At 46.6% G+C, this 70837-nt stretch overlaps 4 protein-coding genes and 2 pseudogenes across 6 annotated transcripts; 4 read left to right on the top strand and 2 right to left on the bottom strand.

The window, feature by feature from the left end:
* Positions 1-1873: 1873 nt before the first annotated feature.
* On the bottom strand, positions 1874-7535 carry LOC103653751 (chloride channel protein CLC-f). Of its 2 annotated transcripts, XM_020552625.3 has the most exons (8): positions 7059-7535; positions 4748-5202; positions 4572-4676; positions 4313-4492; positions 3156-3224; positions 2646-2873; positions 2484-2566; positions 1874-2279 (listed from the first exon to the last, which is right to left on the bottom strand). In XM_020552625.3, the coding sequence occupies exons 4-8, from the start codon at positions 4349-4351 to the stop codon at positions 2063-2065; spliced, it is 636 nt and encodes a 211-aa protein (XP_020408214.1). In that variant the 5' UTR covers positions 4352-4492; positions 4572-4676; positions 4748-5202; positions 7059-7535; the 3' UTR covers positions 1874-2062. The 2 variants fall into 2 exon arrangements, with proteins under 2 accessions (XP_020408214.1, XP_020408213.1); XM_020552624.3 differs by lacking the exons at positions 1874-2279; positions 2484-2566; positions 2646-2873; positions 3156-3224; positions 4313-4492 and adding an exon at positions 3668-3987 and having other exon boundaries at positions 7059-7226.
* LOC103655550 (serine/threonine-protein kinase tricorner) lies at positions 5451-6197 on the top strand. The gene is made up of 3 exons (XM_020552183.1): positions 5451-5698; positions 5872-5951; positions 6059-6197. Exons 1-3 carry the CDS (start codon positions 5498-5500, stop codon positions 6195-6197), a joined length of 420 nt encoding a protein of 139 aa, XP_020407772.1. The 5' UTR covers positions 5451-5497.
* A 37847-nt stretch (positions 7536-45382) lies between the features above and the next one.
* Positions 45383-48028, top strand: LOC100275285 (uncharacterized; annotated as a pseudogene). The gene is made up of 3 exons (NR_156713.1): positions 45383-45736; positions 46653-46708; positions 47683-48028. The product of NR_156713.1 is annotated as an uncharacterized protein (transcript).
* Positions 48029-48280: 252 nt separating this feature from the next.
* Positions 48281-52658, top strand: LOC103653750 (uncharacterized; annotated as a pseudogene).
* Positions 52659-54418: 1760 nt separating this feature from the next.
* On the top strand, positions 54419-58632 carry LOC103653749 (helicase protein MOM1). The gene is given in 12 exon segments (XM_035967349.1): positions 54419-54496; positions 54579-54707; positions 54787-55496; positions 55587-55748; positions 55983-56082; positions 56701-56810; positions 56973-57169; positions 57513-57562; positions 57683-57833; positions 57922-58007; positions 58146-58250; positions 58337-58632. Coding segments are annotated over 6 exon segments (660 nt in total). The 5' UTR covers positions 54419-54496; positions 54579-54707; positions 54787-55496; positions 55587-55748; positions 55983-56082; positions 56701-56810; positions 56973-57009; the 3' UTR covers positions 58445-58632.
* Positions 58633-66756: 8124 nt separating this feature from the next.
* Positions 66757-68440, bottom strand: LOC109945560 (zinc finger protein CONSTANS-LIKE 3). Its single transcript, XM_020551882.3, has 2 exons — positions 67427-68440; positions 66757-67323 (listed from the first exon to the last, which is right to left on the bottom strand). The coding sequence occupies exons 1-2, from the start codon at positions 68084-68086 to the stop codon at positions 67048-67050; spliced, it is 936 nt and encodes a 311-aa protein (XP_020407471.1). The 5' UTR covers positions 68087-68440; the 3' UTR covers positions 66757-67047.
* Positions 68441-70837: the final 2397 nt, after the last annotated feature.

The raw sequence follows: 70837 nt of genomic DNA, 5'->3' as shown, positions 1-70837 counted from the left end.
GTGAACACATCCCAAGGCTTCTTCATCGATTCCACCAAAGAGCAGGGCTCCTGGCTGATAGCCACAGGAAATACCATATTCCTGTAGCTCCTTCTTTTCGGCCTCAGATAGTTCTTGTCCGACCAGGTTCCGAAGATCGAAACCTTTTTTCCGAAGCAGTTTCGACAATTTCTTTCCCTTTGTCAGGCACTGGGGCCATGACCTGTTCTGCAGCCGCAGATGTTTCTTCTGTAGGCATACCTAGTATCAATTTATCAATTCCAGATAGGGTGGCCTCCAAGTTGGCAGCTTCGGTGGTAGCTGCAACTTCGGCCGATGTGTTTGCTTTGGCAGTGGCCTCGACGCTTGAAGTAGGTGCTATCTTAGATGCCGAGGCCGATGGTGGCGTCTTTTCAATGGCTTGCATTATGCTACCAATTCTTCGCTTCTTTAGCCCATCTGCCTTCTTTGTGGTCGAAGGTTCTTCTTTCTTCTAAAAAAACTTCATCAGTTCTGGTCCCAAAGGGCTTAGCAGCTTGATAGGTAGAGATTCAGTCATTACCTTTAAAATTTCTGCCACTTCGGCAGCTGGAGGTGTTGAGGGAGTCTCTTCTTCTTTAGTCACCTTTGGCTCTGGGGATTTAGCTTTTCTTTTCTTTAAAGCTGCCACCTTCAGCTCAGCAGTGGATTTTCTCTTCTTTAAAACCTTCTCATCCTCCTTCACCATCCTGGCAGTTTGTCTGCTCAGAACGCTAACAATCCTTTTTCTTTTTGCCCCTTCGGCACCCTTGTCGAGCCGCTCATAATCAGGGTATTCAAATTTTAGAGCGTCCATTACCCGGTTTAACCTTCGTTTTGGCCGGGTGCCGAAGGCTGCTGTCATTAATTGGTCTTCTTTTTTAGTGTAGTCCCCCAAAATTTCATTGCACATAGTTTCAATCATTTCCAACCACTATGGGTAGGGCTCCTTGAACTGTTTCTCAAACTTAAAACGATAAGGTAATCGAACAAGTTCATATTTCTTCTTTGTCCCCTTTAGCTTCGGCATGCCCCAATCACTTGACGTCGGAGATGTCCAGTTGGCCAGGTATTCTTGCACCAGGTCTCTGGTGCTAATTTGTTCAGCTACCACCCTGAATTCTACTGCAGCCAGTTGGCATGGTGACCCTAGCTGCATGTTGCACAGGGGCCGAGTCATTCCGAAGTTTAGAGTTAGTGGGCACATAACCATCATCATCAGTTTCCCCCTTTTCTTCTCATCAGCCTTGATATAGAACCATTCACCTTTCCAGCCTGTTGGCCACTTGGTGCGATAGCTGAGAACTGAAGCCTTCGTATCCTTGCGATACGCAAAATTGTAGCAACCAAAATTTTCATGTAAACCGTCTGCCCTGGCCTTCGTCTGGTAGTGCAACTCGTGCACTCAGCAGAATGCTTCGGAATCTGGGTCCATCCCTTGGCTTTGGAGGGACCAGATGAAGATGCTGAGCCTACACTACACGACGGTTCACTTACAGCGACCTACGGTTGGTTGCTAAAACGGCCTTCAGCGACCTACAGTTGGTCGCTAAAAACTTTTAGCGACCCATAAGGATGGTCGCTGTAAGTGCCGTCGCTAAAGGCTTTAGCGACCGACATCTTTTTAGCGACCGACCATCCGTTGCTAATATTGTACATTTAGCGACCAACCGTGGGTTGCTGTACTATAGATTTAGCAACCAACCGTAAGTCGTCATACTATACATTTAGCAACCAACAGAAAGTCGCCCTTTTACAGTTGTTATTAATAATAATATACATTTAATTAAGCACCACAAATCATAGATTTTTATACACAAATCATAAAGACATACACAGTTAATCAGTATACCACAGTCATAGATCCATCACATAAACACAAAAGCACCACAATTATATATTCACAAAAGCATCACAATTATAATATCATTCACAACTAGATCATTTACAGATAGCTAGCTAGATCATTCACAAAAGCTCCAGAGATGATCAGTCACAAAAGCACCACAACGACATCACTCCAGCTTGAAGCAGTTCAAAAGCCCACAACTACATCACTAATGTTTCATATCACTCCAGTTATTGTTCCAAAGCCCACAACTACATAGTTAACATATAAGCATTCCAGAAATTCAGTTACGGGATCCTTGTAGCTATGGTGCTCCTGTTGAATGACCTTAATCAACTCTTTAAGCATATTCCTTCTCCTTTTGTGGACAACAACTGCAGTAGCTAGATACCTAATAAGATGGTGTGCATTTGTCTGTATAGCATTCAAGTACCTGCAAGGGAAACAAGTGAATGTAAATTTACTAGTATATTCTGAGCATACATAATCTTAAAGACAAAAAATAGTAGCGACTCAAACTGGATTACACAGTTGCAAAAGAACGAGTTTGGATCAAGCTCAAATTTCTCCAAAAAAAAGAATTATGTGAAACCTACTAGTGGAAAACAGTGTAGTTCTAAACATGCACGTATATCACCTGATATGGTTAAAGAAGATGAACAGAGCCCAATGCATCAGCCATATCCTGTTCTGGAGCTGATTCAGAGGTGATGAGAAGTTCTGCCCAAAGATCAGGAAGGAACGTGGTTGGTGATATAGTGTACACAAAGAACACAGAACAAAACATTGAAGTTAGAACCTTTGAATCAATTATTTCCTTCAAGCGGTTGAGTTCCTCCAAAGCTAGGTCCCAGTTCTGCATTAGGATTTCTGCTGCCAGCTTTCCCCAGAGGGCACTCACATTTCGCTCACTGTTTGTGCACAAAGCACCATACTGGTAAAGGTAATCAGCAGCCCCTGAGTAGTTACCACACTCAAACTGAAATTTGGCATACTGATACAGAGCTTCAATCTGGTCAGGACCGATCTGCATTGGTAAACAAGGATTGATCAATTCATTAGCATTTATCACAAAACAAGCTATAGCAATAAAAATGCACAGCTTCAACGTTTCATCTGAATTTTGATCTTATTTAATATGCATTGTCCTTTCCCTACAGTGTGTTTCTTGTGAAGGAGGACGTGTGTTTCTTGTGAAGTCTTCTTTAAACCCACTATTTTCTCAGAATGTTTTCATATCTCATGGTAGTGAAAGTGAAGTTACCATAGGGAAATAGTTAGTAGTCACAAATCACATGCGTAACTTAACTGAAGGTGATATATCAGCAACCAGCAGTGCCACAACACCATCATAACCCAGCTTGCTCATGCTTAGAACCTAACATTTTCAAAATCAGGGACCCATCAGTGATCAAACAAGTAACCCAATTGGTGGTTAATAACCCAAATATGTCAGCACAATGAGCTGAACCTTGACCTAAAGGCTAAAGCCTTAGAAACTTCACATAATCCAGGATCTCATCTAGCATAGCTACCCTATTTGTCTGCATAGTCTAAAAATAAAACATAATATTAGGAGTTTCTTTGTGTCATATTTTAAGCTTACATGATGAATAACACGATGGCAAATACCTCAAAGTCTAGAGAAACAATGGAGAAGACTATGTAATCTCCAAGTACTCGAGCTGGAGGAATTTGCCTAACATCATTGGTGTATTGGTAATATGAAAACAGAGATGCCCAAAGGTTAGTCATGTGCAAAAATATAATGTCAAAATAGATATACATATTAGAGGATGTCGAGTCAAGTGTTACATCACAAAACCTAATGCCAAATGACACATACCTAGACTTTCATGGTTTTTAGTGGATACGCTAAAGTACATCAGTCACTAGTCACTAAAGCCAAAGATATTCGAAGTTGAATATTTTTCTGGATGTCCATATCAAAGCAATAATACCAAGTAATCATATGGTTTGCACAAGTTGCACAATTTGACAAAGAATCAATTAAAGCATGGCTAGAAACATATGAGAAAAAATCAGTACACATCGACAAGTTCATCAGCTCCACACACACGTGGGATGAAGAGTGGTTGAGGTCGATTGGATGCTAGGCCGGACAGTTGCATTCGAGCGACCTACATGTGTAATGAAGCATGGGCACAAAAGAAGTTCAAGAATAATGAAATTAGACCAGATGTTAGTGCAAACAATAGTCATAAATCCAATCATTATTATACAGAAGTTGTTAAGAATTTTACTTAGAAATGAAAAAAGGGATAATAATGCACACTATAAGAAATTTATTTCACCTTTTAGTGACATCACAACTAAATGTTTTTCAATCAATGAGTTTAAATTATAAACTCTAACAGAGGTCATTGGTTATAACCTAAACACTATAAAAGGCAGTAGTGAAATAGCTGGTTAAATTAAAATGATACAGTATATTGGTTAAACTGCCTGAATGATCTCTACATCAGTGTAGCTGGCTAGCTGCATTTCGCATAGATGTCCTGTAGTCTTGCTTACTGTTGTGGTGTCATAAGGGCACTGTAGTTTTTCAGTGCACAATTTCTACAAGAGGAAAGCATGCTTTTCACTGATACATGACCTTCAGTTCATAATATTCTCCCTTGTTCACTACACGACGGAAATAACTTATGTTTATGTGTTGTGAAACAAAAAATATAGTAAGACTGCATTGACATTTAACACTTACCATGAGAGGAAGCAAAATCCTGTAATCCTTTGTCAGCTCAAAGAGAAGCAGTACTGAAGTCAATGGGACTGAACAGACTGAAGCTAGTGTAGCAGCCATTCCAACCTACAGAAAGTCAGAGCTAGTGCACATTATTACTTATCACATTAGGGAAAGTGAGTTGCAAAGCAACTTACCAGAGCATAAGCTTGTGGCTGTGCAACAGCAGCATTACCAGGTAAAGATGAATTTATTAAATAAGCAGCTGAATCCCCAAAAACAGCTCCAACAGCAGCCCCAATCATCAGGCTTGGAGCATATAGTCCTCCCACAAGCCCAGAGCCCTTGCAGAGAGCAGTTGCAACTACCTTTGCAGCTGTCAGTTGAGTTAACAACCAGATACCAGGAGCAGAAGCACTTTTCCCAGTATGCAATATTTCTTCAACATTTGTGAAACCCCAGTATAAGATCCCTGGATATTTCAGAGCTATGATACCAGCTCCCAGCCCACCCAAAGCAGGGTACACTATTATAGGGAAATCAAACTTTTCCTTTATGTGCCCAAAGAATCTTGAAAACCATCCAACCAATCTATCAAACACCACACTGACCGCTCCACATAGCATTCCTAAGATAAGGTACAGGGGTAGCTCTGCAAACAAGTTGAAGAGATTAGGACAACCTTAAAAACACACATTTCACATACGCTTGAGTTTACAAAATAGGAGAACAATATTATGTGGGATTCAAAAATCCAAGTCAACATCATTGAAATGAGTTTTCCAAAGGGAACTTAAAATTTATACCAAAAAGGTCAATCCTAACTAACATGCCGAAAGGTTTGTTTTTCATTGCAGAGATATTAAGCCTGATAATTTGTATATTTGGCTTGTTATCATTGCAGAGATATTAAGCCTGATAATTTGCTTCTAGATAAAAATGGTCACATGAAGCTGTCAGATTTTGGGCTGTGCAAGCCAATTGACTGTTCAAAGCTCTCAACGTTGAGTGAAGATGAACCCATGGGTGATGACAACATGAGGGAATCAATGGATATTGATAGTTCTTTGTCCAATACAGCAAATGGTAGAAGATGGAGAAGTCAACACGAACAGCTTCAGCACTGGCAGATGAACAGAAGAAAACTGGTATACATATGCACAGTTTACCTGTTGGGGACTGAATCAATCTTTATTATGTTTATTTTGGATAATATCTCGTAGCGATCCTTACCAGGAAGAGAATTCATACTCTTTGTGTACAATGTACAACCTCAATGTTTCTTATTAGCTTTTCTTACTTCGAATTTATGTTTATGCAGGCATTCTCAACTGTTGGGACACCAGATTATATTGCTCCAGAGGTTCTGCTGAAGAAGGGATGTGGAATGGAATGTGATTGGTATACTTTGTTAGAATAATGTTTACATAATCAAGTTAATGTCGAGGCACTTATATGTGTCTTCAATTTTGACAATTGGTATTCATTGTTCTCTGTTTTATTCCCAGGTGGTCTCTAGGCGCGATCATGTATGAGATGCTAGTTGGGTATCCACCATTTTATGCCGATGATCCAATAACTACATGCCGAAAGGTTTGTTTTTCATCGGCATTTATTTGGCTCAGTTCTATTGTTTTATCTTATTAATATAGTTTGTTGAATGTTATTTAGCTTAGCACACTTATAGGCTTATCCTCGAAATAAGACTAAGTTAGCATATATCTTAGTTTTTTAGCTGATGCTGTGAGGTGATAACCTAATGACAGCCACTGCATACCTGCATCTTATATGATATTGTCTAATAGGCTAGTTCAAGCTGTGTCGATGGGGAAATCAAGTCTCAATAATATTAACATCCATGACAAATTATTGAAGTTGCAAATCTACCATAAAAGATGGTTTCTGCCACAATCAGATTCAGAAACTGGTGTAAAAAAACACTGAAGCTCTAAACTTCATCATTTGTTGCATTCTAGCTTTGCTAATGTGCTGCGTACATGTTTCCCTGAGTTTACTTCCCATCATATTATGATTGCCCCACACCCCTCAATTCATGTTGATTCAAGCTGCCATGAGAAAATTAGGCGGATTATGTTTATACTTAATTATCTGTATTCTTATGTATTATAGAAGTACAAAGCAGAGTATAGTAGTATTAGTGTATTACTGCTGGTATAGGATTAATTTTTTTTTGCATAACAACAGTTATAGAAGCTGCTACTTATCCTATGTCCCCTCTAATCCAAAAGGGGAATTGTTTAACCAAACTTAACCCCACCCAACCCCAACCAAAATAGAGAAGAAGGAAATTGCCTCGTAGGTGAAGCAAAACCCTAGCAGATTAGTACAAAACCTAATATGCCTGATTGAAACAAGCAAGAACTAAAAATGGTAGCAGAGAGAACACCATCAGAGCATGTCCTCCAGTAGGCGAGCAAAGCATCCCGTCTACCTAAGGTAAGCATGAGGGGTAGAGCTCTAGGAGTTGTAAGGGCAGGGGGCCGGTACCTTGCCGCTCCCAGAGGGGCGGATGGCGATCTGTGCGTAGCCCATGGTGGTGCAATGGGAACGCACGCTTCGTCAATCCTTGCTTGCTGCCATAGCTCAAATCTGCACGGACACCACAACTGGAAACGAATCAAAGGGAGGGCAATCTAGGACACCGTTGTTGCCTCACGAGCTAGGGCCACTGGATCCACACCGATGTAGTCAGGCCATGGAGGAAGTGACACATAGAGGCGTTCTTGAAGAACCCGCACGTGAAGCACGTACAGGGCCTCCAAACTTCGGTGCCGATGACCTAGGCGTCACTGAGCACGTGGTCGGCGGTGAAGGGAGGCTAGTGGTCGGAGACCGTCCCCCAGGGCGAGGCGCCCTGGTGGAGCGGGCGGAGGACGGGCGACTGCGGGGACGGGGGCGACGACGGCGAGAGGAGACAGGGATGGCGTGGGAGGGAGAGTTTCAGTGACGACGGCTGCGCTTCTGGTTTGGTGCGTGGAATAGAGTTTCATTTGTTTAGTAGGCCTTTAGATGGGCTTTGGTGAGTAAATAAGAAACACAAAAATCACGTACCCCTATAGCGACCCACCATCAGTCACACACTTACCTCTATAGCGACCGACTATAAGTTGTTAAATTTCTAGACTTTTAGCGACCCACAGACCGTCGCTATAAACGCATTTAGCGACCAACAGTCGGTCCATAACTTTTAGCGACCAACCGTTGGTCCCTAATAAGGGTCGCTAAAGATCAACCGTCGTGTAGTGCTAACAATAACGTTAGGGGTCAGCTGATGAAGATAAATTTCAAAATTCTTCAAAACTTCTCCTATCATCTCATTCAGAGGAAACCGTAATCCTGCTCTGAAAAAACTTTTGAAAACCACTACTTCATCATCCTTCGGCGCTAGGGTGGTTTCTTCTCTGACAAAACGAACAAGTTTCCTTTCAGCTTCTCCAAAGTAGCCCAGTTTCATCATCATGGGCACATTGGCTTCAGACACATTAGATTTCTCAAAATCTAGGTGGCTAGGTTTTGATGGGATCAAAATGATATAATCCTCCTCTTCTTCATCAGCATTTTCTTCTTCAATATCAGTCTGTTCAGCTTCGGCAGTAGGTGTACCTTCGTCAATGGTTCCCTCTGTCACAACTAAACCCGACTGTCTCATAACTTCGGAAATTGGAGCTGTCTCGGTGGCCTCGGTCTCCTCTCCTTCATGAGTCACCCTTGCAGTCGAGCGTACTCTGGCCATCTGATGGATTTTTTGCGGTTCTTACGAAGTTGATGCTTTTTGCAGTTTTGACGAAGCTCTCTTTTTTGACGAAGTTAACTCAAAATGATTGTGTTCGCTTGAGAGCGCAGTGAAAAAGCTTCGGATATGGTTAAATTTTTTAACAACACAACAATGCAATGGCAATGAATGTTGTGGTAACTCCACACCTACCCGTCTGTTTATATAATGCTACAGGTGGGAAGGTGAATCGCTAAATCGCCCGCACCCGCTCAACGGTGGACCACTCGACGCCTGGAAGGTGAATTGCCAGATCGCTCGTATTCGCTGAGCGGTGGGCCACCCGGCGCTTAGAATATTTTAATCGTTTCTCAGCAACGAGCTCAGGGAAGGTGTTTTTCGGATCTTCGGCATACCAAAGCCTTTGAGATTTTTTCGCGGATCGAGCTTGTTACGAAAAACGATATAACACCGCGAAGGGGCTGCTGTTGGGGGCCTGCTTCTTCGCCGAAGGTCCTCCAAGCAGAAACACCTTCGGTAGTGTGATATGCGAACTGACATAGCATGAAGGTACAAGCCGAAGCTACAATCCAGAGAGCTTCGGTATAACAATATGCCTTGAGACGAAGGTCTGCACCGACTTAAGGAGGAAAAGACCGATTAGTCCTTGATAATTTGTGTCACGCTTATAGTTAGTTATCAAGGACATGAGTGTAATTTCGATCGGGCTGCGTCCTGTGCCTATAAATAGATGAGCAGTAACCCTATACTGTTCACGCTGACTTGTATTCACTCGCACGTCACACTTGGATTTTCACCTTCTGTCAAGCCGAAGGTATAAATGTAATTTGATATTGTTCATGTTTATTCATGATAATATAATAAAAATATTTTGATAATAGCATATGATTATTCATGTTATTTTCCATGTTTCATATGCTTCTACTTTCATTATTATACACTGAGATGATGAAGGTACTTCCTTCATAACCTTCATCTGAAGATCATTATATCCTAAGGGAGATAATGCTTCAAAGGACGAAGGTCTCTAACCATTAACATTTTGTGTTGCCTTGTTCTTAACTCATAGCATTTGAGAACAAGTCCCCAACAACAGGCATCTTATGTAAGGAAATGCTTCGATGTGTACGAAAAGAAGAGAATGTGTTTTTGCCTTCGGCTCAAAAGTCACATGGATTTCGTCCACAACAAAGCAATTTGCACATGGATGGAAAGGTAAAATTATATTACAAGGTATGGACAAATATATACAGTATTGAGTTCAACTCTCGATTACATTTTTTGCAAAAATAATGCAAATATATTCTAAGCTCTATACAGGAAGGCATAAAATGATGCTTCAGCCCAACAATCTTCGAAATGTGCTTCAGATTATCAACCTTCGGCACCGCCATCCTGTAGACAAATAATGGTATAAGGTAAAAGTGATGATAAAAATCAAGGCAAACAATAGGTACAAGTTTTGTACCGATTTAAGGAGATTCCGAGCTTCGTCTCCAGCCAACTCCCATCCGCCTTTAGCCCAAATTTGAGTAATGAATCTATTTTCGATACTTCAGGCCTCACCAGGAATATTAATCAAGTCTGACGGCGACAGGCTGAAGTTTGGCTTGTTCACTGTTTTTGCATGCGTGCATCCGGCCTTCAAGAATGCAGCAGCTGCGTCGCGAGAAGCTAACAGAGCACAGAAGTCATCGTGCCCAGTTATTACTTCATCGAGGGCATCAACTTCATTTTCAATGTGCTTGAAGGTATCTGATATATCTTCAACCGAAGGGGCGATCTCTTCAGAACTGGCCCCAACCGAGCTAAGGACTCCTTTTAACCGTTGCACGCAGCGGCTAGCAAATTCCAAGCATTTGTTTCGAAGATCCCTCAGAGATTCCTGCAGCTTCGTGTTTTTATCAGCTTCGGCTGTATATTTCGCTTGCAGTTCCTTCTTCTCTTGTTCAAAGCACTCTGATTTTTCCTTTAAAATCGTTTGAGCCTGGAGAAGCTCCTCCTTTAGCCTAGCATTTTCAGCTTGAAGCTCCACAAGGGAACCCTCCGTTGCTTGAACAAAGAAGTCCTTCTTCTCAAGAGAAGCTTCGCAATCTTTAATCTTGCTTTACAAGCCCTCAATTATGATCTCATTTTTCTTATCTTTGAGGTCTTGTTGCATTCTCAATGCTTTGCTTAGCAGCATACTCTGTGAAAATAAACTGACTTTAGAAAATTTTAATTCATCACAAAGATAACAAAAATTTAGGCAAAAGAATTTTACCTTGGAATTGGAGTAAAAGAGGTTGCCGACAATATGTTGCCGCCGGTAACCACTAATATCAGACTCTAGCTTCGGGAAGCCGATGCTCTTTGATAGAGTGCCAACTATTTTCGCCCCAGCTTGGTCGCGGATACACCCCAAAATTTCATCATCAACACCACCGAAGAGCATGGATCTAGGCTGGTACCCACAAGATTTTGCATATTCTTCCAGCTCCTCTTTCTCTGCCTCAGACAATTATTGACCCCTAGGTGCCGAAGGTCATATTCTTTTCCTTTTGATGAAGTATCAACAACTTCTTTATCTTTGCCGGGCACCATGGTCACAATTTTCTCTAATATCTGATATCAGTTTATCAATTACTAACATTGTGCTCATAAGGTTAGTAGCTTCGGCAGCAGTTGCGGCTTCGGCAGCAGTGTCAGCTTCGGTAGTGGTCTCAGCATCGGTACTTGCAACGGGCATCATTCTAGAAGCCAAGGCTGGAGGTGGTGTGCGCTCAATGGCATGCATAACATTGACAATTCTTCGCCTCTTTTGACCTCCAGTCTTCTCCTTTATAGCCGAAGGTTGGTCCTTCTTCTGTAAAGTTTCGTCAGTTCTGGTCTCAGAGGACTTAGCAGCTGGATGGCAAGGATTCAGTCATTACCTTTAGAATTTCTGCTACTTCAGCAGCAGAGGGCGTTGGAGTTTCTTCTCTTGCCTCAGCAACCTTCAGCTCCGGCACTTCAGGCTTTCTCTCATGATTCCTCTTTTTTGAGACTGTCGCCTTTGGCTCAGGAGCGGATTTTGTCTTCTTTGCAATCCTCTCATCCTCCTTAACCAGTCTGGCAGCTTGTCTGTTTAAAATACTAACAATTCTCTTCCTCTTCAAACCTTCGACACCCTTGTCAAGTCTCTCATAATCTGGATATTTAAAATCTAGTGCTTCCATCACGCGATTCAACCATCGTTTCGGCCGGGTGCCGAAGGCAGCAGTCATTAGTTGGTCCTCCTTCTTGGTATAATTACCAAGGATGTCGTTGCACATAGTTTCAATCATTTCCAGTCATTCTTGGCATGGTTTCTTGAACTCTTTCTCAAACTTGAACCAGTAGGGTAGCCGAACAAGTTTGTGCTTCTTACTCGCATCCTTCTTCTTGGGCATCCCCCAGCCACTAGAGGTCGGGAATACCCTATTTGCCAAGAATTCCTGCACCAAGTCCCTAGTACTGACCTCGGCCGCTACCACTCTAAACTCCACTTCGGCAACCTAGCATGGCGAGCCAAGCTGCATGTGGCACAAGGGCCTCATCATTCCAAAGCTTAAAGTCAGTGGACTCATAACCATACTCATCAGCTTCTCTCTCTTTTTATCGTCTGCTTTCATGTAAAACCATTCACTCTTCCAGCCAGTTGGCCACTTGGTGCGGTAGCTAAGAACTGGTGCCTTAGTATCCTTTCGATACGCAAAATTGTAGCAGCCAAAATTTTCATGAAGGCCATCTCCCCTGGCCTTCATCTGGTAATGCAGCTCGTGCACTCTGCAGAAAGCTTCGACATTAGGGCTCATCCCCTAGCTTCAGAGGGCCCAGATGTAGACACTAAGTCTAACAATTGCGTTTGGTGTCAATTGATGAAGGTATATTTCAAAATTCTTCAAAACCTCTTCTATCAAATCATGGAGAGGGAACCGAAGCCCCGCCCTAAAGAAGCTTTTAAACACAATAACTTCATCATCCTTCGGCTCTGGGACCACTTCTTCGCCAGCAAAACGAACAAGCCTACTCTCGGCTTCTCCAAAGTAACCCAATTTTTTCATTATAACCATATCATCTGCTATCGCAGTAGATCTACCAAAGTCAAGGTGACTAGGTTTTTCTGGGATCAAGATGGTGTAATCTTCTTCGTCTTCATTACCACTTCCCTCTTCAACTATGATTCCCTCAGCTTCGGCAGTCAGAATACCTTCGGCAACAGGTTCTTCTGATACAACAAGACCCGACTGCCTCATCACCTCTGATATTGGTGACGTCTCAGTTACTTCGACCTCGTCTCCCTCGCGAGACACTCTAGCAGTCGATCGCACTCTGGCCATTTCAATGTTTTCACTTTTTGACGAAGCTAAACTTAAATGATGACACGTTTGCTCGAGAGCTCAATGCAGAAAGCTTCGGCTATGGTTAAATTTTTTAACAGCGCAACAATGCAATGGCAATGAATGTTGTGGTAACTCCTCACCAACCTGTCTGTTTATATAGTGCCGCAGGGAGGAAGGTGAACCGCCAGGCCGCTCGCACTCGCTGACCGGTGGACCATTCGGCGCCTGAAATATTATAATTGTTTCTCGGCAACGAGCTCAGGGAAGGTGTTTTTCGGACCTTCGGCATTCCGAAGCCTTCATGTTTTTCGCGGATCGAGCTCGTTACAAAAAACGATCTAGCACCGCGAAGGGGCTACTGTTTGGGGCCTTCTTCTCCGCCGAAGGTCCTCTAAGCAAAAACACCTTCGGCAGGACAATACAATTAGGTGTAACATGAAGATATAAGACGAAGCTACGATTGAAGGAGCTGCAGTATGGTGACGTGCTAAAGACGAAGGACGATACCGACTTATAGGGGAAAAGACTGTGTAGTCCCTGATGATCTGTACTGTAAATATAATTAGTTAACAGGGGCATGGATGTAATTTTATCCGGGCTATGTCTTGTGCCTATAAATAGATGAACAGTACCCTCGTACTGTTCACGCTGAATTGTAATCATTTTGGCGTCACTCCCGCTTTTCTACCTTCTGTCAAGCAGAAGGTACAAATGTAATATGAATATTATTGATGTTTGTTCATGTCTATAAATAAAGAATATAAATAATCTAATGATTTGAGTTGATTGTTTATATTCTTTTTATGTTCCATATGTCTTTGTTTTCATCTTTGCTCACTGAAATGATGAAGGTATGTCCTTCATGACCTTCGTCCGAAGATCATTATATCCTAGGGGAGATAATGCTTCAAAGGACGAAGGTCTCTAATTGTTAACAATTGTGTTGCTTTATTCTTGGTATATAACATCTGAGAGCAAGGACCAACACTCATCTATATATGTTATTACTTTGTTTCGTTCTTTTCAATAGATCAAATGATTACAAATATACCTTGGGCCTTACAATGAATTGCATGAATATGGGAGAAATACACCGCTTTGTAATCAGAGCAATTTGACTTGCTCTAATAAAAAAGTATCCTTATGTATGACACTATTCTTCTATTTATAGTCATGGGGTATAACTTCGTATGAAATTATAAACATACCCACAAACCTTATACATGTTAGCTACAAATATTATGTGGGTAATATTGTAGTTTTTCATCCATATATCTTATTGATCCAGCCTTACGCATTCTTCACCTTCTCCGCTTCGTAAGTCGTCACGCATCACCCAAAGTTTCCTCCTTCGACTTTGTTTGCCTTAACGCTTTGTGGAGACTTGAATTTTCTTGACTTGGTCTCTTTTATCAGCTTCGGTTTGATGACGAAGATGAACGTATTTGCCTTGACACTACTACAGTAAACCTCTGTACAGGCGGTCCGGTTAGCCTCTACACAGGCGGTTCCAGGAACCGCTTATGGTGCACCGCCTGTGATGTAAAACAACATCACAAGCGGTCAATCAAAAACCGCTTGTGATAGACACACATCACATGCGGTCAAGTTTAAAGGAACCGCCTGTGATAGACACACATCACAGGCAGTTTCTAATCCTAGCCGCTTGTGTTAGCCACACATCACAGGCGGTTTTAAATATAAGTCCGACTGTATTTCAATATACAGATTCCAGATTCATATTCAGATTCTAGATTTATATACAGAATTAATAACAGATTCAAACACAGATTCAAACACAGATATGTTGCATAACAAGTTCCATACACAGATTCATCCACATATCAAGTTCCATCATACACAGATTTATACACATATCAAGTTGCATAACAACTCAACATCTCAAAGTTCCATAGACAACTAAACATCTAAAGTTCCTAACTAAAGATCTAAACATTGTGTGATATCGTGTACAAACATAGTTCTGGGAATTGTTGCAAATTTCCATTTGTATTGTAGAATAGCCCTTGTTGATGAAGAACTTCACGGCGCATAAAGTAAAGAAAGTCTTTTACAACCTTAACCACGCCGACGGAAACCATATCTCTTTCTAACCATTCAGCATTGATCTTGGATTTAGGAACCTGCAATGAAAGCAAAAAGCAAGCAGTACTAAGAGTAATGCGATGAGCAACAATATAACATAAAAATTGCAACATAGACAATGATAGCGAACTTACATCCTCACGATTGACCATGTAATGGAAGGTGACACGACACCATTCGCATACATAATAACCGAACAGGAAAGTACCCGGAGGTTGTTTGTCACCATATGGAAATAATGATATTGACAAATTAGGCTTGTCCTCTGGATGTTCGCCGCCAAGATCTTTCCAATAAAAACGGTATGCACTGCATATAAGAATAGCATTGTGAGATTAAGAATACATTTGTTAAGTTGTAATAAGTACAAGTGTGCAATAATAATCATACTTCTCTAAAATCTTCAAGAAGTCATTATACGTAGCCTTTTCCATTCTCAGTGAGTCGAAGACCACGACTTTACCATGCTTTGGAAAGATCATGATACAAATGTAGTGGTCACTATATAGACATAGACGAAAACACATGTTAAGATCACGATTGCCATAATTTATAGTTCAAAACCATGTTGAGAACTTACTTAAAGTGGTGCAGAGCTATTATTAAGTCCTTGCCATGTTGTACATGATTATACATGGCTCGTCCAATGTATACCGTCATTACCTTCATTTTCTTTCTCTGATTCTGTTTAACGGCTTTCTCAAATTCAGCATCATCCAAGTCTTTGTATTCTTCTCCATGTCTCCGAGCAACTTCTTTGTAGCGAGCTTGGGATATCATCAACGGGTCAAGAAACCGTGTCTTAAGTTGTTTCTTCTTATCATCCATGTATTGCATCCTATGTGTAAAAGTGTTAATCATTAGACTCTCGTTTATGTGTGCGTGTACAAAACTAACAAATATGAAAGTTTAGAGGTAATTACAAGCAAAAGAGGGTTAAGTAGTTGGTTTCCATCCTTTGTCGGTGGTACAACGACCAGAGATCGTCAAAGAATAAATGCCGCACAAGATCTATATTATCTTTGCTCCAAAATGCATCTTCTAGCACAACAAATGTGAAGTCCTCGAGTTTGTATTTGTTGCTAGCCACCATGTACCACTCATGCATTCTAATCTTTGGAGTCGACAACTTAGAAAGTTGCAACGTCGTCAAGAACGGCCTCCCATTCACAAATTTAGGAGGAACATCCTCCTTCTTGTATATCGAGATATTGGTTATAAGACGTAATGATTCTCGAGTATGAATCATTCCATCTTCTTCCCATACTTCGAAATTGTCTATTTGGGACCGTGTGCGTACTCCATGAGATGCTAATTCCGCTTTTGATTGATTTGTCATAACTCTCCGCAATTTATGCAGGTAGCGTGCCACTGATTCTGACGGATTCTTGACATCGTCAGTGGCGATTCGCTGATGAATTTTCTTTGAAATAGTTGGCCCTTCAACATTGGTGTCAACCTTTGCTTCCTTTTTGATGTTTGCGTCGACATTCTGAGGAACAATTTTGTCTACGTCCCCCTCGTCGAGTTCCTTCGCAAGAGGTGATATGATTGTTTCAACGATTTTTGTGGAGGTCAGTGCCATATTTTCCTGCACCATGGGGTATGGAATGATCGAACTATCTTTCTGTTGCATTGGTGTTGAATTCGGCGTTGGTGACTTATGACGCAATACACGGCTTAAGATCGGCTCATCACCCAACTTGATGTCGCGTCGATGCCAAAGGACCAACTCGTTCATTGCCTCCTGCAAAGTTATGATCCCCTCAACTGGAAAGTCTATCTCCCAATCTTCACAACCACTGTCTGTGATCTCTAGAACTTGGACCACAACATAGTATGGCGGGACAGGATTATCCTTGTAGTTAACAAGTCCTGGTTTTACCAAACCAGTAGCAGCTTGTTTTGTTTTTGTCCCAGATCGATTGATTGGAATATGAAGAAAGCAAGGCTTGTCCTCAACAATATCGTCTACAGGGTACTTGGTGAAGTCTTGCACAGATCCTACGCTGCTAGGGACTATAGGTGGACTCATGTGGCCTGGCTTGAGTTCAAATGATATGCATTCTGTTTTCTTCATTTTGTTCATCACGTCATTAATAGCCTTTTGTACCCTTTCATCAATAGTCTCTTCAAGGGTCCTTTTCAACTTCTCGTGTTTCCTATATGACGCCGCATACTCTGGAAATACCTCTCTCCAGGAAATCTTAGAAGAGATTCCCCAAGCCCGTCCAGTGTGTTTAGGATTGCCTAGTGCTGCAGTTAGTATGTCATTCTCCCTCCGAGGCTTAAATTCGCCCTACTTTCTCTTATCTGCATATTCTTGAATTTTTGTCGAAACTTCGCCTACCAATCCTGGATGCAAAAGTTTGTCGTCCTCACTCAAACCTGCCCAACCTAAGATCCAACGAATACCTCGCTCATCGATATCTTTTAATATTGGGTCCAAAGTGTCGTTAGTTATAGCTTCCTCGATTATCCTGTTCCACTGCACAACTTTATGGTGATATCCGGTTGACCCCATGCGATGGGGGTGTTTGTTCATCTTCGCTCTCTGAGAATTAGTTTCGCCCAGTTCTTTGGCCTTCAGTTCGGTCTTCTGACAAACAAATTCCTCCCACTGAGCTTGAGTGATTTTCCCCATTTTCTTGGGCGGAGGAACCTTATTCTTCTTAACAAATTCCCTATTCATCTCGGCCTTCCACCCACGAAACATCTTGGCCATAGCAGAGAGCATCGACTTCCTTACTGCATCCTCTGTGCCTTTTGGGACCTTGAATGATTCAGACAACTTAGCCCATAGCTTATTACGGGTGTCTTCATCTAAATCCTTCCATTTTTGAAGTGTGATTGGCACTATATCTCTAACAGTAGACCCACAGGAATTTCGAAACTTTGTAACCACGTCAAGTGGTTCTTCAGGAAACCCCTCTGCATTTAGTGTTGTTACGTACATAACTGCACCTTCTTTCATCTGATTGGGACCTCGTCGCCCTCGTTTCCGCTTATGTGAAACAGATGATTCAGGCATCGGAGCATCCTCTATGTTTCGTGTAGAACATGCATCCTCTTTCTTCTCTTCATTTTAAATCTATATATTGAAACAATTAATGGCCTTTCATATATGAACATTATTTTAGAATATAGTCGGCATATTTCTATTTAACTCTTCATCGTTGGGAATATAGTCGGCATCAAGCTCATATGATGTTTTTTTCTTCGTTGGAGGTATAGGAGGACAAGGATTGTCGTCACTAGAACTATCCTCCCCGCTCCCTTCACCGGAGCTGCTCGTTGTCTGCCATTCAAGTTTGGTCGCGTCTTCATCAACTTTGTTAGACGCACCGGTGCAGACCACATCCATCCTAGTAGGTACCTAGTGCACAGCTGGTTCCATCAATAAAGGGATATACTGTTAGTCTGATATACTAGTTCCATCAATAAGGGAACTTGGAGAAAAGGTGATTCAAAAGAAATCGAGCCCAAACCCGCCTCCGTGTCCCTTCTTTCCTCCCCAAACAGAAAGCCCAAACCCGCCTCCGAAGCAGGATCGGGCTAGGAAGCACGGAGCAGATAGAAGTGCACTTTCCAATGCAGTTAGACAGAGAAGGCATGGCTGTGATGTTATAATGCTGAAGGACCCCAAGAAGAGATTATGGCCTGTCGTTCACCACCACTGCCCGTTATTTGTGGGCTTCACCGAGGGCTAGAAACATTTGGTGACAGCAAACGACCTTTGGACTAGGGACGTCTGCGAGATTGTTAAGGGGCCAGACGATGGTGAGCCGGTGTACTCTGTCCGGATGTGTGGTCACAAAATTTAAAGTCGCCCCGGATGTGTGGCCAGACGATAAGTGATCTTAGCAGCCGACATAAGAGAAGAGAAGCGCACAGATGAAGCCAGGGCGACTTTAAATTTTGTGACCACAGATCTGGACAGAGTACACCGGCTCACCATCGTCTGGCCCCTTACCAATCTCGCAGACGTCCCCAGCCCAAAGGTCGTTTGCTGTCACCAAATGTTTCCAGCCCTCGGTGAAGCCCACAAATAACGGGCAGTGGTGGTGAATGACAGGCCATAATCTCTTCTTGGGGTCCTTCAGCATTATAACATCATAGCCATGCCTTCTCTGTCTAACTGCATTGGAAAGTGCACTTCTATCTGCTCCGTGCTTCCCGACCCGATTCAGGCATTCAGCCGATGCCATTCTCCATATAAGTCCCAAACAGAGAATAGGGATGAGGTAGTCAAGATTGTAGGCGCTAGTGCTCAACTACTAGCATCTATAGATATGGACACAAGTCCAAATTTGGTGCTACTCGACACCATCGATATCACTAGGGAAAACAAATACATCAAAGAGATCCACTTCCCAATAGTACTCGAAGATAGTTCATTGACTTGACACTCTCTAAGAGGTTCATACAAAATACATTATCTCTAAGAGTGAAACCTACGATACTCATATTGTGTTGTTTAGGACTAAACATCAACAACCCCTTGACTGGTCGCTATCATACTCAATTCCAAAATATTTTTCCAATATGTCGGCTTGAGTAAGGAGATCTGGGCTTGGGAGTTCCTCCAAATCATCTGTAGCTTCATCATCTTCAGCATATTGCAGGGCTTCATCTTGAATAATTTTAGCCCTCTTGGAGTCAACATACTTTTTGATGGACAGAGCACACTTCTCAAGCATGTCGCATACATCTCCAATTTGAAACAAAGTGGTCTTAAGTGTGTACACTGATTCCGGTTCACTAGTATCCACAACCCCATCAGTCACTAGACTACGAATGATGTCAACATGTGTCTCGATGACTCGAACTGATCTCTCAACCATTTCAAGTGGCTCTTTTTCCATCTCTGAAACTGAAAATGACCAAGTCTCACAATCAAAATTGAGATCGCAACAAAGGCAGGGATCAGAGGGAAAACAAGGATGTGGCTTATAGGGCAAAAGAGGGGTCCAAATAACACTATCATGGCTATGAACAAGTCAAAGAAGGGAGATAAGAACAAGTCTTATACATAGGGTTGGGAAGCACAGGGAATTCATGTGTGCCAACAATGCACATACTCAGTGCTCGATAAGGGGTTCCATGATGTACTTCCATGATGTATGTGGCCATAAGCACATTTGCCCTAATGATTATCAAACAAAGATAGGTAGTCAAAAAACACTAAAAATAGACTTGTTGCCCCAATGGAGATTTTCTACTAAGAAGGGGTCCTAGTAGTTGCATCAACTATACATGACAAGATCAAACAACTGACATCGATGGAGGGACACAAAATTCTACATTCGAAGGATACTAACACCTTAATGGTATACAAACATTTAATCAGAAGGGATAAAAGAAATAAAAAAACTGATACATGAGAAGTAATTGACAACCAAGCAATAAGCATACACAGCTAGCAAGTATCTTATAACTGACTGGCAACAAGCTACTAAAGTAAAAATGGTGATCTTAACAAAATATGTAAGTGAAAACACCAACAATATAAGCATAATGACCAACAGTTCTGATAAGCATTTGATTAACCATTTCTTTTCTGGATAGCCATTTTATCCACGAGTCATAGTGGCCAAACCAGGGATGTTGTTCAGACGAATAATTAATCTAAGCACTGATAATCAGGGGAACAATACAGTAACAATACAAAGTCTGTAACAAGTTGTCGGGGACCATAATTAGGGGTACCCCCAAGACTCCTAATCTCAGCTGGTAACCCCCATCAGCACAAAGCTGCAAAGGCCTGATGGGCGCGATTCAGGTCAAGGCTCCGTCCACTCAAGGGACACGATCCCGCCTCGCTCGAGCCCAGCCTCGGGCAAAGGCAGCTGACCCAGGAGGATTCACGTCTCGCCCGAGGGTCCCCTCAAGCAACGGACGCACCTTCAGCTCGCCCGAGGCCCAGGCTTCGCGGAGAAGCAACCTTGGCCAGATCGCCATGCCAACCGACCGTATCGCAGGAGCTTTTAATGCAAGGATCGACTGACACCTTATCCTGACGCGCGCTCCTCATTCATTAGGGCCGAAGTGACCGCAGTCACTTCGCCGCTCCACTGACCGACCTGACAGGAAAACAGCGCCGCCTGCCCTGCTCCGACTGTTGTGCCACTCGACAGAGCGAGGCTGACAACAGCTAAGTCCAGCCTCGGGCGCCATAGGAAGCTCCACCTCGCCCGACCCCAGGGCTCGGACTCAACCTCGACCTCGGACGACGGACTCCGCCTCGCCCGACCCCAGGGCTCGGACTCAACCTCGACCTCGGAAGGCGGTCTCCGCCTCGCCCGACCCTAGGGCTCAGAATAAAAACCTCGACCTCGGAAGGCGGTCTCCGCCTCGCCCGACCCCAGGGCTCGGACTCAACCTCGACCTCGGACGACGGACACCGCCTTGCCTGACCCTAGGGCTTGGACTCAACCTCGACCTCGGAAGGTGGTCTCCGCCTCGCCCGACCCTAGGGCTCGGACTCAACCTCGACCTCGGAAGGTGGTCTCTGCCTCACCCGACCCTAGGGCTCGGACTCAACCTCGACCTCGGAAGGTGGTCTCCGCCTCGCCCGACCCTAGGGCTCGGACTCAACCTCGACCTCGGAAGGCGGTCTCCGCCTCGCCCGACCCCAGGGCTCGGACTCGACCTCAGACGACGATCTCCGCCTCGCCCGACCCCTAGGCCCGGACTCAGCCTCGACCTCGGAGGAGCCTCCACCTCGCCCGACCTCGGGCTCGGACCGACCAAGTCACAGGGGGGGCCATCATTACCCTACCCCTAGCTAGCTCAGGCTACGGGGAACAAGACCAGTGTCCCATCCGGCTCGCCCCGGTAAACAAGTAATGATGGCACCCCGCGTGCTCCATGACGATGGCGGCTCTCAGCCCCTTACGGAAGCAAGGAGACGTCAGCAAGGATACGACAGCCCCGACAGCTATACTTCCACGAGACCCAAGCGCTCCTCCGACAGCCACGGCATCACATGAACAGGGCGCCAAAACCTCTCCGACAGCCACGACGGCACGTACATAGGGCTCTGGCTCCCCTTTGCTAGACACGTTAGCACATTGCTACACCCCCCATTGTACACCTGGGCCCTCTCCTTACGCCTATAAAAGGAAGGTCTAGGGCTCTCGTACGAGGAGGTTGGCCGCGCAGGAGAACGGGCCGACGCACAAGGCTCTCTCTCTCTCTCTCCCACGCGAACGCTTGTAACCCCCTACTGCAAGCGCATCCGCCCTTGGCGCAGGACAACACGAAGGCCACAGTTTCCCCTTACTGTTTCTCCCCCCTTTGTGTTCCGTCTCGCGCCGACCCATCTGGGCTGGGACACGCAGCGACAATTTACTCGTCGGTCTAGGGACCCCCCGGGGTCGAAACGCCGATAGTTGGCGCGCCAGGTAGGGGCCTGCTGCGTGTTGACGAACAGCTTCCCATCAAGCTCCAGATGGACAGTCTCCAGCAACCACTTCAACCCGGGATAGTGCTTCATTTCGGGAGTCTTGAGTTCATGTCCCTCGACGGCAGCTACGACATGATACTCCTTCCTCCGCCGCGCGACAATGACAATGGCGGCCATCAGCCCGCCCGCAGGCAGCGGAATCAACAATGTCTTCCCCACGTGGCGGAAGAGCAACATCCGGGTCTGTCCCGCCACTTTCCCCGCCGATGGGGGAGGAGGCGGGGCAGGCATGGCCAAGCAGGAGGCGGCACCTCGTCGGCTGTCGAGCGAGTCGACGGCGCCGGCGCCCCAGCGGGGGACACGTCGGGCGTCGACCTCACGTCTGAGACGAAGACGAGCGTCGTTTCCCCGCGACATGCCAACCCCAAGTAGATGGACGACGCCAGCACGCTCGCAAAGGACTTGCTAGGCGTTAGCCTCGCACCTGAGACAACGGTGCAGTCCGTCCCTGACGCGACTTTGTCGCCATCCGTCGATCAAGAGGTACCGTCCGTTTCCCATCCCATGCCTTTTATATTCAGCTGCGACCCACCAAGCGACCCCGCTTCGGTGGACACTTTCATAAAGGCATGTCCAAACCCTCCGGGGTATCATATGCGGTCAACCTGGGACCGACTGACGGCTGTCTCAACCTACGGGCCCCTGGGTTCCGAGGAAGATTCCGAGCCCGACTCTGGTTGGGATTTCTCCGGGCTCGATAACCCAGTGCCATGCGGGACTTCATGACCGCATGCGACTACTGCCTCTCCGATTGCTCCAATAGTAGCCACAGCCTCGGCGACGAGGACTGTGGCCCAAGTCGCGAATGCTTCCACGTCGATCTAGGGGGTCTCGATGAAGGCAACCATCTTGGTATGCTGGAGGACGGTGATCCCCCTAGGCCTGCGCCTCGCGTTGACATCCTTCGAGAGCTAGCTGTGGTCCCAGTCCCTGCGGGGGGTCAGGACGCATAGCTCGAGAAAATCCGCGAGATGCAGGCCAGGCTCAATGAGGAAGCAGGACAACTTGTGCAGCTTCGGCAAAATATCGGGCAGGAGTGGGCAGGCCGAGCACCGGCCGGAGAAGCGCGTCATCTGGCGCAGGACGACCTACACCGCATCGCCGACGATGCCAGGGCAAGGCTGCCCCCGGCTTCCAGTGGGGTCGGCCAGAACCTGGCTGCAGCAACGATACTACTCCGAGCGATGCCGGAACCATCCACCACCGAGGGGCAGTGTATCCAGGGAGAGCTCAAGAATCTCCTGAAAGATGCCGCGGTCCGACGGGCCGAGAGCTCTGCCTCCCGAAGGCAGGGGCACCCCCCGGAGCATCGCGCTGCGACTTCCCGATTCAGGTGGGAAGGCTCAGTCCACATCGGGCGAACGCGGAACACCGCGCCTGTGGCCCCGGGTCGCCTCGACAACGAGCACCACCGCCGCGACCGTCGAGCCCACCTCGACGAGAAGGTGCGCCGAGGCTACCACCCCAGGCGTGGGGGACGCTACGACAGCGGGGAGGATCGGAGCCCCTCGCCCGAACCACTCGGTCCGCGAGCTTTCAGTCGGGCCATACGACGGGCGCCGTTCCCGACCCGGTTCCGAACCCCGACTACCATCACCAAGTACTCGGGGGAGTCAAAGCTGGAACTGTGGCTCGTGGACTACCGGCTGGCCTGCCAGCTGGGAGGAACGGACAATGACAACCTCATCATCTGCAACCTTCCCCTGTTCCTCTCCGATGCCGCCCGAGCCTGGCTGCAGCATCTGCCTCCTACGCAGATCTCCGACTGGGACGACCTGGTCAAAGCCTTCGCCAGCAACTTCCAGGGCACGTACGTGCGTCCTGGGGACTCCTGGGATCTCCGAAGCTGCCGCCAGCAGCCAGGAGAATCCCTCTGGGACTACATCCGGCGATTTTCGAAGCAGCGCACCGAGCTGCCCAACATCACCGACTCGGATGTCATCGGCGTGTTCCTCGCTGGCACTACTTGCCGTGACCTGGTGAGCAAGCTGGGTCGCAAGACTCCCACCAGGGCGAGCGAGCTGATGGACATCGCCACCAAGTTCGCCTCTGGTCAGGAGGCGGTCGAGGCCATCTTTCGGAAGGACAAGCAGCCTCAGGGGCGCCAGTCGGAAGACGTCCCCGAGGCGTCCGCTCAGCGCGGCACCAAAAAGAAGGGCAAGAAGAAGTCGCAAGCGAAACGCGACGCCGCCGACGCAGACCTTGTCGCCGCCGCCGAGCACAAGAACCCTCGGAAGCCTCCCAGAGGCGCCAACCTGTTCGACAAGATGCTCAAGGAGTCGTGCCCCTATCATCAGGGTCCCGTTAGCCACACCCTTGAGGAGTGCGTCATGCTTCGGCGTTACTTCCACAAGGCCGGGCCACCGACGGAAGGTGGCAGAGCCCCCCACAATGACAAGAAGGAGGATCACAAGGTAGAGGAGTTCCCCGAGGTCCACGACTACTTCATGATCTACGGTGGGCATGTGGCGAACGCCTCGGCTCGGCACCGCAAGCAAGAGCGCCGGGTGGTCTGCTCGGTAAAGGTGGCGGCGCCAGTCTACCTAGACTGGTCCGACAAGCCCATCACCTTCGACCAGGGCGACCACCCCGACCGCGTGCCGAGCCTGGGAAAGTACCCGCTTGTTGTCAATCCCGTCATCGGCAACATCAGGCTTACCAAGGTCCTCATGGACGGAGGCAGCAACCTCAACATCATCTACGCCGAGACCCTCGGGCTCCTGCAGATCGATCTGTCCTCGATCTGGGCCGGCGCGGCGCCCTTTTACGGGATCATCCCCGGGAAACGCGTCCAACCCCTTGGGCAACTCGATCTGCCCATCTGCTTTGGGACTCCCTCCAACTTCCGAAAGGAAACCCTCACGTTCGAGGTGGTCGGGTTCCGAGGAACCAACCACACAGTGCTGGGGAGACCGTGCTACGCCAAGTTCATGGTCGTCCCCAACTACACCTACCTCAAGCTCAAGATGCCGGACCCCAACGGGGTCATCACCGTCGGCTCCACGTACCGACATGCGTACGAATGCGACGTGGAGTGCGTGGAGTACGCCGAGCCCTCGCCGAATCCGAGGCCCTCATCGTCGACCTGGAGAGCCTCTCCAAGGAGGCGCCAGATGCGAAGCGCCACGCCGGCAACTTCGAGCCAGCTGAGCGGTTAAGTCCGTCCCTCTCGACCCCAGCAACGACGCCTCCAAGCAGATCCGGATCGGCTCCGAGCTCGACCCCAAATAGGAAGCAGTGCTCGTCGACTTTCTCCGCGCGAACGCCGAGGTTTTTGCGTGGAGTCCCTCGGACATGCCTGGCATACCGAGGGATGTCGCCGAGCACTCGCTGGACATCCGAGCTGGAGCCTGACCCGTGAAGCAGCCTCTGCACCGATTCGACGAAGAAAAGCGCAGAGCCATAGGCGAGGAGATCCACAAGCTGATGGCTGCAGGGTTCATCAAAGAGGTATTCCATCCCGAATGGCTTGCCAACCCTGTGCTTATGAGAAAGAAAGGAGGGAAATGGCCGATGTGTGTAGACTACACTGGTCTAAACAAAGCATGTCCGAAAGTTCCCTACCCTCTGCCTCGCATCGATCAAATCGTGGATTCCACTGCTGGGTGCGAAACCCTGTCTTTCCTCGATGCCTACTCAGGGTATCACCAAATCAGGATGAAAGAGTCCGACCAGCTCGTGACTTCTTTCATCACACCCTTTGGCATGTACTGCTACGTTACTATGCCATTCGGTTTGAGGAATGCGGGTGTGACATACCAAAGGTGCATGAACCACGTGTTCGGAGAACACATTGGTCGAACGGTCGAGGCTTACGTCGATGACATCATAGTCAAGACGAGGAAGACCTCCGACCTCCTCTCCGACCTTGAAACGACATTCAAGTGTCTCAAGGCGAAAGGCGTAAAACTCAATCCCGAGAAGTGTCTTCGGAGTCCCCCGAGGCATGCTCCTGGGGTTCGTCGTCTTCGAGCGGGGCATCGAGGCCAACCCGGAGAAAATTGCGGCCATCACCAACATGGGGCCCATCAAGGACTTGAAAGGAGTACAGAGGGTTATGGGATGCCTTGCGGCCCTGAGCCGTTTCATCTCGCGCCTCGGCGAAAGAGGCCTACCTCTGTACCGCCTCTTGAGGAAGACCGAGCGCTTCACTTGGACCCCCGAGGCCAAGGAAGCCCTCGGGAACCTAAAGGCGATCCTTACAAGCGCGCCCATCTTGGTGCCCCCCGCTGCTGGAGAAGCCCTCTTGATCTACGTCACCGCTACCACTCAGGTGGTCAGCGTCGCGATCGTGGTCGAGAGACGAGAAGAGGGGCATGCATTGCCCGTCCAGAGGCCGGTCTACTTCATCAGTGAAGTACTGTCCGGGACCAAAATCCGCTACCCGCAAATACAGAAGCTACTATACGCGGTAATTCTGACGCGGCGAAAGTTGCGACACTACTTCGAGTCTCATCCGGTGACTGTGGTGTCATCCTTCCCCCTGGGAGAGATCATCCAGTGCCGAGAGGCCTCGGGTAGGATTGCAAAGTGGGCGGTGGAGATCATGGGCGAGACAATCTCGTTCGCCCCTCGGAAGGCCATCAAGTCCCAAGTCTTGGCAGACTTTGTGGCTGAATGGGTCGACACCCAGCTTCCAGCAGCTTCGATCCAACCGAAACTCTGGACCATGTTTTTCGACGGGTCGTTGATGCAAACAGGAGCGGGCGCGGGCCTGCTCTTCATCTCACCCCTCGGGAAGCACCTCCGATACGTGTTGCGCCTCCATTTCCCAGCGTCCAACAACGTGGCCGAGTACGAGGCTCTGGTTAACCGGTTGCGCATCGCCATCGAGCTAGGGGTCCGACGCCTCGACGCTTGTGGCGACTCGCAGCTTGTCATCGACCAAGTCTTGAAGAACTCCCATTGTCGCGACCCGAAGATGGAAGCCTACTGCGATGAGCTTCGGCGCCTAGAGGATAAGTTCTTCGGGCTCGAACTCAACCACATCACCCGACGATACAAGGAGACTGCGGATGAGCTGGCTAAGATAGCCTCGGGGCGAACAACGGTTCCCCCGGACGTCTTCTCCCGAGACCTACATCAACCCTTAGTCAAGACCGACGACACGCCCAAGCCCGAGAAGGTCTCGGCCCTGCCTGAGGCACCCTCGGCCCCCGAGGGTGAGGCATTGCGCGTCGAGGAAGAGCGGAATGGGGTCACACCTAATCGAAACTGGCAGACCCCGTACCTGCAATATCTCCACCGAGGAGAGCTACCCCTTGACAGAGCCGAAGCTCGGCGACTGGCGCGGCGTGCCAAGTCGTTCGTCTTGCTGGGTGACGGGAAGGAGCTCTACCACCGCAGCCCCTCAGGCATCCTCCAGCCATGCATATCCATCGCTGAAGGTAAGGAACTATTACAAGAAATACACTCGGGGGCCTGCGGTCATCACGCAGCGCCTCGAGCCCTTGTTGGAAATGCCTTCCGACAAGGTTTCTACTGGCCAACCGCGGTGGCCGACGCCACAAGGATTGTACGCACCTGTCAAGGGTGTCAATTCTACGCAAAGCAGACCCACCTGCCCGCTCAGGCTCTGCAAACGATACTGATACCCATCACCTGGTCGTTTGCTGTGTGGGGTCTGGACCTCGTCGATCCCTTGCAGAAGGCACCCGGGGGCTACACGCACCTGCTGGTCGCTATCGACAAATTCTCCAAGTGGATTGAGGTCTGACCCCTAAACAGCATTAGGTCCGAACAGGCGGTGGCGTTCTTCACCAACATCATCCATCGCTTCAGGGTCCCGAACTCCATCATCACCGACAACGGCACCCAGTTCACCGGCAGAAAGTTCCAGGACTTCTGCGAGGATCACCACATCTGGGTGGACTGGGCCGCCGTAACTCACCCCATGACGAATGGGCAAGTAGAGCGTGCCAACGACATGATTCTGCAAGGACTCAAGCCACGGATCTACAACGACCTCAACAAATTCGGTAGGCGATGGATGAAGGAACTCCCCTCGGTGGTCTGGAGTCTGAGAACGACGCCAAGCCGAGCCACGGGCTTCACGCCATTTTTTATAGTCTATGGGGCCGAAGCTATCTTGCCCACGGACTTGGAATACGGATCCCCGAGGACGAGGGTGTACGACGACCAAAGCAACCAGTCCAACCGAGAAGACTCACTGGACCAGCTGGAAGAGGCTCAAGACATGGCCTTACTACACTCGGCGCGGTATCAGCAGTCCCTGCGACGCTACCACGCCCGAGGGGTTGTCCCGAGCCCTCCAGGTGGGCGACTTGGTGCTTCGGCTACGACAAGACGCCCAAGGGCGTCACAAGCTCATCCCTCGCTGGGAAGGGCCATTCATCATCGCTAAGATTTTGAAGCCCGGAACATACAAGCTGGTCAACAGTCAAGGCGAGGTTTACAGCAATGCTTCGAACATCCGACAGCTACGTCGCTTCTACCCTTAAGATGTTTTCAAGTCGTTCATACACCTCGTTTACATACGCCAACAAAGTCTAACCATCAAGGAAGGGTCAGCCTTGCCTCGGCAAAGCCCGACCCTCCCTCGGGGGCTAGAAGGGGGGCACCCCCTCTGCGTCAAAATTTTCCTCGGAAAAAGTCTTTCTGCCAGAACATCTTTCGTGCTTTTCGACTACTTCGAAAGTGGGATCCTAAAAACGACGGAGTACACGTAAGCAGGCAAGGCCGACCGAGCCGAGGGACTCCTATGCCTCCGGGATACGGATACCTCACTCATCACCTTCTGCGATAAGTAACTCACGCTCGGATAAGCGATTCCGCTGACCGAACAAGTCTTAACGCTCGAAAACTTTTCTGCCGAAACAATTTTTCGTGTCTTCTCGACTATATCGATAACAGAATCCGACGGACGAGTAAGAGTACACGTAAGCGGCAAGGCCGACCGAGCCGAGGGACTCCTACGCCTCCGGGATACGGATACCTCACTCATCACCTTCCGTGAAAAGTAACTCTCGCTCAGACAAACAATTCTGTTACCGACAAATAAGTCCTGATACTCGAAACAAGGGGAAAAGAAACGCAGATCTACAACACGACGACGATATGTTTGGGCCTTGGCGGCCACCAAAAAACATACACACACTACAAATAAACTGTTCCTGCAGGATCGGACATCAGCAGGGGGAGCGGCAGCACCCTCGGCATCGACTCCACCTTCGGCGGAGTCCGACCCAGCCTCGGACGGCGACGCGATCGAAGGGTCTACACCTCGAAGGAACCTGCCAGCACCACGCCTGGGCCATCATCATCGGGGTCTCCTCCAGGAACACGGCCCGAGCAGACGGCTCGACCGGCCACTCCGTAGCCTCAGCCAGCTGTCCCCCGAGGACATCAGCCCAGCTCGTGGCCTCGGCAACCCGACTCCAGCGTCGGTCCCGCTAGTGGATGGCCCGGCCAGGCTCCGGCCAACGAAGCTTCTTTTCGAGCCAACTCTGCCTCTGTCCGTGCTGGCACCGCTACCTCCGGCTCCGGCTCATCGCAGAGCGGCCGAGGGTTTCTTTAACTAAGCAAGAGAAGCCTCGGGCGGCAAGGCCAACCGAGCCGAGGGACTCCTACGCCTCCGGGATACGGATACCTCACTCGTCACCTTCCGCACGAGGCAACTCACACTTGGTTAAGCGGTTCAGCTAGCCGACGGGCGAGTCCTAATGCTCGAAATGAGGAAGAAACACGGCTTTACGCCAAAATACATACATGTTCAGGCCCCGACAGCCACGATGAACAGACACCGGCATTCAAGGTGCCATTACAAACGGAACTCCGGTTCCACTCCCGTAGGTACGAACAACCCCCCATATTGGAGGGCCTGCGGGGCGACAAAACCCCAGGTGGCTCGCCGCCGCCCGCTCCGGCAGCAGCGACGACGACCTCCACTCCGGGTGGCCAAACAGCAGCAGCGATGACCTCAGGGCACACGCTGTTGCGATAAGGTCCTCGCCTGCATCCCCACTCGAGGGGCAAGGACAAGCTATCAAAGCCAAAGAGCCAGAGGCCCGGAGCGCGGATGGTGGCGGCAATCTCGTCGGCGACGAGGACTTCTTCAGCTGCCACCACCTCGGCACCAACGACGGCAGTCGCCTGCCCACCGGCAGATCCCCACTCGGGTCCTCCCGGACGGGCGAACACCGACCTCCGCGCAGGGGCGTCGTACCGGAGCAAAGGCGGGACAGCCCAAGAACACGAACACCGCCCTAGCAGCACGCAACATCTTGGGTGGTCCCCCGATGCACGCGGCGCGACAGCCGCCCGTATGTCGAGCAGATAGCCGCGCTACGCCCAGCGGTGGAAGGTGGCACCGGAAGCTGCGCCAGAGCCAGCTGAGCCAGCGAACCGGGCACGCGGGAGCTGACGACGCTTGCGGCCGCTCGGCCCCGCGTTGTCGAAGTCCGCCCCTTCCGCTAAGCCAGTGAGCACCCTCTCCCCTGAGTGCTGAGGGAGAAGGTGACCCACGAACCCGCGTGGGAGGTAGAGCTCCGGCTCAGCCTGGCCTCCGCCCCAGCAAGGATGATGAAGATCCTTGAAGCTGAAGGCGGGGCAGAGGCCGCAGCCCGGCTTGCTTCTCCCCACCATCGAACTGGTGGTCACCGTCTTGGGTGACCACCGGCGAGGGGATGCAGCCAGGCTGCCTGATGAAAATCCTTGAAGCCAAGCGATGGCTGAAAGGTACCAACTTCCGCGAAGTTGCGTTCCTCCAACGACGATAAGACGAAAGCGACGCGGGCGCTCCCCATCCGGGGGCTCGGAAGGTGGAAGGACGCGATGCATGAGGAGAGTGTGAAGACATGGTTGCCATCCAAGGGGGTCGCCCTCCTTTTAAAGGCGACTCTCCCCACTTGCGTCCTCAGCCGTCGCGAACTGAGTCTTCACCGACACGCTCCAAGGTCTTCCCCCTACGACACGGGGGCTGGGTCCCACGCGTCATGCAAGCTGGCCCAGGGTAGAAGAAGCCAAACCGCCGCGTGCGGAACGCGTAACTGCCCAACGGTTACAAGCACTCCTCCACTTTCGCCCAGACCGGTGGGTGAAAGGGCGGACCGCCATGTAGGCGGCATGCAACCGCACCAAGGGGGCGCACCCTTTCGACTCCGACGCATCCGGCATGGGGGCCTAGGCCCACACGTCATGTAACCGGCGTGTCGGTTACTACGTGCGGGACACTGCACCGCCACTTGCGCCAGTATCGCGCCTTCTCGACTGCGGAACCAGTGCCGCGACTCGAGGCAACCCTGCGCATGGCCCAACAGTGCCAACCGAGCACATCGATCACGGGTCAGTCAGCCACGGGAGAAGGCGCGATGGTCGATATGGCCAAAAGTGGGCCAGCAGTAATGGCGGCGGCAGGCGGGCGGAAGCAGCGGTCAAGTCGTCTGCAGGCACACGTCCCCTCCGGGGACAGCGAGAGAGCCCTCTCCCACGGCGTGAAGGCGACACGCCCGTGTTCCGTTCCTCGAACGGCTCGCGCACGCACAACAGCTGCCCCACGAACCACTCGTCCCGTCGCATTAACTCTGCAGCAGGACAGGCGGCACCTTTGGCAGGCGAAGCAGGCGACGCTTCACCTCTGCCATAATGACCGCGTCAAAAAAGGTGCGCCACACCATTCGATTTCATATCCTTTTCCTCTTCCTCTTTCTCTCTCTTGCTACAGGGACCGGGAAAGGGGATACTCCGAAAGGGATCCTTCTCCACGAAGGAAGCGGGCCCCGAGCCCTCCTACTGATCAGAGGTTTGAAGGCTGGCCCCTCAGAAGGGTTCAACAGCCGCCTCAGAGCACTCGGGCTCCGCGCCCACTACTGGTCAGAGGTTCGAAGGCTGGCCCCTCGGAAGGGTTCGACAGCCGCCTCAGGCCCCTTGGGCTCCGCGCCCACTACTCGTCAGAGGTTCGAAGGCTGGCCCCTCGGAAGGGTTCGACAGCCGCCTCAGGAAACTCGGGCTCCGCGCCCACTACTGATCAGGGGTCCGTAGGCTGGCCCCCGAAGGGTTCGACAGCCGCCTCAGAGCACGTAGAGCGAGGGATGACTCTGGGTACGTCTGATACATGGCCGAGGCTTGGGCTACGCTCTCGAGGTACCCTAGGACATTTCCGAGACCGGCAGGAGCGATTCTGTAACGGAATCCCATCAGAGGGAGGCATCGAGCCCTCGGACCCTATCAAACGGGACCGAGTCCGGCAAATCACCTGTAGGTACTTTTGGAGCGCGCCTCTGGGCCACTAGCCGACCCTTATCGAACGGGGCACGGGCATCCACTCGGATCACCCGTTAGCAACTCACTGGAGACACCATGTTCGGCGCCCTCCGAGGGCAACATGGCGCTTTCCCCCCTCGTTACGGAAAGGCGACGCAGGGGCGTATGAAAAAAGCCGAGTCAGTCCTTGACCATCCTCTGTCTCTGTGCGGAGGCTCGGGGGCTGCTCTCGCAAACCCGGCTCCGGCCAAACCGTTGACAGCGTCAACATACCAGCCCGAGAACTTAGAACCTGACTATGCACCCGGCCTACGGCCAGTTCGCATGAGGGAACAACCAGACCGGCCGAAGCATCACGAAACGCGCTAATACCTCGAAGGAGTCAAACCACTCCTCCGAGGCCTCGGAGGCTACACCCGGCGGGTGCGCTCACGCGCACCCACAAGAACGAAACGCAACTGAGAAAGGCTGGTCCCCTTGCAAAAAAGTGCGACAAAAGCCTCCAAGCGAGTACCAACACTCCCTTCGAGGCTCGAGGGCTACTGTCGGGGACCATAATTAGGGGTACCCCCAAGACTCCTAATCTCAGCTGGTAACCCCCATCAGCACAAAGCTGTAAAGGCCTGATGGGCGCGATTCAGATCAAGGCTCCATCCACTCAAGGGACACGATCAAGCCTCGCCCGAGCCTAGCCTCGGGCAAAGGCAGCCGACCCAGGAGGATTCACGTCTCGCCCGAGGGTCCCCTCAAGCAATGGACGCACCTTCGGCTCGCCCGAGGCCCAGGCTTCACGGAGAAGCAACCTTGGCCAGATCGCCACGCCAACCGACCGTATCACAAAAGCATTTAATGCAAGGATCGACTGACACCTTATCCTGACGCGCGCGCCTCAGTCGACAGGGCCGACGTGACTGCAGTCACTTCGCCGCTCCACTGACCGACCTGACAGGAAAACAGCGTTGTCTGCCCTGCTCCGACTGCTGTGCCACTCGACAGAGCGAGGCTGACAGCAGCTAAGTCCAGCCTCGGGCGCCATAGGAAGCTCCGCCTCGCCCGACCCCAGGGCTCGGACTCAACCTCGACCTCGGACAACGGACTCCGCCTCGCCCGACCCCAAGGCTCAGACTCAACCTCGACCTCGGAAGGCGGTCTCCGCCTCGCCCGACCCCAGGGCTCGGACTCAACCTCGACCTCGGAAGGCGGTCTCCGCCTCGCCCGACCCCAAGGCTCGAACTCAACCTCGACCTCGGACGACGGACTCCGCCTCGCCCGACCCCAGGGCTCGGACTCAATCTCGACCTCGGAAGGCGGTCTCCGCCTTGCCCGACCCCAGGGCTCGGATTCAACCTCGACCTCGGAAGGCGGTCTCCGCCTCGCCCGACCCTAGGGCTCGGACTCAACCTCGACCTCGGAAGGTAGTCTCTGCCTCGCCCGACCCCAGGGCTCGGACTCAACCTCGACCTCGGAAGGCGGTCTCCGCCTCGCCCGACCCCAGGGCTCGGACTCGACCTGGACCTCGGACAACGATCTCCGCCTCGCCCGACCCCTAGGCTCGGACTCAACCTCGACCCCGGACGGCGGTCTCCGCCTCGCCCGACCCCTGGGCTCGGACTCAGCCTCGACCTCGGAGGAGCCTCCACCTCGTCCGACCTCTGGCTCAGACCGACCACATCACAGGGGGGGCCATCATTACCCTACCCCTAGCTAGCTCAGGCTATGGGGAACAAGACCGGCGTCCCATCCGGCTCGCCCCGATAAACAAGTAATGATGGCACCCCGCATGCTCCATGACGACGGTGGCTCTTAGCCCGTTACGGAAGCAAGGAGACGTCAGCAAGAATCCGACAGCCCCGACAGCTGTACTTCCACGGGACCCAAGCGCTCCTCCGACGGCCACGACATCACATGAACAGGGCGCCAAAACCTCTCCGACAGCCACGACGGCACGTACATAGGGCTCTGGCTCCCCTTTGCTAGACACGTTAGCACATTGCTACACCCCCCATTGTACACCTGGGCCCTCTCCTTACGCCTATAAAAGGAAGGTCCAGGGCTCTCGTACGAGGAGGTTGGCCGCGCGGGAGAACGGGCCGACACACAAGGCTCTCTCTCTCTCTCTCTCTCTCCCACACGAACGCTTGTAACCCCCTACTGCAAGCGCATCTGCCCTGGGCGTAGGACAACACGAAGGCCACAGTTTCCCCTTACTGTTTCTCCCCCCTTTGTGTTCCGTCTCGCGCCGACCCATCTGGGCTGGGACACGCCGCGACAATTTACTCGTCGGTCCAGGGACCTCCCGGGGTCGAAACGCTGACATAAGTAATCTGGCATCAATTAACTTCTGAAATTTGGAAAGCTATGATTCAAACACACACACACACACACACACACACACACACACATATATATATATATATATATATATATATATCAATGGGAACCTTCTTTTGCAACGAAGGAAGGCAAGGTGTTCTAGTATATGCTTTACTGGTATGTCTTGAAGGACGAATTAAAATGGGAACCTTTGTGGATGCCTCCAATCGAAAAGCTACTACCAGGACATAGATGGCGGCTACCGCAAGCTCGCACGTCCATGCCGACGACATGGACAGCTGCTCCCCATCATCGGTGAGTGGCAAGAGGCTTTTGGACATGATTCTAGCAAGTTCGAGAGGACAAAACTTACATCTAGCTCCAATTAATCCACTGAATACTTGGCTAAGTTGCATGAGCTAACCCTCGAGAGGGCTACCATGATCAAGGAGCGCACCGAGGAAATTCGAGCCATGAACTTAGAAGAAATGGAACCTGAACGTCAACCTTACTACGAGAGGAAGAAGAAAGAGCTTCTTGAGTACCTCACGAGCCTAATGACCAGCAGTTCTTGAGTACATCACGAGCTCGAGCTCGGGGACGGCGGTGCTCGGCGCTCAGGCTCGGGGACGGGGACGGCGGCGCTTGGGCTCAGGGACGGCGGCGCACTTGGCGCTCGGGCTCGAGGGCGGCGGCGCTCGGGCTCGGGGACGGGGACGGCGGCAGCCTGGCGGCGCAACTGTGTCAGCTCGGGCGGGACGAGTTAGGGTTCCTGCCGGAACCAACAAGCCTTTTATATTGTAAACAATCACAGACGGATTTTTAGAAAAACCGCTTGTGATATATAACATCACAGGCGCTTTTTTATTCCGACCGCCTGTGATAGATTAACTTCACAGGCGGTCGGAATAAAAAAGCTCCTGTGATGTTATATATCACAAGCGGTTTTTCTAAAAATCCGCCTGCGATGTGTGTACAGTATAAAAGGACTAGCCCACGGGTTCCAGAATCCTATCTCCCAGAACAGTCACAGCATTGTAGCGGCGGCGGGTATTTTTTGAGATCTACAGGGAGAAGGTTTTGTTTTTGAGTTTATTGATTGATTTCAATAGTTTATGCATATATATGATCTCCATTTGTTTTCTTTCTCATTTTGATGTGATTTTTTGCCTCAATTTTGTAATATAGTTTATGCGTTGGCATGCTGAAAATCGCAACCAGAATAACAAACAGATTTGACACCCTGCTGATGCATCACAATGGAAAATTTTGATCTTATGTATCCTGAGTTTGCCAAAGAAACCAGAAATGTAAGATTTGCTTTGGGTAGAGACGGAATGAATCCATTTAGTGAAAAAAGAAGTGTACATAGCACCTGGCCCGTGACTTTAACGATGTACAACCTTCCATCATGGATGTGTCACAAAAGAAAGTACATTATGTTGACTATTCTTATTCAAGGTCCGAAATCAGCTGGTGTTGATATCGATGTGTTCCTAGAACCTCTTATGGAAGATATGACAAAGCTCTGGAATGAAGGAGTTAGAATATGGGATGAGTATTGCCATGAGTATTTCAACTTAAGAGCAATTATATTTGTTACCATCCATAATTCTCCCGGTGGCGCCACACTATCAGGGCAAAAGACTAAAGGAAAGAATGGTTGTGTAGTGTGTGTCGATGGAACTGCTTTCATGTACCTTAAATCATCCAAGAAGTTGGTGTTCATGGGACACAGACGGTTCTTGATGAAGCAACATAAGTACCGAAAGATGAAAGAGGAATTTAACAATGAACTGGAAAGTGAAGGTGCACCAAAGCCTTATAGTGGGAAACTTGTTTTTGAAATTGTAAAGAACATTCATGTTGTATTCGGAAAGGGAAAAAACAAAGGGAAAAGAGAACTGACCCTTCAACTTACACAACTTTCAAGAAGCAATCATTTTTTCAAGTACCTCCCATACTGGAAGGATATGGAAATTTGCCACAGCATTGATTTGATGCATGTAACAAAGAATGTTTTTGACAGCATCATTGGAACCTTGCTGGGCATGCCGAGTAAGACAAAGGACAGACTTAAATCACGCAATGATCTAGTAGATCTTCAAATCAGACCAGAACTTCATCCAGTGGATAGTGGCAAAGGGAAGCCTTACCTCCCCCCAGCTAGCTACAACTTGTCAGTTGAGAAGAGAACAAAGATTTGCAAATGTTTGCGTGGGGTCAAAGTGCCCACAGGTTTCTCATCCAATATCAGCAAACTAGTCAGGATGAAGGACTTGTCTCTATTTGGCTATAACTCTCATGACTGCCATGTGATGATGACGGTGTTCCTCCCAATTGCGGTAAGAGCCCTCGAAACAGAGCATGTCAAAGTTGCCATCACACGCTTGTGTTACTTTTTCAATGCGGTTTCACAAAAAGTAATAGCTTTAGAAGACTTGGACTATCTAAAGGCATACATCATCGAGACTATGTGCAAGCTTGAAATGTGTTTTCCTCCATCATTTTTTGATATGCAAGTACACCTAATCATACATCTCGTGGATCAGATAAAAATATTAGGGCCACTATATTTACATCATATGTTTTAGTTGGAGCGATACATGGGAGTATTAAAAGGTTATGTGCGAAATCGCGCTCACCCAGAGGGTTCAATCATGGAGGGATACACTACAGAAGAAGTGATTGAGAGCTGTATAGATTACATCAGTGACGGAACAATGATAGGTGTGCCTGTACCTAAACATGAGGGTAAACTATGTGGGAGAGGGAGAATGGCAGGAAAACTTTTCGCGTTGAGGATTACAAGCTAGTACATTGTGCTCATGGTAGTGTACTACAACATCTCACGATAGTCGAGCCTTACATAGAGGAACACCTGGATGAGCTTCGTAAAGAAAATCAGAACCGCACAGAGGACTGGATCATGAGGGAGCACAAACATCGTTTCAGCGAATGGTTAATGGACAAAAACATCTCATTCGGAGACTCTTTGGAAGAGAAAACAATGAAGAATTTGGCTTCTGGTCCATCGTGTTTTGTGACATCATGGCAAGCATATGACATCAATGGGTATACATTCTACACTAAATCAAAAGACATGAAAAGTGTTGCACAAAATAGCAGTGTTTGTATCGATGCTTTTGACCTACATGGACAGAAGACCACATAATTTGGATTCATAGAGGAAATATGAGAACTTAATTATGGCCCAAGCATGAAAATACCCTTATTTAAGTGCCAATGGGTACAACATCCCGTGGGGGTGATAGTGGATAACTACAGACTCACACTGGTAGACTTAAAAAAGTAGGATATAAAGATGACCCGTGGGTTCTCGCCGAATGTGTTGCACAAGTGTTCTATGTACTCGATCCAGCAGATGAGAAGATGCATATAGTTATTTCTAGAAAGCAAAAATTGTTGGAGTTGAGAATGTGGGAGACGAAGATGAGGAATACAATAAGTATGAAGAGATGTTCGTCTTTAACGGTCCAGAGAGAATCAAGCGTGTGGAAAAGAAAATTGATAAGAACTTAAAGCCATACATGCGGAAAAATGGTAGTTCATGAAAAATTGTATGAATTAAATTGTATTTGTTATCATGTATGATCGACTATGCATTGTGGTTGCCAATTAATTTAAAATCTCTCTAGTTATCTATGTGTGCTATTAAAATTCATTTAAATTGTATTTGCATATTTCTGTTAAAAATTTAATATTAATTCATTTAAATTGTATTTGCATATTTCTGTTAAAAATTAAAATATTAATTCATTTAAATTGTATTTTTATATTTCTGTTAAAAATTAAAATATTAATATGGTAATCAAATCACAATCACAGGTGGTTTTTCATTAAGGTCTGTTTGTGAAAAGAATAGAGCACCACAGGCGGTCCTAAAAAACCGCTTGTGATACTAATACATCACAGGCGGTTCGAATAGGCTGCGACATCCTAGACGGTTTTCTAACCGAACCGCCTGTGATGTAAAAAGTCTACCGCTTGTATAGAGCCAAATTGTACTAGTGTGAGCTTGCTCTCTTCACGACGTTGGTATCTTGGAGACTTTCAGCGACAAAGCCCCCCCCCCCCCCCCCCCCCCCCACCCCCCACCACACACACAAACACACATGTGACTTCTCTTCTAATCCTATGAGACGTACCAAATGACATTTTGATAGAGTGTTTTTTGTTAAAATGGTTTATTCAGCTTTGGCTTTTAATGTTTTTGCGAAAACCCCCCACCGACCAAATGCATCAAGATCCCTTTCCATCGATTGTTATCTTCTGCTACATCGAAGGGGATAATATCCACCATAGCACCTGGACATGATGGGCGGCCATGGTTAGTTCTCGCCCTGGCCAATCGACGACCTTTCTTCTTTCTTTCATGATTGATGCCATGCAACTGCACAGTCTCGCGCAGAACGCACCAACGAACCACGCGTCAGGCCACCGTCGCGAGCGCTCCTGCCATCATCGGACTTCGTACATGTGGGTGCGCGAGCTTCGCTCCGCCGCCGCGCAGACGCGGGCTCGGCCACCGTCGTGGGCGTGTGCAAGCCCCGAGCCACGGATGTGCGTTCACGAGTATCTTCTCCCCTCCATGGGCGAGCGTCTTCTCCCTCCATGGGATATCTTGTTCCTTGTTCAAGAAAATTTAACTGGATAGGGTTTATTTTAGAAAACAGGTTAGAAGCCTTTTTGCTAAATGATTTTTAGAAATGACTTTGACTCATTCAAAACAGCTACTTGCGCGAAGAAACTAGAGCCAAAACTATTTAAAGAAAAACTAAAGCCCTAGTGTAATGCCCAAAAATTGATATAAAAAATAATGGGATAAAAAAAATAAATATACTACTATGCTAGAATTTTAAGGATTTCTTGATCTTCTTCCCTTTGTGCATAATCAACTAAAGGAATTAAAGTAGTCAAATGGCAAATAAATAAATACGTGAATGTGCATTCTATGCTAGGGTTTGATTATGCATTGAATTTGAATTCTGAAATTCAAAACTGAATCTAAAATTCAGTATAAATTTTGAAAAGTACAATAGAAATCAAAATTAGAAAAAAAAAACAAGAGAAAGCTTACCTTACGTGTGCCATGCAGCTCGACCCAGCGTTTCCATGGACCACTCGCCCATTTCCTCCACGTAAATTTCCCACGAACGAGTGACCCGTGAGTGTTTTTTTTATTTCTTTTATTCCTTTGCCGGACTATGTGCCACTATGAGGTCAGCGATGACATCAACCAATAATTAACCACGCGAACGTATGAAACCGTCGTAAGTCTCTGGCTGGTGGACCCCATTGACCAGCTCTGGGTCCGCGCGCGCATGAATCGGATGCGGAGATCGACGTATGGGACCCACTAGTCAGGTCTGTCTTCTCCCCTCTATCTTTTCTCCGTCTCAGCTGCCAGACTCTCGCCCACAGTTAGAACCGCCCGAAAATCTCGCCTGCCGTTGCGTGGTCGACCCCACCTCCTTGCGGCTTTATAGCCGAGTCTCTCCCATGACTCTCCCCTCTCCTATCTTTTGTGGGCGCCGTGTCTTCACCACTTCTCCCTCTCGTCGTATGCTACCGCCGGTGATCTCTTCTGTGGCGACGTACTGGTCTCTGCGCGTTGCCGTGGGAGTGCGCCGGGACCTTGGGTGGCCGCCCGAGTCCTCGGGACGAATCAAGCGCCTCTGGTGCTCGCGACAGTTCTTGTCGGTCGACGGGGAGGGAGCCGTGTCGCGCATCGTCGCAGACCGCAACGCGTCCATCGGCATTGTTGGTGAGAACTCTTCGCCCCAGTTCATTTTTGCTTCCGCATAGAATAGAGTTTGGCCGATGAGAGCTTCGGGCGCGGGGAGATGGGATTCGGGTCCCTGGCAATGGCGCCGCCGTGCTCCTGTTCCGCACCGCCGCTGCTTGGCCGTCTGGAGGTAGAAGGAGCACATGGGCCGTAGGATGCAAAAGGAACGGTGTAGATTAGATCAATGCGTACCCCTTCGTTGAGACGGATCCCTGCCGTTAGATCATAAACGGACGGGCGTGTAATGATCCTAGTATTTAAAATCTGCGCCGTAGATCCACGATCCAACGACTAATAATGTGGGCGGGTTCATGGGTGTCTCGGTCTAATCTGGACCGACGATCTTGGATCGGACGGCTCGCGGGTGCCGATACCCCTTCGCGATGGCCAATTCACTAAAGAGTCCCACTGTTTATCTTGAAACAACCCGCCGTCCGTTGTGGGATTCTCTGAGTCTTAGGAATATTTGCGCCGTAGCCCCTGCGTTTTCCAGAAAATGAGGCCCCGTCCAGAAAATTAATAAAATCAGGAAAATAGGTTAGAAAATGGTTTTTAGTACAAATTTAATTGCAGAAACTTGTTTAAATTGTAGAAAATCCATATGAACTCCAAATTGACTCATTCCAGTTGCAATAATTTTTTATTAATATTGTCTATCAACCAGTAACATTGTTTATCCATGAATCTTGAATTACAATTATTCATTCGGACTAATCTATTCTAAGCACTAAATAACTTTGGAAATTCATAACTTAATAACCGTAGCTCCGAATTTAGTGGTTCTTGTTTCTACGATCTCGTTACGCAGCGTAGAATATTATTATGCAGTTTATGATTATGTTTGGTGTAATGTTAATTTCGCCTATACACTGTTTGTTTGTAATGCTACGACTAGCGTGAGGACACGAGCCACCTGAAGATCATCCTGGTACCTGGAATCCCAAGTCCCAGGCAAGTTGTGCCCTTGATCACTTCTTTACCCATTCATGTTCTTATTAATCATAATGATCTGCATAGGTTAATTTTGCTGGGACCCAATAGGTTACCCTAGATTTGACTATCTTTATACCTTGTTTCACCACTGGTTTTACTACTAATTTTTTGGGTAGTACATGCTATTGCTTTATGTGGATTTGGGTATAAAGATATTTATGACTCATGATTACACTTTCTATTATCTGTTCATTATTTTATGTTCATGATAAGATCATTATGTTAATGGGAACATGGAGAACCACCCGGGAAAACAGTGCTGCCACAAGGGTTTAATGGGACGCCCTTGGCCGATTAATTAGGAAAGCTAGTGGAAGACTACCTTACCCGAAAGGGGCAAGGGCAGTAGGGGAGTGGTCAGTGTAGGGAGGCCCTCGGGAGGATTTTGCTGCGATGGCGGTCCTATAAGGGATTCCTGCATTGGAGCTTCCTATAAACTGTAGCGGGTTTTCTGAAGCTAGTGGAACTTTGTAAAGGCCTCGTAGTGTTACCCTGCCTCGCCTCCTCGGTAGAGGTGTATGGGAAGTCGCGATCCCTTGGCAGATGGGTAACATGACTTGTGGGTAAAGATGCGCAACCTCTGCAGAGTGTAAAACTGGTATACTAGCCGTGCTCACGGTCATGAGCGGCTCGGACACTCACATGATTAATCTATGGAACTTAAATTCAATTTGTCATATGCATTGCATCGCAGGTGATGTTGTTACTTCTTTTCTACTATTTAATTAGGTTGGTATTTACTTATACTTAGTAATGGCTAATAAAATTTTGACCAACTTTAAAAGTAATGCTCAGCTTCAGCCATCCTCTTTGGTAAGCCTTACACTTCACATGAGCTCCCACCTTTGGCGAGTTCATACACATTATTCCCCACAACTTGTTGAGCGATGAACGTATGTGAGCTCACTCTTGCTGTCTCACACCCCCCCACAGGTCAAGAACAGGTACCATAGGATGAGGCGCATGGATGATGCTGCGATGTGTTCGTGAGAGGTCTAGGCCGTCGTCTCCCAGTCAACTTCGGGTTGCTGGACCGTTGTCTCCATATAATGTAATTATTTATTTATTTTGTACAAAATTCCTGTTATGTAGTAAAGATGTGACATTCGATCCTGTGCCATGATTCATCATATGTGTGAGACTTGGTCCCAGCACACCTGGTGATTATGTTCGCGTCCGGGTTTTGGACCCCTAAAATCCGGGTGTGACAGAAGTGGTATCAGAGGAATGTTGACTGTAGGACGAAACCTAGATAGAAATGGACATAACCATTATCTACTTACCTTACTCTGATTCTTTCTATACTTTTCTTGATCTTGTCTCACCTTCTACTGTTCTACTCTGATTAACCTTACCCTTGCTACTATAATTCTTTTCTAAACTCTTCTTAATCTTTTCTCATCTATTCCCGCCTTACTCTGATGATTCTTACCTTTTCCTTCTAAAGATAAATGGGGATTTCACACTTTGAAATCATGTGCCTAAAGTGACCTTTAGGAATAGGAGACCTACTCTTAGGAACAAAAAAAAACTATTTTTATAGATATCTATGAACTTGAATGTTTGTCCTTATGATATTGTCTGATTTGGATCTTTGATTGAGTGTGATGAGTTGTGGAGTAATGTCCACAACTGCATCTACATATACACCTAGACATAAGGGAAAATGTTTACAAAATAGAGCAACTTAGAATATCCCCCACTAAAATATATCTAATAGATTCATCTTATCTTTAAAAGATTTTATCTTATCCTAATAGATCCATCTTATCTTAAAAATATCCTCTTATCTTAATGGATTCATCTTACCTTAAAAAGATTTTTATCTTATCCTAACCACTTTGCTTATCTCATTATGGGATAACAACTATGATTTAATCCCAATTAATTAGATCTTATCTAGACTAAACCAGTCATATAAATATATTCTAGACCTAGTATAGATTAATCTGGTCATACCTAGACCGCATTCAACCTAATCTGATCCAAATTTAATTAGGTCTTATTTAGTCAAATCTAGTTATGCTAAACTAATCTAGTTCCCATCTAATCTAAACTAACCCAAGTGACCCACTCAAACAGGTTAGTTAATACTGGCGAAATGAATTAGACCCTATCCACCTATTCTAACTTGATTCACTCTGCACTAAATTAAGAATAACCGACCAACTCGGTCTTATGCAACTACCTTAACCACAAGATAGTTGCATAACCCCTTTGTTTCAACCGACAGAGATTCTGACTTACCTACACCATATAATTCCTCCTATCTCAAAAGATTCTAACATATCCTAATAATATATATCCTACCCTGGAAGATCTATCTAATTTAAACTAGTTTAATCTAGTTATATCCAATCTAATCTAGAACCCCAAAGGAAACTCGATTATGTCATAGTACACTCATTCTATGTCAACACTCACCTAATAGTTAAAATATGAGGTACCCTTGTTTTCTATGCCACACCTGTTAATGACATGAAAATTTTAGGTGTACAAAAATATATACCAATTGGAAGTTCCACTGAGATAAAAAAAATATACTAGAATTTTATAAAGATAAAGTCAGCTTGATATGCTCAACTAAATGGTATTCATAAATAGAATCATAGAATCTAATGAGAGTCACTTAACAAGTGAGCACTAGTGAAATAAACTAGATCCTACTCCTATAAACCATGTTCTTTCCTCATGCACCTAAACCTAAATTAGTGCATTAGACTACCTCAACCATGAGCATAAGAGCTAACCTAATCAATAGTGTCATGATGAATTGTATAATCTGACTATCCTCACCTAACATCAAACAAACTTTTAACCTACATCATGTAGACTATCTCATCTTGATAAAAAAAATTTCTACCCTACCTTTGGATTCACCTTATACAACTAGATATCCCAATCCAGACATAAAACAAAGATTAAGCCCTGCTAAAGAATTTTCAGATCATAACCAGCTCCACCAAGCTACATAAACATATATAAATTACTATTATATGTAAGATCTAAATGTTACTGTAGTTAGTAGATGATATGATACTATTTTAGGAGGAATAATAAGGTCTAATTGACCCCATGTATTGCTAATAAAGTATGTATCATGCTGGGATTTTTGTTTGTGTATATGTTCTGAGACAATATGAGTATACATCCTTTTTCTTACAAATCTCGAGGACGAGATTTCTGTTAAGTGGGTAGGATTTGTAATACCCAAAAATTGATATAAAAAATAATGGGATAAAAAAAATAAATATACTACTATGCTAGAATTTTAAGGATTTCTTGATCTTCTTCCCTTTGTGCATAATCAACTAAAGGAATTAAAGTAGTCAAATGGCAAATAAATAAATACGTGAATGTGCATTCTATGCTAGGGTTTGATTATGCATTGAATTTGAATTCTGAAATTCAAAACTGAATCTAAAATTCAGTATAAATTTTGAAAAGTACAATAGAAATCAAAATTAGAAAAAAAAACAAGAGAAAGCTTACCTTACGTGTGCCATGCAGCTCGACCCAGCGTTTCCATGGACCACTCGCCCATTTCCTCCACGTAAATTTCCCACGAACGAGTGACCCGTGAGTGTTTTTTTTATTTCTTTTATTCCTTTGCCGGACTATGTGCCACTATGAGGTCAGCGATGACATCAACCAATAATTAACCACGCGAACGTATGAAACCGTTGTAAGTCTCTGGCTGGTGGACCCCATTGACCAGCTCTGGGTCCGCGCGCGCATGAATCGGATGCGGAGATCGACGTATGGGACCCACTAGTCAGGTCTGTCTTCTCCCCTCTATCTTTTCTCCGTCTCAGCTGCCAGACTCTCGCCCACAGTTAGAACCGCCCGAAAATCTCGCCTGCCGTTGCGTGGTCGACCCCACCTCCTTGCGGCTTTATAGCCGAGTCTCTCCCATGACTCTCCCCTCTCCTATCTTTTGTGGGCGCCGTGTCTTCACCACTTCTCCCTCTCGTCGTATGCTACCGCCGGTGATCTCTTCTGTGGCGACGTACTGGTCTCTGCGCGTTGCCGTGGGAGTGCGCCGGGACCTTGGGTGGCCGCCCGAGTCCTCGGGACGAATCAAGCGCCTCTGGTGCTCGCGGCAGTTCTTGTCGATCGACGGGGAGGGAGCCGTGTCGCGCATCGTCGCAGACCGCAACGCGTCCATCGGCATTGTTGGTGAGAACTCTTCGCCCCAGTTCATTTTTGCTTCCGCATAGAATAGAGTTTGGCCGATGAGAGCTTCGGGCGCGGGGAGATGGGATTCGGGTCCCTGGCAATGGCGCCGCCGTGCTCCTGTTCCGCACCGCCGCTGCTTGGCCGTCTGGAGGTAGAAGGAGCACATGGGCCGTAGGATGCAAAAGGAACGGTGTAGATTAGATCAATGCGTACCCCTTCGTTGAGACGGATCCCTGCCGTTAGATCATAAACGGACGGGCGTGTAATGATCCTAGTATTTAAAATCTGCGCCGTCGATCCACGATCCAACGACTAATAATGTGGGCGGGTTCATGGGTGTCTCGGTCTAATCTGGACCGACGATCTTGGATCGGACGGCTCGCGGGTGCCGATACCCCTTCGCGATGGCCAATTCACTAAAGAGTCCCCCTGTTTATCTTGAAACAACCCGCCGTCCGTTGTGGGATTCTCTGAGTCTTAGGAATATTTGCGCCGTAGCCCCTGCGTTTTCCAGAAAATGAGGCCCCGTCCAGAAAATTAATAAAATCAGGAAAATAGGTTAGAAAATGGTTTTTAGTACAAATTTAATTGCAGAAACTTGTTTAAATTGTAGAAAATCCATATGAACTCCAAATTGACCCATTCCAGTTGCAATAATTTTGTATTAATATTGTCTATCAACCAGTAACATTGTTTATCCATGAATCTTGAATTAAAATTATTCATTCGGACTAATCTATTCTAAGCACTAAATAACTTTGGAAATTCATAACTTAATAACCGTAGCTCCGAATTTAGTGGTTCTTGTTTCTACGATCTCGTTACGCAGCGTAGAATATTATTATGCAATTTATGATTATGTTTGGTGTAATGTTAATTTCGCCTATACACTGTTTGTTTGTAATGCTACGACTAGCGTGAGGACACGAGCCACCTGAAGATCATCCTGGTACCTGGAATCTCAAGTCCCAGGCAAGTTGTGCCCTTGATCACTTCTTTACCCATTCATGTTCTTATTAATCATAATGATCTGCATAGGTTAATTTTGCTGGGACCCAATAGGTTACCCTAGATTTGACTATCTTTATACCTTGTTTCACCACTGGTTTTACTACTAATTTTTTGGGTAGTACATGCTATTGCTTTATGTGGATTTGGGTATAAAGATATTTATGACTCATGATTACACTTTCTATTATCTGTTCATTATTTTATGTTCATGATAAGATCATTATGTTAATGGGAACATGGAGAACCACCCGAGAAAACAGTGCTACCACAAGGGTTTAATGGGACGCCCTTGGCCGATTAATTAGGAAAGCTAGTGGAAGACTACCTTACCCGAAAGGGGGGCAGTAGGGGAGTGGTCAGTGTAGGGAGGCCCTCGGGAGGATTTTGCTGCGATGGCGGTCCTGCAAGGGATTCCTGCATTGGAGCTTCCTATAAACTGTAGCGGGTTTTCTAAAGCTAGTGGAACTTTGTAAAGGCCTCGTAGTGTTACCCTGCCTCGCCTCCTCGGTAGAGGTGTATGGGAAGTCGCGATCCCTTGGCAGATGGGTAACATGACTTGTGGGTAAAGATGCGCAACCTCTGCAGAGTGTAAAACTGGTATACTAGCCGTGCTCACGGTCATGAGCGGCTCGGACACTCACATGATTAATCTATGGAACTTAAATTCAATTTGTCATATGCATTGCATCGCAGGTGATGTTGTTACTTCTGTTCTACTATTTAATTAGGTTGGTATTTACTTATACTTAGTAATGGCTAATAAAATTTTGACCAACTTTAAAAGCAATGCTCAGCTTCAGCCATCCTCTTTGGTAAGCCTTACACTTCACATGAGCTCCCACCTTTGGCGAGTTCATACACATTATTCCCCACAACTTGTTAAGCGATGAACGTATGTGAGCTCATCTTGCTGTCTCACACCCCCCCCCCCACAGGTCAAGAACAGGTACCACAGGATGAGGCGCATGGATGATGCTGCGATGTGTTCGTGAGAGGTCTAGGCCGTCGTCTCCCAGTCAACTTCGGGTTGCTGGACCGTTGTCTCCATATAATGTAATTATTTATTTATTTTGTACAAAACTCCTGTTATGTAGTAAAGATGTGACATTCGATCCTGTGCCATGATTCATCATATGTGTGAGACTTGGTCCCAGCACACCTGGTGATTATGTTCGCGCCCGGGTTTTGGACCCCTAAAATCCGGGTGTGACACCTACCAAAGGGCCCTAAGTTCCATTTAGAGCATAAATTATATATTTAACTTTAGCAACATATTTTAAGTTATATCTAGCATTGAGTCCAAAAAAATAAGAAAAAAGTCAATCTCTACTACTTATTAAGTATGTAAAGGTAGTCTGCCTCTCTCTGTTCTGCCGTTCTGCCATCTAGCTATCTCAATCGTCCGATATTGCCGTGGAGCTCCTCTCCCGTCTGATGCGCGCTCCCTCCAGTCCTCCACCGACGCCCCACACGCGATGTGCCGAGATATCCGCCCCCACGACTCGCGAGTCCATCGCCACCGACGCCCGATCCATGGAAGGAACCTCCTCCCACCTTCCTCTGCTCCACCCTCCCTCTCCTCGCCTCCATCGTCGGTACCGGACTCCTTCCCTTCCTCCTCTCCTTCACATCCCTCGCCAATATGCCTGCCGCTACCTCCGCCGCGTCGTCGACCCCGCGCCCGTTGTCAACCCCCGTCGCGCGCCCCCTCCCCTCGTCGTCATCCACAACCCCGCTCCCCCTCCCGTGATGGGATCTGGGAGCAGCAAGACCACCACTGCAGACGGCCTCGACCACCCACATGCTCTCCTCCGGACCGACGTCGAAATCAGGGTGACGACATCGTCCCACAGTGTCTCCCCAAAGTTGGGAGGCGACGACGACGATTCCAAGTGTGTGAGGTGCGTCGACGAGCAAAAGGGGCTAGGTTGTCCCAGTAGCCTAGGGTTCGCGTCACGGAATCAGAGCGCTTCCTAGATCTGGTCGTCGCCGGCATCTAGGCAATGGTGGCGAAGAACGTCGTCGGTCGAGGTCCTGGAGCGGTGTTGCGAATGGACTCGAAGTCCGTCGACTTGGAGAGAGGCTCCACCAGGCGCCAGACGGTTTGTTCAGGTCAGCCCCAGAGCACAATCACAAATAATTTTTTCCTGGTTTAACTGTACACAATCACCACAGTTTCCCTTTACAACAAATTCTCAGTATTCAATAGTTGTCGTTTGTATTTCTTTCATCCTAACTTTGTCTTTGGGTCCATAAGCGTTGTTGATGCTGTATTTACCTTTGCAAGCTCAAAAGCATACAGTGGTTTTTGTTGTCTTGTTCATTGCTCTGCTTATCTACATTTTCCTGCATTTCTTGTGGGAAATCCTCATTTGCAGAGGTCCTGAAGTGTAAGTACAGCAAAGCGGAGGCAAATATAGTGATTCTGAAAAGATTGGGCGCCATGGTTTTGCATGGTGTTGATGCGAAACGAATGAGGTTTCACACTGACTTGAAGAACAGACGGTTTGATCATATTGTCTTTAATTTTCCTCGTGGTGCATTCAGAGGAAAACAGAATGACTTGCGTATGATCGAGTATGTTCACTATCTCACCATGCTATTTTGGCAGTTAATGCTAATTAAATTCTGTATTTAAATTGTTGTTCATGGTCTTCATATGGATCAGTTCACATTTGTCTTACTGAGCTCTTGTGATTGAACATTTGCATACAAAGGGTTATCTCTTCTGTACTGATAACCTATGCAGAAATGGCGTTGGTAGAATCTCAGTGAAAATTTGAAAATTTCTCCTTTTTTCATTCTAAACAGTATACATCACTGCTAAACTTGTTTCTTAAAATGAACTATATCTCTTTGTAAGTACATTAAGAATAAGTAGCATCTATGTTACCTCATTAATTAGTTAAGAGCTTTTACATGTTTCAATGTTCCATTGGCTAGAGTATGTTTTTTTAGGTCCTATGACGGTTCGGTCAAAAAATTCAATACTACAACCTTGATGGAAGGACTAAGATCACTATTTTGTTGCCTTTGTGGATATAACTTTATTTCAAGCACTTGTATTTCGGTCTAAGCTTTTTTCTGGACATATATGAAATAAAGATGGTTCAACTTTGCATGTCAGTGATCGTAAAATAGTAGCTGATGTTTCTTAGTGTAGCTAAACAATACGGACCCAATCCGAATCTACAACACTGTTTATTTACGGCCTGTGTTTTCGTAGTTAAATTATTATTAACCAAATGCTGCGACTTTCAGCTTGCACAAGGAGTTGGTGTGGGGTTTTTTCCGCAATGCATGCCACATTGTTCGGCAACTTGGTGAAGTCCATGTTACCCACAAGTCTGGGGAACCATACGACAGCTGGGATCTTGAGCACCTGGCCTCTGAGCCTTCTTTTGCTATGGTTGACAAAGTTCCTTTTCAAAGGGAAGACTATCCAGGTTATAATCAAAAGAGAGGAGATGGTAAGAGATGCAACAAACCTTTTGATCTTGGTGCATGTTGCACATTCAAGTTCCAAATCAGAAACTTGAAGAAGCTGAAGCAAATGAATAGGAGGTCTCGTTTAATCCCAAACCTTGGAGGCAACAACTTTCATCCAGGCCATTCGGTAACTGACAGGGGGGTATTTCATCCGGTTGCACCTGTTGAAGCAAGGTCTTGGCACCATTTTTCTCGCTAGCTCACATAGGAAGCATGCTGATGTCTCCACAGCCTTACACAGTTAATCAATGTCAACGATCCGGGAGATGCGGTTCATATCCCAAGCCGGTGGTGAGCTCTGATGGCATTGCGGCTGGACCTTATTTGCATAAATAGGAGAGTTGCCACCCGGTGGTGAGCATGCCAGGCCCATGTCTGAATGATTTGTCCGCTCAAGGTGGCATTCCTCCACCTCTACCAATGAGTAGAATCCCATCTCCTGATCTCCTTGCACCTCGGGAGCAGCCTTGGTATCAGCAGAGAACTATTCTTGATCACCTAGGAGTCGATGACTACTTCTTTGCCCGGGAACACCAAATGAGTCTGCAGAGGGAGTATGAAATGAAGAGGCAAGTCATTCCATTGGAACATCGCCACACGGACAGGGAGTCTGTTGAGAAGCTAGAGTGGCTGCACAGGATGATCGCATTGTATGGTAGGAAGTGAAGGATCTTTGGGAGGTGCCAGTATGAAGGAGCTGGGCCTACCAGTTCCAGGCTTCTATAGGACTACAGGTAAAGGTCATTTTGTATGGCATGCACTGACCACGGGCAATGCGATGAGTTGCTAACTTGCTATTTTGTTGTTAATACTGTCTGTACGTTGTACTCCTAGGCAGTTAAGCATGCCTGCTTTTGAAGTGGAGCTGTTTGAAGAGAGTTCCTGATTAGTTGCTCATTCTGCAATAGAGTATGGCTTACATTTTCGTGGGGTGCAACATTGGTCACCAAAGATCATGCATGGTAGAGAAATGAAGCTGCGTTATATGCTTAGCCAATTAGCTTATATACTCCATACGTTACAAATTATGGTTTACTTTAGTTTTGCCCTAATTTACACTTTCCTAATTTTGATCAAATTTACAGATAAATAATTAGCTAATAGCTAACTATTTACAATATTAAATTAGGCGATGTTTGGATTCACTAGCGATAATAGTTAGCTAGCTAAGTAGCTAATAGCTAACAACTACTAACTATTAGCTAGCTAATTATTAGTAAGGTTTGCTTCGATCCATCTACTAATATAGGTACTTGAATAGTTGGTTACATGTTTATATTTACTACTAGCACTCATCACCAAGTAATTAACATCTTCACTTGCTAATAGTTAGTAGATTGTTTGGATCACCACTCAGCTAATTCAGCTGTTAACTATTAGTGTCAATGGATCCAAACATATCCTTAGGGCTTAATTATATAATCTAGATTATAATATGTCGAGATTATAATTTGTATATAGCTGTTTGGATGAACAGATTATATGAATGAAGATTATTGATTTTTCAGACATAAAGGCAAAGACAACAATACCCTACATGCATATGATTTGGGAAAAGAAAAAAATGACATACATTGTAATTTTATAAACGTAACCATGGATAGTGGATCTTTTACTAAAAATAATCTCAAATAAGCTATTCTTGAAGAGATTATGAGATTACCATAGTATGTACTTTAGATTATATAATCTAGACCTATAATCTAGGTGTTTGTTTATCTGCTAAATTATTTACGCTGGATTATATAATCTGGACAGATTATAATCTGAAACAAACATGCCTTTGATCTCATTAAACTCTGCAAAATATATTTTCATAGCGTATACATATTTTTATAGAGTATTTACTTGAATTTGTAGATGTGGCTAGAAATGTCCAAACGGGTCGCTTGGTATTATACATTGTAGCACGGGCACAATTAGTTCCGAACTGTACGACAGACTCATCTTTGTGAACGAGTCAGACATGGGATAGACTCGATAGGTTCATAGTTTTCTCTACTAACTGAAAAACGAATTTTGGCCCGATTTTAAATGGATTTGGATTCAAAATATAAAAATACAAAAGTCAAATTTTGGTCAACAAAATGAAATTTGGATCATTCCAAACAAAATTGTGGACCCTGGTTCCATGGTGATGAATTGATGGTATTGCATTTTTTGAGTAATATGTAGACCATGGAGCTGGAAATTTAATCTCATATATCTTCTAATTTTCTATTGCTGTGACTTAAGTATGTTGTCTATTTTTTTGACTATGCAGATGGCAAGGACACAGAAGAACAAAGCCACTGCTCACCATCTTGGTCTTCTGAAGGTAACTTGAAATATACTCTAATCTTTATCTTAGAACTCTTACCTATGGTAATTTCTGTCATTCACTTTAATGAGTTTAAGATTCCCACTCCATATGAGGCCATTAGGACATATGCATATTATTTCAATGCAACGCTTTGATTTGATGTTTCATTATGAATTTATTAATGCCATATGTTAACAGTTCTATATGATTTTTAAGATATTGATGGTCAAAGTTAAAAGATGTTTGAGGGAAAACCTAAATGGACTTATATTTGTGGTTGGAGGTAGTAATCCGAAGAAAACGTGGACAGTTCAGCTATTTTCTACTATTAAATTATCAACGCTGCAATGTTTTGCTATTAATTAGTTTCCATATTATGCTTCATGTTGATATTTATTATGAGACTGTACTTTTTTGAGCTGATACTCTTTGATATCAACTGAGGTTATGTCTTCTTAATTGTTCGTTTGCCTAGGCTAAACTTGCAAAATTGCGGCGGGAGTTGCTCACTCCAACATCCAAAGGTGGTGGTGGTGCAGGTGAAGGATTTGATGTGACGAAGAGTGGAGATGCACGTGTTGGTCTAGTTGGCTTTCCTTCGATTGGGAAATCAACATTGTTGAACAAGCTGACAGGGACATTTTCAGAGGTTTGCCACATCAGTGCTCTTTGTTTATAACATTACATTTAGCTGCTCATCACCTATATTGTATTAGGGAAATCCTCGTGTTCGTATCTTGCACAATGTTTTTAAGTTACATGTGTCTGATTCTATTGGTACGCTACGAAGGACTACACGTACATATTAGCTTGAGTAGCAGACTAATTAGATTTTGCTTTCAGTGATGCGAGTTCAGTGGTTTATGCTTGTGCTTCTTGAATAGGAATCATTAGAAAAGAAGTATTTTTGGATTGATTGCTCTTTGGACCTTCTTACAGATAAATATTTTCGTATGTTGTTACTATTAATTTGATTTATGTATATTAAATTACTAATCCACTGTTTTTGTTCCTTCTCTGTTTCAAAGGTTGCTGCCTACGAGTTTACAACTTTAATCATGTATAAGGGTGCTAAAATCTAGGTGACATGAGCTTTTATGTTCTCAGTACCAGCACATGCTATGACATTGAGAAGCATCACGTCGTAGCCTTGCTGCATTGAGAAGCAGTGATCTTTGTTCTTATTTGGAAATGGTTATACATGACAGGTACTGCATGTCTGTCATAGCAAACTCTGGTTATTGTCCTACTTGTTTTCTGTCAGAAATTTTGCTTCGAAACTGAACTAATAAGTGGAAGTATAATTTACTCATCTCGAGGGAGATGGAGCATGTTTGGCTGATTGTCGTTATAGTTCGCCTCTCTTATAGTGTTCTTAGATGTACTATATGCTGCAGGACATTGAGAGTGATGACGAGGACCTAGATTTTGAGGTTGATGATGGAGCTGAGGATGAACCTAAAGCATGATGCGGAAGATGCCCCAGCCGAACCTGCTATCAAGACAGTTGTGGCCCTGGCTGCGCCACCTAAAGATACAGAAAGACAGTTGTCTAAAAAGGAGATGAAAAATAAGGAACTAGCAGAACTTGATGTAGTATTGGCTGAGCTTGGACTTTCTGGGATTTGAGCATCGCTGCACAGGATGGTGAGAGTCATACATGTTGCCGTTAAAACTGCCTAATCTATTTTGTATGCACTCAATTCTCTGATGCCATGTTTTCTTGCAGCTGAGAATAAAGGTGCCAACCAGACTGGTGACACGGTCGCTACCTCCTCTTGGCCGCTGGACGTCTCTCCTTCCTAGCCTTCGCCTGTCCCTCCTCCCCTGCCCGCTACCCCCGTAGACAGGCACGTTGCTACCTCCTCCACGCCCTAGGAGAAGCCACAGGGCCCGCCACCCCTCACCATGTTCGGCGTCGACGGCCAGGAGGTGGAGCCATGAATGATCTATCCTAGGTATACCTCTAGCTTCCCTCACCATCTCCTTGGCCTCTTCCTCCCCCTTGGCCTTCTCCTTCTGATGAATCATTTTACCTAGATTTGTCACTGCTTGCTAATCGTTGCTCCAACCGTTGAGTTTGCGCGGTGGATTTCTTTTCCTAGCATCAACACATGTAAAACAGGGGAGATTTAGATCCAACACATCAGCGAAGTGGCGCCCTTGCTGGTGAATTTTGGGCACCCCTATTTTGCTTGCCTATTCTTTTGTGTATGTATGCCAGCAAACTGATTGTTTTATTTTCTAGGCACAATAATACGTCCAGGTCTCGTAGAACACCTAACACTGGTAAGTACTCCTAATATGCAAGTGGTTATGCTGATGTTGATGAATCGATTGGTATTTTGAGACTTGTATTATGTCTCCTTTGAGGAGGTTTTATTTTCACCAGGTACACTACATTATTTGATGATCGTATTATGGTTATTTGATCACTGTATTTTATTATTTGATCGCTGTATTATCTGGACAAATTACGAATATGCCTACTACTGTATCATAATTACTTGTTGCCTACTCTATCGACCTTTGCAAAGATTGCTACTGTTTTGTTGTCTAAACCACTTGCTGTCAATATTTCTTAAAGTGTTGTGTATCTAATCGTCCTCTAATAAGCACATCAGTTAAGTTCAAGTTAACACAATTACACTCCCATACATGCATACAATGATGATGACCTGTTGTACATTCTGATTGCTTGGGTATTCATTCTCTGGTGCTCATAGTCTAATGGATGGTATGATCACCGCTTAGTATGTTCTGTTCTGTTTTTGAACTGAATTATCTCAACCTTTTATCTAGGATTGTGTAGTGGTCTAGGGATTGCGTATTAGGATATTGAGGACGGGATTTTCACAAATTGCTATAGTCCAATTATTTTCTTCCCTTCTACCCTGCTACACGCCAGATCATATGTTATAATGGTGTTTGCTGCTGGAGGCACATCCCGATTCGTCGGTAAGCCACAGCTAGCTAGCCTCAGTTTGTTCCCGTCTGTCATGTCTTTTCTTCGCGTTCCGCTTATGTTTGGTTATGTTTGCTTTCCAGATAGGGCCGAGTGCATCTGCCTCATTCACAAGATAAACGACGCTCCTACCCCCTCCTCTGTTTTCTACCTGCTTGAACATATCAGCAATCTTGCTTGTATAACTTGTGGATGGTAGGCCTGGAGCGCTGTCGAATTCCTTCCTTAGCGCAACTGCTGTTCAGGTATGTCGGCTCAAGTCATATGATCTTGCAAAGCTTGTCAAGCATATTCCAGCAAATAGAGGAGGGTGAATCTTATCCTTCGGATGACTGCTTATTTTTTGTTTTACGTACTTTCTCAGTCCAAGTTTTTGTTCTCTTCGTCCCACGCTTTTTGTTGTCTTTTTTTTGAGCTTTCACTACTTGTTTTTCTCTTGTTTTGGTCTTTCTTAATATTGCCCGTGTCATTGTTTTCAGACCGATTATGTATCCAGGTATGGACTTGAAGTTTAATGCCACACCTGCTCTAGGAGAGCAGACAACCTTCAAGTGGGTCATTGATCATGGGTGTAAAATGGTATGGTTACCATTGTTGATATTTTATATCTCTGGTTAAATTGCTTCATTCGTACAACCATAACTATTCAATGTTTTCTTTGAGGGATAACTATTATATTGTTGATATGCTTTGTGATAATGAATTACCCTGGGCTGATACTTTCTATTATAGCACAAGTAGCTAGCCCATCTATAACAAGGACTTGTCCCCTGTTAGTAAATGAAAATGTTTCTCCCTAAGTCTGTAGATTGTATTGTTCAGTCAAGCTGTTGCTCATTAGAGGCATGTTCTATATTCATAATGATGTCTGAGGTCCCATTGTATATGCACAAAGGCTTCCAGTGTATTTTTTCTACATTAGAATTTTTCAGAGACTGCAAATTGTATTAGTGAGACAAGCAGTCATGCATTAGGGGCCTGGTCCATGATACAATTATTTATAATGAGATAGAGATTTCATTGTACATGCAGCCACAAGGCTTCTTTTTATATTTTTTTAACATGAGTGTACTGATGCAATGTCGTTCTGTTTTGTCATTTTATTTTTGTTATATCTTGGAGGTGTTGAGCTAGATCAATATTTTGCCATTGAATTTATGAGTGGCCTATATGTTCACTGTTTGCCCATTTCTTCAGTTAAGCTGAATGCAAACCGTCGAGATGGTCTTGGTCAAGGACCTCCATGGCACCTACGTTGGTGTGGGTTGTGCCGCCTCATCGCGACCGTCATCGATTGGGCCTTCGAGGTATAGGTTACTCTGTTGTTGCTTGGTGAATGCTTATATGCTTATATATGTTTTTATTCGTCTGTGCTGGTGAGGTTATTTTAATGAGCCGTTGACAAAGACAATGATGTGTCCCAGGAATAACATAAAACCAGTGCTTATTTTCTATTCGTGCATGTGCAGGTGTTGTACTGTTTCTTAGAATTTTCCAGCAACTTCGATGGGAGGAATTTTGTTTGAGCTTGTGGGCCCAATTCATATCAGTCGCGACCCTAGGACTATCCCACGGCCTGCGGCGAGCTTGCAGCGCTGCTGTGCCTCGGATACGCGGACAAGTCACTACTTGGGACTATTTACACTCCTAAAAGGGAAACACACAGGTACTTGATATCCTCTCCTTATCCACTAGACCACAAATTGTTTTTGTTGTTTACCATCAAAATCAAGGGGTTGTCTATTTCTTACAATCAGTTGAAGTTTCATATGGGAATAAACTGATAGTACACACGGGATTAGAAAATTTACACAATTAAATGCATACAAGAAATAAGCATCTGGAATTTTTACCAAAAATAGTGTGTTGGACATATATGCAACAATTTTTTTTGCTAAACATCTACACTAGATTCCATATGGAAGAGAAATGTGATAACCACTATTGGCTATTTACGACACGTTTCATGCAAATATGTTAGCATATCTAATTTGTGTCTTATTTTGTAGATGAAGTTGCTAAATCCAAGCAATCAACTGTCTCCACAAAAACAAAGAAGGTATGCCTGAAAGCAGATAAATGATTCTTCTTCTCTAATTGCGTACTCTTTACCTGATTTACATTACTCCCCACTTGTTATTTTTTGGCTACTGAAACCCATATTTTCTGTTCTTTACAGTTTAAGGAAATTCAATTTCAGAAACTTCAGAGATTGCCAGATGGGTGCCATCCTGATTTTGATAATGATCATCTGTGTTCTATAAATAATCATGACCTGCTTCCTAAAATGAGTACTCCAAGTGCTGACCTTCGTCTACTTCCTGAGACAGGTAAAACAATCTGAAATTACAATTTGAAAGTAGTATTTTTGTTCTGTAGGAGTAGATATTATATTTTTCTAATAAATTCATTCTGAAGGAGTGGAAAACATGAGGACACCTAAAAGTCTTCACGCTGAACTTAAGCGTGAGCTGTCAAAGCTAAATATGGTGTTAAAGCTACCAGTATGTATAATCTTCCTGCTAACTTTTTCCCTCCCTCTCTGCTCCTATTGTTGCATTTAGTGTCCTTCTGATATCATTATTTGTGGAAGTATCTGATCCTCTGGTTCTGAACTATTTTTTCATTATTCACAACTGTAGGATAATGTACTCTTTCTGGCCAACCAGTTCCTTTAATATCTTTTAAATAATCATTTAGTTGTGCGGGAGCCACGGAGCATACTGTATGCGTTCAACATAGCCTTGGTAAGCTAGGCACCAACCGGTGTTACTTTGTTTGCTTTTACATTGAATTTACCAAATATGATAAATTTCTTTATTACTTGTTTCAGTGTTGGTGTGCTGCTTCTTTTCTGAAATACACTGAGTTGGATCATCGAGGATCACTTGCCCTTGCTTCAGATGGATTGAATTATGAATGCAATGAGGCTCCATCATAGGTAGGCTTATAGGTTCGTAGTATCATTAGGATGGACATCTTACTATAACAATATAAGACACATTTTGTATATAACACATGTGCATATATAAGTTATCGAGATATTATATGTCTCCGTTGCAACGCACGATCACTGACCTATAAAAGTATAACACACATTTGTACATAGTTTATCGTGGTTTTATACGTTCCCGTTGCAACGCACGGGCACTCTCCTAGTAATATAATAATATAATAGCGTAACAATATAGCGACATGTCAGATTAAGCTGGGCTCACGAGTTAGCTCAGGCTCGTCTTGGCTTGATGTTTGAGGGAGTCTTTTTTTGAAAGGGAGAGGCAAAAGACTTGTCGCTCCAATATATTAGATAGGGAAGAACTTACAGGAAGTTACAGAAAACCGAATCGACTTACACGACGATTGAAAACTACTGAACAGACCTACTAGCCAGACGAAAACTGATAACAACCAACGAGCTCTTTGACCACTAAAGCAACCTGCTCCGCTGATCTATGCTGATTATGGAAGATTCTATTGTTTCTTTCTAACCAAACGCTCCACCAAAAGTAAATCATAAGGCCGTTGAAAAGTCTTCTCGAATGCTTGCTGCACATACTTCTTAAATTCCTCCACCAATCATACAAAGACTCGGTACCATAGATCCCTCTAAAGGACGAAAGGTTCGCCCAAGACAAGATTTTGTCCCACACCTCCCTGCTGAAGGGACAGTCCTTGCATAAGTGAATCGTTGTTTCAAAGGTCAAATTACAGAGGCAACAAGAAGGATTGCAAGGCCATCCCCTTTTCAAGAGGTTCTCTGCTGTCAACACTCTATTGTGTAAAAGAGTCCAAGCGAAGAAGCGACATTTTGATTCAGTTTTTGCTTTCCAAATGGAACAGATTTTCATTGTGCAGAAGTTTGTTGAGAACTGAATGTTATAGGCGCTACTTGCACTATATTGTCCATCAGCCACCCATCTCCAAGAGATGGTGTCCTCCAAGTTGTTAAGCTCTTGCGTGTTGTTGATAGCCTGCCAAAGGGTTACAAAGTCTTTTATTTCGTCTTCTCATATGCATGGCAGGCATAACTGAATCCATCTATTGGTTCTAAGAGCAAGAAAAACTGAAATGATTTTCTTCCTTGCTTTCTTGAACAGACTTGGTGCAATATTCTTGGGCGTCTGACCATGGATCCAACTAGATTTCCAAAAACTAGTTGTTCTCCCATTACCAACGTTGACCACCGTGGATGCATTGAAAAGATCTTCGTCTGTTTTGTCGCATGGCGATTGTAAATCGATCCATGCCTTATCTCTGTCCTTCCAACGAATCCACAGCCATCTGATTCTTAAAGCCCTTGCGAAGCATTCAAGGTCCAGTATGCCCAGACCCCCCTTGTTCTTTGGCAGACATGTTGTAGACCAGTTGATCAAACAATGACCTCCACTGCAAGTTTCAGGATTGTTTCCTTTCCAGAGAAAGCCTCTTCTTATCTTATCAATTTTTTGCAGCAGCCATTTTTGAACCGGAAAAACCGTAAGTTGATAAATCGGTTGGGCGGTTAACACCGATTTAACCAATGTTTCTGTGCCTGCCTTTGAGAGGAGTCTGCCTTTCCAACCAGCCAACCTTTTACTGATTTTTTCCAATAGCGGTTGCAGGGTGATCCTTTTAACCTTCCTAAAGTGTAGGGGGAGACCAAGATACTTTCTGGGCAGATTAGCATATTTGCTAGGGAACACTTCGGAGTGGTTTGGCCAAAGGGACTCAGGATAACGTATTGGAAAGATTTAAGTTTTATCAAAGTTTATCTTTAGCCCTGAACATCCTTCAAAGACTTCCAGAATCGTTTAAAGAACTTTGAGGTCTGAATTGTCTGCTCTCACGAACACACCGGCATCATCTGCATACAAGGAACAACAAAACTTTGCCCCTTTCGTCAGGACACTTCCCAGTAGCCCGGCCGGTGCTGCCTTTTCGATCATCCGCTGGAGAGGATCCATTGCTAAAGTGAATAGAAAGGGAGAAAGAGGATCCCCTTGTCGTACGCCACGCTTGTGGTTAATTATGTTTGTTTGCTCTCTGTTGATTATTATTTTGGAAGAAGATGAACCAAGAATTATAGTGATCCAATCACGCCACCTTTGGGAGAAACCAAGGGCTCTTAACACATCAAGGAGATATGCCCAATTTATGGAGTCGAAGGCTCTGGAGATGTCAAGCTTGATGAAGAGCGCACGCTGACCACTCTTGTGCAGCTTCGTAATCACCCTCTGAACATATAGGAAGTTATCATGAATTGACCGCTTTTGAATGAAGGCATTCTGGGCGACGGAGACAATCTCGTTCATACGCGGTGCCAGTCTGTTTGCCAAAATTTTGGTGACAATTTTCATAAAGCTGTTTATTAGACTGATAGGTCTAAACTTATCGATGCTATCTGAGACCTCTTTTTTGGTAGAAGAACAATGTTTGCTTCATTAACTAGGTGGAGGTTTTTGCATCTGTGATTGTAGAAATCGTTAATTGCAGCAGTGAGGTCCTCTTTAACCAAGGTCCAGCAACATTTATAGAAAAGGCCAATGAAACCATCTGGGCCAGGTGCTTTTTCTGAATGTAAACTCATAACCACTTTCTTGATCTTCGAATCATCTATCACGTTGTCGAGCTCACCTAACGCAAAGGGGGAGTAGTCTAGAGCGGCCCACTGGACTACCTTATGTCTCATTCCTGTCTCTCCAAGAATCTTCTTGAAATGTCGGTGAGCCTCTTGCAGTTTGTCTTGCTAACTAGACAATAAATTGTCATTCCAACGGAGAGATCTGATATAGTTCTTCTTTCTTCTGTTGTTTGCTACCAAGTGAAAGAATTTAGTGTTAGCATCTCCCATACGCATCCATATTTGTCTGGAGTGTTGTCTTGCTGTTGCTTTTTGAATGGAAACAATACCAAGAATTTTGATTTTTAGTCTTCTCCTAAACTCCAATTCATCATTGGAGAGCTGTCTATTTTCTTGCGCCTTCTCCAGATGAGTAAGAATAATCTGAATGATTGCCAATAGAACCTTGACGCTGCCTACTGTTTTGCGTCTCCACGCACTTAGAGCTTTGGCTGTGCGTAACATCTTGACATGAAGCCTTAGAATGGCATCCGTAGAGTTAACTCCAGTAGTCTAAGCTCGCTACACCACCTCGTTGAAACCGTCCAACTTCGTCTAGAATGATTCGAAAAGCCCTTGTAGAAACAAACAGGAGAACAGCCTTGCATAATAAGTGGGCAGTGATCTGAAGTCATGGTGCAAATGGACAGTAGATCCGCCGTTGGGAAGAGACCATGCCATTGAGTTGTCGCAAAAAATCTGTCTATCCTAGTCATTGTAGGATCATCTTGTTCATTTGTCAATGTAAAGGCTCTACCATTGAGATCAAGTTCTAACAGATGCAGATCATCAATTGTACTATTGAACTGACTCATAACTCTTCTATTGATTGATCCTTTATTTTTGTCCCTTGCTCTCCTTATCATATTGAAGTCTCCCAGGATCGCCCATTCCGGACGCATCACATTTCAGATGTTTCGAAGCTCCGATAGGAAGTTCATTTTATCAATTTCTGGTTGGGGACCGTAAACCCCCGTGAGGTCCCAAACCTTATCCTCAACTCTCGAACTGATTCTAACCGAGATCGAGTAAGTTGATGCGCATGGAATAAAGTCCATATCGAACAAGTCTGCGTCAGAGGCAATAAGGATTCCACCAGAGGTACCTTGCAAAGGGAGGTGAACCATTTGACTAGCCAGCTTGCATCCCACAGTTTCCTTCAGCAAGTCATTGGTCCAGTTCATGATTTTTGTCTCTTGGAGACAAACAATGGTTGCACCTGTGGAGAGGATTGTTTGTCTCACGCTTTCACGTTTGGCCGGGTCATTTAAACCCCTCACATTCCAAGAGAAAATAGTGCAGTTGGAACACATTTAACTGTTAAGACCACCTCCACTTGAGAAGCTAGAAGTATATAAGACAGAGCAATAGATAGATAACTGATGCAACCAGGCACCTAACAACTCCCACCACAAACAACGCAGCTTACTGCCACATAGTAATCCCCACACAAACATGCTAGAGGCCGATCGACACAAAGGCACTGGAAGCCAGGAAAACAAAAGCCACGAAATCGCCACTAACACATCAAGTAGTATGGTCTCAGACATAGCTAGATAACCCCACTGAGGGAACCAGGAACAAATGATATGATGCACCATAAGGAGATAGCATCCACTAGGCAGGGCACTCAGGTACCCCCCACAGCCCTGATGGCTGGGGTAACCAGAGGAGCCACCTTGCGTCCCCGCTTCTTTGGCCCTGTCTTCTCTTTTCATTGATTGACCAGCTCCATGATTGCCTCCATCTGCTCCTTGGCTAGCGGTCTTGTGAATAGGCGTGCAATCTGTTCAAAAGTATTGCCTTGGTTAGAGGAACATGAAGCAGTTAAGTTTTGGTTTTGGTTTGTTGCAGTGTTATTTAGCTTGGCTAATAGAATGTCCTGTGCTTTTGTTATTGCACTGGAACGCCCCATCATAAACTTTTTCTTTGCAGCTAGTCTAACGCTGGATCTCTTAGTGAAGGTCGAAGCGTGATTATATAAATCAGCAGGAGATTCAGGGGACCCCCATTGTTTTGTTAAAACTGCCTGTGGTATCATTAGGAGGTGGATGGATTAGAGGTTGTTATTTTGACATAGCAATAGATGCAACGAACTCTTGTAACTGTGCATCGAAGCAAACACCCTGCCTATGTGCGGTTGACTGACCGACTGAGAAATGATCAGTGATGCGAACTGTGTCAGAAGTAGGAACTTCCTGGCTATGTTGATTACAGTGTTGATCTGTAAATAATCGCTTGCATCTAAGTTAAGATCAACGCTTGTTACTCCTTGGGTTGACTTTTCTGTTTCTTGTATCAATGGTACATTGGACAACATACTATTATTCAGGTCTGGGCTGAGATATGATTCAGTCCCCCTTTCGACCTTAGAATGGTGAGGAACATCTACGCTATTTAGAGCAGTCGCAGGAGGTACCTTAGGAGATGCAGATGCCTGGATCAGGAGAGCATCGATGCTGTCACGGATGTTGTCTCCTACTGGCCCAGAACTTCCCTCGGCAGCCTTAGGAGCCTTGTTGTCAGAGTTGCGGTCTTTGGCTAGCCTGACGTTTTCAGCAACGACCGCCCCTTCGTCAAAGCCCGACGGCCACACAGCCGAGATTAGAGGGTTAGCAAAGAAGACCATCTTAGCTTTTACCTTAGGGACCCAAGATTTAGTGGATGTCAATCCCTGCCCATGACGATGAAAGGGAGTGGACGTTCTATGCCTTCCATTGGAGCTGTAGTAGTCATCGAGGCCTCCTCGGCAGCGAGACGCGTGTGCCCATCCAGATAGACTGCAATGGCGACGGGTGCCTTGGCGACGGCCATTTTGAAAATATTCTTCGTCATCATGGTCCCAGTCACGACGAACAGTATCCCTGGCACGATGATCTTCTGGATACTCCCTTTTCTCGCCAACGGAATCTAGGGCACCATAACTCCACACGAACTCACGCCGGGGCATGCGGTTGGGAGGACCCCCCCTTCTGCCCCTTCCACGAATGAATGTGAGGTCTTCAACTACCTCGATATGGTTGCATAGGGTGTACACATGGCCCCTTTTTAGATCTGTCGGATCCTCATGCTGGGCGCCAACCAGAGTCAATGGAGTGCCAACAGAAGGAAGCTCTCTATCTGGCTTAGTAACGGTTAACCACACCTCCTTAGGTATTTCACAGGGATCAGAGCACCAGGCCCACATGTCAAAGGATCTAGTGCGCTCTCTACATCTAGAACTCTCTTGGACGAAGTGAATGGCACAACTTCTGCCTAAGGACCTTGAGGCAACATCCTCCCTCCAGGAGTGAATAGGAATCCCTTCTACCCTAACTTTGACTCTGAACTCAAAGTTGGTCTTTATAGAGTAGTTATCCTCTGACCAATCACTGAAATGAAAGACCCGACCACGATAAGAAGCAGACCTCCGGTCAAGAGCCCACTGCTTTGATCTTGGATCAAAGAATATGATAAGAAACTGCCCAGGAAAGTGTTTGACAAGCTGATACTGACCATGTTGAAGATCGAATTTTTCCCGCAGCATGTCATCGGCAAAAATGAGTCAACCTCATGACTGTTGCCGTCGAAGGAATAGACAACCACCTTGCTGATCAGATCATCCCTGCAACGTCGAATTGGTCCCGTCGCCGTGATGGCGAAGGACGCACGAGTTGGCCTCCCCCGTGGGTCTCCTGGGTAACGGGCTTCCATGCCAGGACCTTCTTGCAGAGCCTGGAGATAGGTTTTCTTGTGGGCAAGGGGCGGGAGGCTGTGAAGGGAAACCGGCTGCTGCTCCTGCTTTTGTAGAGAATGGTCGATACATGGGCTGCGCTGCTGATGCGAATAATTTAAACTGCTAGTACACTGCGATGAATCCTTCCCTGGTTCTAGGCCGGTGGAAGATGAGTTGAATTTTCTCTGAACGCCTCTTTAGGGCAAGTCCTAGCCCTATGCCCAGCTTGTAGACAAAACCAACAACGAGAAGGGGCCGAGCAGCAGAAGGCAAAGTGCTCTGGTGAGAGGCAGTTGTAGCATTTATCATGAAGCTTCAGTTTAAGAGACTGGAGGCCTTCCCATCCGATATCTGCGAGGATCTCCTAGGATTTGCAAAGTTTTTACGCCACCAGTACCTTGGTTTTACCACAGACCAGCCAGCGTCATCCAGCCGCACCGAGTCAGACTCATGGCAATTGATGCGGAGATGACCACACGACCCAGAGTCGGCGTCGCCCGCCGCACGCTGATGGAAAAGGGCGATGTTCGCATTCACTGCGTCGAAGGAATTGAATTTCTACTGCAAGACCGGTGAGCTGTCCGCCGACCATTTCATCTTTTCCGAGTAAGGGATCCTTGCTCGCGAAGCCCGCTGCAAAGGATCTGCCAATAATGCCTGAGAGAGCGTATCTCATATCCGATTCTAGAATTTGTAAGCGACTTTGCAGATCTGGTGAAGTCAGGGCTGGACGAATCGAATCCCAGTAGATCCCCATGAGACAACGAGTGACCATCACCACAAATCTGCAGATCTTGGCTAGACCTGCGAATGGACTATTTGAATCGATGCAGATGGCACGGAGCAATCCCCCAAGAACTTACCGATGTTGAAGAGCGTTGTCAAAGCGGCCCTGGACGATCTTCGAAAAAGCCACAGCCACGCCCCCATGGGAAGAAGATCTCTAGCGTGGTAGACAGGGGACGCGAGTAGAAACGAACGAGCAAGGCCAGCCCCCGCCAGATCTGGGGAATCCGGAGAGCCGGCGGCGCCAGGAACGGGAGCGAAGGCGGAGGGGCCTGGAGCGCGTCCTGCCCGGAGGAACCTAATAACAAGCCCTAAATTAGAATTCTATTTTTCTTTGAGGGAATCACAAGTAGATTTGATTCGGGGTCGTTCAGCCTTGCAAGCCTCTCTGAGAGCCTGAGCGAGCTCAAGCCGGCTCGTGAGGCTCAAATCCATTTTGCTGACCTAGCTTAGCTAGCATACTGTTGTTACAGTGTTATATTGGTTGCAACACAAACCGGTGAGCATGCATGGAGTTGAAGGCGCGATCAACACAAACCTTTTGGGAAGTTGGACGTGCGTCCGTGTCGTGCACACTGCATGCGTGCCACTTTGTCGGGGGTAAAGAAAGTTGTGCACTTGAGTCACGTGGTGGTAATGCACGTACTAATAACCCGGTTCATTGTCTAGCTGTGCAAAGCCCACCAGCGGCTGAGAGGGCTTCCATTGACTGGGACCATGGCTCAAACCAGAAATTTACCTGCAACCCCGTTTGGGTAACCGCCGAGCGGCTCACGGTTCCCTCGTTTTCACGTGCTCTGATGTTCGAAAATCGATGCTCTACCAACGAACCGCCTTGTCCGCAACAGGTAGGTGCTGCAGCAAGAAAGAAAAGAGTTGGACAGCTGGGTGCTGATCGAGCCAAGGATCCTTTTCTGAGAGCCGGATGCACTATGGCAGTGGTGCACGTGAAGAGCAAAATTTTCTAGGTAGCGGATGCACATTAAGGCCTTGTTTGGTTATTCTCGATCCATGTGGATTGAAGTATATTGGACGGAATCGAGATCCATGTGGATTGAAGTATATTGGACGGAATCGAGATGGATTTAGACTTGTTATGGATTTAAACCGACTCAATCTCACTTAATCCACATGGATTGAGAGCGAACCGAACAAACCGTAATATGTGTGTTCTTGGGGTGGAATTTTGGATGGTAATGTACAAGGACGAGTGGATTAATTTACAGTGATGTCGGAGGACCGACAAGGGTTGCAGTAGCTCCACGCGAAACGCGACTGTTGAGTTCGTCCATCGAACAGCTACACACCGTTATTCATGCTACACGTAGCTCGCGTTCAGAATTTCAGATCAAAAGAGAACAAAACGGAGCTCAAGTTCAGAGTGGACAGAGCTGGCAAAAACCTAAGGAAAGAAGTCGTCGTCGCCGGGCAGCCGACTCTCTCCTCAACACAAGGACGGGACGACGCCGTCCGACGACGCCGACGCCGACCCCGCGGGCGAGAAGCACGCCGCTTCCTCGTGCTCCAGCGCGTCGTCGTCCTCCGAGCACCGCTTGGCGAAGCGGCCCTTGACGCGCGGCCGCGTCTCGGCGTACGCCTTGCGGGACGCGTAGCGGATGGTCTTGTCGAACCGCCGGCTCTTCCGCTTCTCACGGTACCGCATCAGCCGCGCCTCCCGCTCCTTCCCCCTGCTCACCGCCACCTCAGAGGACGACGGCACCTGCACGATCTCCACAGGGAATAAAAAAGGGAACATGCTTTTCGAGGGATACGGAATACCATGCGTGTATAAATAAACTATAGAGCGAGGTACTAAGGCTTACGCTGTGGTTCATGGAGTGTTGGGGGTAGAAGAAGCTGCCGGCAGCCATGTCCAGCTCGAGCGGCGCCGGCGTGACCGGCACGCCGATGGCCTTGACGCCGTCCACGCACCGCGCGAAGTCCAGGTCGACGCCGAGGTACGCGTCCGGCTCCGCGAAGAATGAGTCGGCGGCGGCGCTGTCCTCGTGGCTGTTGTCGGGCTCGGGGAGCAGCCACGACGCCGCCTCGGCCTCGTCGCTCCCGTCCTCCTCCTCCGCCGCCGACGCTTCTTCCCCCGCTGCCGCCGCCGCGGAGGGGAAGTGCTGCGGCGCCGGCGCGTCGGAGAGCGCGCCGAGCAAGGGCGCCACGGGGAGGCGCTCGTGGCGGCGCGCGAGCGAGTTGGCGGAGTGGATGTCGGCGTCGCAGGCGGCGCAGAGCGCGGCGGCGTCGGCGCGGCAGGTGACGGCGGCGGGGGCGTGCTCGCAGACCTCGCACAGCCACGCGCGCGCGTGCCGCGACCCGGCGCCGTGCGCCCGCGCGTCGCAGCCGGGGCACAGGAACGCGCCGTCCGCGCGGCAGTGCAGCCGCGCCGGCCGCGCGGCGCACGCGTCGCAGGGGCGCCCGCCCGCCACGCCGCTCCAGTACCCCGCCGGCGGCGGCGGCGGCTTCTGCTCCAGCTCCATGCCTGTGCTCCTCCGGACCGGGAGTCACGAGAGAGATCAGAGACGCTACGGGTTGTCACGGGCGGACTCTGGGCTCTGCGGGGTGGGGGTGGGGGTGGGGGTGGGGGTGGGGGTGTTTGCGTTGGAAATGGCCGCTCTCGGGTGTGCTTGCTGGTGCGTGCCCGCCGCAGCGGCCGTTTTGAGGGGTCGGCCAGCACGTGGAGAGGCTGCCGGCCACGAGTTGGGCGGCCAGTGGACCGCCGTACGTCCCGTCGCTGTTGCTACTTTGTTCGCTTCTGCGACGATGCTTAGATGTAATGTTCGCTTGCCATCAGCTGGATGGAGTTGCTAATCGTCAGTCACTGGAAAAGGGCTTTCGAGCTCGATGGCTTTGATCAAAGGGGTAAACAACGGAACCTAGTCAATATTTTGCTCAGTCTCATGTTTTTGCGTTGGTTAAACAGTACAACCTTGCGTCATCGACGTAAAAGCATAATCCAAACGCCTAAGTCTTGGTGTCCCTGAGTTTCTCGTGCAATATAATACTCTCTACTAAAAGAAAGAATCGGTTTTTTTTTCCACGGTTTCCATCCTCATCGTGTCCTCCTATATTTAAATAGTAAAAATACTAAAATTATGCACAAATGAATATTCGAACACATCCATAATGTGGTCAATTAAATGGTCATAAATGAAAAAAAAATAAACACATAAGGGTATGTGCAACCCTAACACTACTGCACGATACTTAAAGCATAAGACACACCTAGAGATGACAATAGGTACCCACGACCCGATACCCGATGGGTATTTACTCCATTAGAGTATGTATGTGGGCTAAATATTCTACCCGTGGGTCTGTTATTAGGCAAAAATCTTCACCCAACGGGTAAACGGGTATTAGAACGTTCCACTGTCACCCATACCCGTTAACCCGTGGGTATAAAATACCCAATATAAACTTATCCCAAGCATGAACTTAGACTTTAGTCATCCATCTTTTTTACTATTTAATAACCTTTTAGGCCATTATATCATAGAAGGCTTAACGACAATTTAATGACCATGTAATGGAACATGTAATTTACCCAATGTGTGTTGAATGGATGGTTAAATGATGCTAGAAATTTTGTAATGATATTCAGATGGATATACTTCATATTTGTATAATATAATATTTTGATATATGTTAAATTTTTGTGGGTACGGGTGACCCGATGGGTGACCCATACCCACGTGGGTATGGGTATGGGGGTAAATCCATACCCACCAGTGTATATGGGTGACCCAGTGGGGTTATTTTTTTGTCGTGGGTATGGGTATGGGGTAGTAATACCCGGTGGGTATTTACCCATTGCCATCTCTAGACACACCTAAAACATAATATAAAACAGTGGACATATCTAAAACATGTGTCTTGCTATATTCATTGCACCAATCAAGCCATTCAGTAAATTAAATTAATCAATCAACTAGTCTTCTGTCTCGAGCATAAAGCTAAGACACAGTGTCTTCGTTAAGATACGTGTCTTTAGTTTTTTTTACATTTATCCTCTTAGACCACTCGAAGACACAGCTCAAGGCACCCATTGTTCACGCCACATGGTAATTTTTTCAAGTGTTACTGTTATGAAAGCTATGCCATTTTCCTATTTGTCAAGTAAGAACTTTTTATCACTCAACTAGTCAATTTTTATGTGAGATCTCTAAAGTTATGTGAGGAAATGAGAATTATGCTTGTCTTTCATTTGTTATACATGAACTATGCAGTTGTGCCTATTTGTTCTTAATATTCTTAGGTTGACTCTACTTCTAACAAATAAATAAATCAATAGTTGAGCACCCAATAGATTTAGAAATAACAAAACTTTTTAGTTTTTAATGTTCGATGCATTTATTAGTAGTTTAACGTTGTCGGTGTTTCGAACTAACACCAACGAGTAAATTTGTGTATGTGCGTTCTAGATCTGGATGGTGTACTTAGTAGACGTAAGATTTATACTAGTTTAGGCTGAATATCCCTACTTCCACCTTGTTGCTGGTAGTAGGTGAAAGTCGCCTAGGGGTGAATAGGTGAAACCTGAAAAATATAAACTATAAACACGCACTATGTCCGGGGTTAGGGTTAGAAATAAATTCGGAGTGCGGAAGATTGTTCCTCTTGCTATGAGTTGCTTTGATCAATGCGGATAACTTTGGGAGCTAACTCAAAACAATATGAGCAAGGGAACTTTAGAGAGGGAAGAGGGGAGAAACAAATCGAGTGAAGATCAACACAAGTGAACACGGTGATTTATTTCCCCAGGTTCAGTTCCAAAGAACCTAGTCCCTGTTTAGGAGGCTACAAAGGCCGGGTCTATTACAACCCTTTTCCTCTCTCAATTGGTCACTTAGACCGGTTGAGTGCTTCTCCTTAATCACATGGGTCACTAAGACCCCGCAAGGATCACCACACAATTAGGTGTCTCTTGCTAGCCTTACAAAGCACTTAGAAGAATTAGAGTGAGAAAAAGAAAGCAATCCAAGCAACAAGAGCAACAAAAGAAACACAAAACACCCTCTCTCAAGTCACTAAGCACTTGATTTGATTTTGGAGCTTGGATAGGATTGAATGCTTTGATTGTGTCTTTGGAGTGTATTCTTTGCTCTTTGGGTAGAATGTCCCTACATCAGTCATCGCCGGCTTACGCTACCGGCACCATTGATGACCAAAACTCATAGTAGGGGTTACAAGTGGGCAAGAGAGGGAGGAGAGGATCCCATGTCTCTTAT

This window comes from Zea mays, chromosome 4 (genome assembly GCF_902167145.1).
Source record: "Zea mays cultivar B73 chromosome 4, Zm-B73-REFERENCE-NAM-5.0, whole genome shotgun sequence".
NCBI classification, from domain to species: Eukaryota; Viridiplantae; Streptophyta; class Magnoliopsida; order Poales; family Poaceae; genus Zea; species Zea mays.
The sequence above is the reverse complement of the archived record's forward strand: the minus strand, read 5'-3'. Positions and strand labels throughout refer to the sequence as shown.

Excerpts from the sequence above, each read along its gene's own strand:
- LOC109945560 (XM_020551882.3), bottom strand. The coding sequence starts at position 68,086 with ATGGAGCTGGAGCAGAAGCCGCCGCCGCCGCCGGCGGGGTACTGGAGC. Across the intron at positions 67,324-67,426 it reads AACACTCCATGAACCACAGC|GTGCCGTCGTCCTCTGAGGT; the intron begins GTAAGCCTTAGT and ends GAGATCGTGCAG.
- LOC103653751 (XM_020552625.3), bottom strand. The coding sequence starts at position 4,351 with ATGCAGCTAGCCAGCTACACTGATGTAGAGATCATTCAG. Across the intron at positions 3,225-4,312 it reads CTGATGTAGAGATCATTCAG|GTTCTAAGCATGAGCAAGCT; the intron begins GCAGTTTAACCA and ends TGAAAATGTTAG. Across the intron at positions 2,280-2,483 it reads ATCTTCTTTAACCATATCAG|GTACTTGAATGCTATACAGA; the intron begins GTGATATACGTG and ends TTTCCCTTGCAG.
- LOC103655550 (XM_020552183.1), top strand. The coding sequence starts at position 5,498 with ATGAAGCTGTCAGATTTTGGGCTGTGCAAGCCAATTGACTGTTCAAAG. Across the intron at positions 5,699-5,871 it reads AGATGAACAGAAGAAAACTG|GCATTCTCAACTGTTGGGAC; the intron begins GTATACATATGC and ends ATGTTTATGCAG. Across the intron at positions 5,952-6,058 it reads TGTGGAATGGAATGTGATTG|GTGGTCTCTAGGCGCGATCA; the intron begins GTATACTTTGTT and ends TTTTATTCCCAG.